The following is a 72,089-nucleotide window of genomic DNA, read 5'->3' on the forward strand; positions in this document are numbered from 1 at the left end:
CTATTGTCAGAAATTGGTTGTTAACATCTGTTATAAGTTAACAACATAAAGATACAAACATATATACATACAACGTATATAGTATATTTATCGTATCTACAACATTTCATATAAGATGAAATTGTCTATGAAATGTTTTATTATTTATATTTTTAAGTAAATAATTTGTTGTATTTGTAATTGCTGAATGAACTTATTAAAAACTCGGAATTTTAGGATTTTAATTTTTCCAGATCAAAAATTGTCTTTTTTAAATTGTTTAACAATTTTCCCTTTGCATGGATGCTTTCTTACATACCTTCTTTCCATTTACAAAAAATACAAGTACGGATTGCTTAAAACTTTCCATCACGGTCTACGAATGCTGTTATGTTTTTAATGATTCTTCTTAAGAAGATATGTATATCAGGAAATTTTAATCACTTTTGAAATTCCAACTGAAGTCTATGACTTCGCAACGATAACTGAGAATAGAAATTATGAAAATAAGATCAGAATGATTTCATTCATTTTACCACACATTTTAACCACTTTGTGACTGGTAAGGGTTTTTAGGTAGAAAAGGAGACATTACACACCCAATATTTACATTTTTATATTTAACCTATATAAGTATTTTTACTCTGCACTTTGGAATAGAATATTGTAAAAAAGAAGAAAGACCAAAGAAACGTTAGCACGAGAAGCGTGAGAGATGCGGGTGTTGGAATGAAGAAAGTTTTGGCCAATGAAAAATCCATTTATTACAAATAAATTTTGTACAATTATCAATTTTTCAGTAATCAAAGAATTTGAGATTTCAGCGATCTAGTACTCTTGCGTATACAATAGGGTGTATCACAATAAATACTACGACGTCACACACACATCGTTGCGCTCAACGGGTGGACACGACCACTTGATGGGCCTTTTCTTTTTTTACATTGTTCCTTCGAGCAGGTTCGTGTGCCTTATCAGCACTCACTAAGATCAAACCTCCGCGTCTTTCCTTATTAACAAAGTCCGGAAAATGTCACAGAGAATCAAATTCTAAACTAACATTCTGTTTTAGATATGATTAAGGGAATCTGGTATAATCTTACCCAGAACCAGTTTCACACGATGGTATTGAGTGTATTACATTTAGTTAATTTTAGGACGCGACAACAAATAATCGGTTGAAAGATAACAAGTACAAACGGCGTTAAGTTCGCCAGGTCCGAATTTTTATACCCTCCACCACAAACTACATTAAAGAAAATAGGAACAATTAGGTTCCCTTCGTTTATGAAAGTACTAAGCTCTTCCTATATGTAAAGACTTATTCCTTTCAGGAGAAGAATATCTTAACTGATGATAATCACTTTATATTGATCATTTACTGCGTGAAGGTTTTCTACCCATTGAGATTCCCAAATACCAAGTTACATTAACTTTATTCATATTGAAGCCACAACGTTCAAAATGCCGAAAATCAGAATGAACCGTTCTAAGGAGGGTATATAAAGACGTGGACCTCTACCGACAAATTTCTGGGGGAAAGTTTTATACCCCCAACGAAGACTAAATACCAAATTTGAACCATGTCGGTGGGATAATGAGGTCCAAACCTTCAAATGCCGAAAATCGGGAGGTACCGTTGTATCGACAAATTTCAGTTGGAACGTTTTTTACCCCTAATGAAGACTTAATACCAAATTTCTGTCATTTCGGTCTTATATTGATGCCACAACATTCAAAATTCCGAAAATCAGGAGGTATCGTTCTATGGGGGCTACCTGAAGACGTGTACCAACACCGTCAAATTTCAGGTGGAAATTTTTGTACCCCAAACGAAGACTGAATACCCCGTTTCAGCCATTTCGGTGGGATACTGAGGTCCAAACCTTCAAATACCGAAAATCTGGAGGAACCGTTTTACCGACAAATTTCAGTTGGAAAGTTTTATACCCCCAACGAAAACTAAGTACCAAATTTCAGCCATTTCGGTAGGATATTGAGGCCACAGCCTTCAAAATACCTAAAATCGGAAGATACCGTTCTATATGGGCTATGGGAAGACGTGGACCTGTACCGACAAATTTCAGATAGGAAGTCTTATAGACTAAATACCAAATTTCTGCCATTTCGGTGGGATATTGAGGCCATAATCTTCAAAATACCGAAAATCAGGAGGTATAGTTCGATGGGGGCTATATGAAGTCTTGGAACTATACCGACAAATTTCTGGCGCAAAGTTTTATACCCCTAATGAAAACTAAATACCAAATTTCAGTCATTTCGGTGGGATACTGAGGTCCAAAACTTCAAATACCGAAAATCGGGAGGTAACGTTCTATGGAGGCTATCTGAAGACGTGGACAAATACCGTCAAATTTCAGGTGGAAATTGTTGTACCCCCAACGAAGACTATGTACCCAATTTCTGCCATTTCGGGGGGATATTGAGACCACCACCTTCAAAACACCGAAAATCGGATGGTACCGTTCTATGGGGGCTATATGAAGGCGTTGACCTATACCGACAAATTTCTGTGGGAAAGTTGTGTACCCCCAACGAAGACAAAGTACCCAATTTCAGTCATTTCAGCGTGATAATGAAGTTGAAACTTTCAAAAAGGCCGAAAATCGGGTGGTACCGTTCTATGGGGGGCTTTTTTAAAACGTGGACCGATATAGTCCATTTGCAATACCAAACATCCTAATAGTAATAGAAACTTTTATACCAAATTACAAAGGTCTATCTTAAAAATTGCGAGCTGTATCTTGATTTCAACAGACATATGGACAGACATGGTTACATCGACTTAGAATTTTATGCTGATCAAGAATATATGTACTTTTTATGGTCTCCGAAGAGTATTCCGATGTGTGATGACCAGAAGTACCTTTCTGTTTGAGCAAAGGTAACAAGTCGTAACTCGGACCACATTTTCCAGTCAATAGAGCACCCAAGCTTACAAACTCGGAATACCAATTTGTCAAGGAGCTGTCTACTTTCTAACAGTGTTCTCTAATTCCATGGTGGCCGGTTCTAGCACCGGCGACATGCTGCAATTCTCAATAGACTGCAATTTTCAAAAGCACCATGGTCGGCGCAATCCCGTAAAGTAAGCTTACCGAGACTTGTATCTTACAACGTTTTGTGAAAGAATGACCAGTCCGTCCAGTAAAGACCTATCTTATTTGAGTTTGTCTCTAGTAGCTGAGAAATTTTTCCGAAATTATACCAGATTCCCCAACAGAGGCGACGGAACTAGGAAACGAGCGTGATGAACTTCGTCGTCCTACGAACTCTGAGAACTAAAGAATTATTAAACTCTTTAAATCACATTACAAGCGGAAAAAGTGGCTAGATTATCTAAAGGAACGAACAATGCTGCAGATGTCATCCGAAACGCGAAATCATCAAAAAGCAACAGAATCTCAATGGTACTGGTCCAGGTGCGGAAGTTAAACAATGACAGCTGATGCAAAACCCTGCTGTCGTCGCGGATGGATCGGTAAACATTAAACCGTGCCACCAGAAGGATCTTGGTTTCCATAGTAATTTGTATGGGACCAAAGGTCGGTTTTCACGAAAATGCTCTAAAGACCTCATTTATGGTCCAATCGATGAAAAAACTTTACCAGTTCATTCAAACGATTTCTACAAAAATGTATGATGATCGGTTAACGGTAACCGATCCCCATAAAATGTCAAATATGTATAAGGTTTTTGGATCAAATGGCAAAAAATTAGGGGTAGGTGTTTAAAAAAAAGTTGTCATGTTTTGCGCCGCCCTAATGGACGTCGAGATATGAAAAATGGTATACTACAACGAATATTTCGCTGTGATACACGAATTTTGAGCAAAACAAACTCGTGATACCCTTTCCACATTTTCGTACGATTATAGGGTATAAATATATCAGTTCTACCAAAAGTATACTTGTACAATTTTTTAATTGGAAAAAAAGGGTCTGAATCCGTCTCCTGTATAATCGTACTAAATGTATCTTGCCGCCAATCATGTCAATTCTTAATGGTGGGTGGTTGAGTTGCTACACCTACTTTATCATCATTGTGGTTTCATGCATCTTTATAAGTGAATAATGTTTAAAAAAATAAAATCACATATTTTCATAAACCACAAAATAACGGTTCTTCTTGAAGAAATTCGTCGCCTAAAATGCCCAAAGGCTTAAGCCTCAGCTTTACCTTATGAGGGATACGTCTTTGTGCATTTCAGGAGACGAATTGCTAAGTGTATTATGAAATTATTCCTACTTTGAAAATCCTTACTATATACACACTTGAAATTACGCATTAAAATAGAGGTGTCGAGAGAGTTAATAAAATTCTACATGACCTAATTGTAACAACCAAAGATAGATATGAAGGTATATTATTCTGATGATAACAACTTCCTTGAAAGAAACAAAATTATTTTTAGAACTTTCCCTCTCTTTTGGTATAGAACTGTTCGTTCTTTTGTGATGCAATCTTTTTGGCATCGACAACACAACCCCCCTAGATGACTTATTTAGATACTAAACCCTCTACCATGATATGGAGGGTATAATTAAGTTTGTTATTCCGTTTGAAACACATCGAAATATTTCATAGTCGGAGACCCTATAAAGTATATATTCTTGATCGGCATAAAATGCTAAGTCGATATAATCATATCCGTCTATTGAAATCAAGATAGAGCACGCAATATTTAAGATAGAGCTTTATAATTTGGTATAGAAGTTTATATTACTCCTAGGATGTTTGGCATTGAAATGGGCTATATCGGTCCACGTTAGGTATTTTTGGGCTTTTAGTTACATTTTTGACTTAATTTTACACTTGAGGTTCCATGTAGTCACGAAACTTTTCCACCAAAAATTGTCAGCGTAGATCCATGTTATGATTTATCCCCATAAAACTGTAACTTCTGATTTTCGGTATTTTGCTGATTTTAGCCATTTTTGCTTTTTGAATAAACTACCCGTTATTTGGCAACATAGGTCCACACTTTTATATAGGCAACATATAATAGTGCAGCCCGATTGAAGACATTTTTAGTTGCATTTTCTGACCTAATTTAGACCTTTTGGCTATCCGTGGTCGAAAAAAACTTCAGAATATGAAGCATTGTGGCGTTTTTTATTGGAATAGCGTTTGCAATTTTGTTTTTTTTTTTTTCAAAATAGTCTGGCTTAATCCCATTGTTGTTGTTTTAATATTTTAAAACAACTATTTTATTAGTGGAAAAGATTTGGCATTGTTCGCCAAGGGGTAAGGCAGGGAATACTATAGTTTCGATCCACGCCACTGGATCTCATCAGTTCCCTTGTTTCTTGTTTGTGGATATTCTCCACCGAAGTTATTTTTCAATAACTTCTTCAACAAGAAACTTATTATACCCAAACATCAATCGTCAGCTCGAAGTATACAGGTAAGCAAAGAAAAAAAGTTCAATGAGAAGTTTTTCCTTGGCAACCTCATACAACAACTTTCGCAGACACTTTCGTCGGAGTTGTATGAGGTTGTCTAGGAAAAACTTCTCATTGAACTTTTTTCTTTGCTTACCTGTATATAATAAGTTTCTTGTTGAAGAAGTTATTGAAAAATAACTTCGGTGGAGAATATCCACAAACAATAAACAAGGGAACTGATGAGATCCAGTGGCGTGGATCGAAACTATAGTATTCCCAGCCTTACCCCTTGGAGAACAATGCCAAATCTTTTCCACTAATAAAATAGTTGTTTTAAAATATTAAAACAATAACAATGGGATTAAGCCAGACTATTTTGAAAAAAAAAAAACAAACTTCAGAATATTTTATTTTGGAGTACATAAAAGATATAGCCAAAATTATCCTGGATTGAATTCTGTGGATCTATTTACATCGATAAATAACGAAATTTATCAGTAATCAAAAAATAGTGATAAGCTGTAACGATGACAAGAGTGTTGTCATTATACCCTACACCACTATGTGGAGAGGGTATTATAAGTTGGTTTTGGCCAAAAAGTTTGTAACGCATCGAAATAGACCCATACATATACATACTAAAATGAATTTCTTGACGAGATGAGTCCATCCATCCGCCCGTCTGTCCATTTAAACCTTGTAATCACGCCACAGGTCGCAATTTTAATCCGATCGTCACCAAATTAGTCGGGTGTTGATGAAGGTAATATTCAGGGGTCGGAATGGGCAAAAAACTTATTTGGCGAAAAAGTCAACATTTTATTTCAAAGCGAATATCTCCGCTTCTATATGGTGTATATCAAAAGCAAGACCTGGTAATGAAAGTAGAAAATATCAACTTTGCAACGATGTAACGGTGTGTCGTAGGTGGTCAAACAACGAAGATATCGCAATAGCCGCTAATAGAACCCAACTTTTCATTTTTGCGATTTTAATAATAATGACGAATACCACAACTTTGGTTGGGGACCTTCCAAAGTCTGACTATAAAAGTAGAAAATCCCATCTTTACAATGATGCAAAGTAGGTTGGCGTAGGTGGCCAAATAACGGAGATATCGCAATAGTCGGTAACACATCCCATTTTTCCATTTTTTTGTAATCACGCTACAGGTCGTGCAATTTTGATCTGATCGCCACGAAATTTTGTGGGTTAACGGGGGTCCTACAGAGGAAGAAGCCTATTGATTTTGGTGATGGTCGGATAATATTCAGGGGTCGGAATGGGCAAAAAACTTATTTGGAGTAAAAGTCAACGTTTTATTTCAAAACGGATATCTCTCTTCTGTAAGGGGTATATCGTAAGCAAAACCTGGCAAGGAAAGTAGAAAATATCACCTTGACAACGATGTGAAGTAGGCTGTCATAGGTGGTCAAACAACTGAGATATCGCAATAGTCGATAATGCATCCCTTTTTCCATTTTTTGTGCAATCACACTACGAAATTTTGATCGGATCCTCACGAAATTTTGGGGGTTGGTGGGGGTCTAACACAGAAAGAAGCCTATTGATGGTTGGCGTACTAGCGATGCACTTAAATGCGTTTCAACAAAATTGACCTGTATTAATGAAGACATTCAGAGCAAAGGCGCTAAGCTATCCCAATTTTAATATTTTGAATTTTACCAGTAAAAAGCTTATGCACAGAGGTAGTGGTGTAGGGTATCACATAGTCGGCCCCGACTTAGGTAAATCGGTAACGTTAAAACGCAAAATTATGAATGAAAAGTTCAAAAAAAGTTGACGAATCTGTTAGTATCGGTAGAATTTTGTGACTACCGAAATTATAAGCATTTTAATTTTACCGATTTTTGTCGGTAACTCCAAAAATATGTTAGAGAATCATCCTATTGGTAGGAGAACTTTGCCAAATCTCTTGAAATTCTTCTTACATCGCACTTCCCCGTTTACCCAGATGAACTGTGGTCGCTGCCATTGGCCAAAATTAACACAATGAAAGTCTAATTTTTGTACCAAATATGTTAATATTTACTGCTAAGGAATTAAGTTTCTTTAAAATAAATGTGCCATAGATTAGTAATCAATGATTACTTCTTACTGTACTCTTGAAGAATAACATTATAAAGAGAAAATTTATTTTGTTGGTTTTCGAGGTGAGTTCAGGGCAAAAGCTAAGTGAAAGTATCATCTTAAATAAACTTATAGTGACCATACTTAATTGTAATATTGAAATCTAAGGTATTAGCTTGGTTTCTATGCAGTTTTGAGTTTGTTAAGTTTTTAGATTCATTTTTCAAAATGTATGTTTTATTAAGGTCTTTGGTAATGTCATTGGGTAATTGGTAACCGTACTAATCGCCTAAATCTACCACATAACGACCACTGTCGCAGCTGCGAAGAAGAGGAGGAAACGGTTGGGCATCTCCTTTGTTCCTGCCCTATACAAATGCAACGAATATTTAAAGCTCTAGGCGACTTGTTCATTTACAGATTCGCAGAGACAACCGAACTAGGTCCGGCATACCTTCTGATTTTTTTTTTGTCAAATCATTAGCCTCGGTGTAATTGATCATAGCAGAATAATAGATCATAACGGATTAAAATGCACTCCGTTTCATTTCAATAGCACATTTCAAATGTTTATTTGTTACTTCATTTTAGTTGACATTAGTCGAATATTTTACATATGTATATATGTTTCTATATCTTATTTTGTACACTTATGAAGTATCTTTCCACAAAATGTGTTGCTTCGATAAAGACCCATTATATTTTTTTATAGTTTTCTTTTAAAAGACCCAAAATTTGTACGGTTTGAAGAGTTTCATCGAAATAGCACATTCTTTAATAATTTGAGTACGACTGCAAATTTTGATTGCTACTGCTACGATTCTTTAAAACTGGGACGAAAAAAAGCCATTTCAAGTTTAAAACGTTAAAATTGGTCAAAATATTTCTTTAATACTGGTTAAATAAGACGTTTTCAAGGCTGTGGTCTTTAATTGTCTATAATACGGTAAAAAATTGCCATAAGTTGACAGTTTCTTGTTAGATTTATAAAGAACTAATGAAAACCGAATGATAGAAGGGAGATGGTGCAAAATAAACTCGAACTTCTATTGAAATTTGGCTACAGTTCTTCGTGAAACTTCAAATTCCTATGTTTCCTTTTCAACAATGAGGTCCAATGTTGGCATTAAGATAAGTTAATCGTTGAAATATTAGATGATTTTTATTGTTTTGGGTCTGACCCAACATTCTAAAAAGGAAAAACCACAGAAACACAGAACACAGAAAGAAAATAGAAAATAAAAAATTGTTTTTGACCTTATATATGGAATTTTATGGTGATCGGTTAACGTTACGGTTAACCCATGTCACCTGAGCAATCTTTGTTTCCATAGCAATTTGTATGGGGCTAAAGGTTCATTTTCACAAAAAGTCTTTATATGCTGCATTTGTGATCAGATTATAGTTATTGCCATTTTAAGAAATGAGTGCACTGAAAGACTTTCTCCGTCTATACATTTTTAGTTTATGATATGACTCAGTCTGTTGCACATGATCCCTCTCCGAGTAAGTTTATTAATATGTTTACATAATTTTATGTGAAATGCAAAACATTTATTTGCTTAATCCAATAAAGGACTAAGTTTATACATTTCAGTCGAAGAAGTCTTCTGTCCGATCCGCACTTTTATATAAGTACTTTACCTCTTTTGGCATCATCATCAAGGCAATTACTCAACAACCGGGGTATTCAATTCGTCAGCAGTTTAATTATATACTTTTCTCATGAAATTATTATCTCCAGCTCTTTGTTAATTTTAATTTTATTATCGAAAGTATTTATACTTTCTTTGTATGTCTCATGTTTATCATTGTGACTCAATTTAAGTAGGATATTTCATGTAATCTATGAATCTTCATCTTACGCTAAATATCAGATAATTACATATCTGTGTAGAAGAAATAAATAAATACAAAGAAATAAATAGTAAACAGTTCTCCAGATTATTGAGTAATATACTTCTAATACATGTTACGCAAAGAGTGCTAACTCTAAACATGTGATGGTTAGGGTAATATAAACTTTATATTTCATTAAAAATTTTTTAAAATGTCAAAATATGTTCGATGTTCTGATTTTTTAGATTGTTTATTAATTTTCGTTGTTCTGAATACAAATATTTAGAAATCGTATTGGGTATATCATATTCTAGGGCTTTATGCCTATTAGATGGATACCTTTTCCAACATTTTTTGAAATGGATCATTGGTAAGAAGTCGTTCTGTTTCGCTGATTTCAATAGAAACCCATTATTGTTCTTACTCCAAAATTCTAATACACATTGCATTTTTTTTCATTTTTCCATTTCATTTCTTGTGGATGAACTCTGAGGAAAATATTTCCACTACTGAAATATTTTCGAGGCTCACGGCATAAAACCAACCGCCCTTTATTCTAGTGAAAATCGCCACACTTACTAAATGAACTTTGGGTATATGTATACTTATTAGTTGGTCTAGAGCCAACGCAGAAGGAATATTCACACCTCTTTAGAGAAATATACCAAAAAGGTGTGTCACCTTTAAACCAGAGTGTGTGTAAGATAAACTTATCCATTCTCATATTTTTCCATTGATTTTCAATTCGCCGTAAACACGGATAAAAATGTAATTATTTAATTTTGAAATTTAGAAAGCATACTTTTAGGATGCTCTTATATTAGAAGAAATACAAATCATAGATGTCGCCGTAGCCCAATCTCCTTAAAATCTCCTCAACTTTTAATGAGATTAGTAACTAATTTCATAGATATATAGAAATGTTGCTTAAAATATTTGCATTTTTGGGAAATAAAGTTTGGATGACAGATATCTAGCTACTGTCCTAATTAGCAAGACATTTTGCAAAGTTATTTACAACAAAGTTTTCATTTTGGTCCCCCTTCATTTCAAGTGGCTTATAAAAAATCACTTACTATGGCCAAATGAAGGAAGAACATGTAAAAAGGTATCAGTCGGCAAAGCCGATGTATACTCAGACTGGGCGAATTGAATCTTTTGTCTATTGACAATATCGAATTGAATACCGGCTACACAACCAAAATCCTCTTAAAAAATAATTATGTATTCGTGGATTTCCACGTTTTTAGGCCATTTTTAACGAAATGTTGCGGAGGAGGTATCTGATGAAATGGATCGACATAGTCCATTTTGGAAGTGGATCTTATTATGGAAGTAATTTATTTTCAATAGATATCGCGCACTCGCGTCGTTTCAGTTGATCAACCTATTACTTAGAGTTTTTGGAGTACTACGCCAGAAAACATGGACTTGCCCACGAAAAACATAATATCAGTGTAAACAAGACCACAAGGAGCAGCTTCGATATTCGAACAGATCCTAAACTGCACTTAAACAAAAATGTTGAACTTTTGTGGAGGAGGTACCCTAAGGAGAACACCGATATGGAAAATTTTCGACAAAATATTAGAAGATCCAAAGTTTTGACCAAATCGGTTGTTCCATTCAAGATAATGGCGTACAATTTTAGTGACATATTTTGCACTTTTGATGGGAAGCACCGAAAGGAGTGGACCAATATGGCTCTACTTTGAATATCAACTAATTTTGGCAAAATATTACGAAGTGCAAAATTTATTTCGAATCGGTTGATCCATTTGAGAGATATTGTGCGCTCCAGTCACTAAACAGGGTGCCGTATGGCTTTTTACAGCATTCGGTCATTTTCTCAGGAAATATGGACTTTCCCCTGAAAAACTTGTACCTTCGTGTCGGGGGTAGCGAATGCAGTTGTTTCAAAAAGAATCGCTGTTATTCGAGGGGCAGGCCTTAAACTCCACTTTTCCCAAATTTTGTGTGGGAGGTAGCCATAGGAGATGATATATAGTCCATATTCGAACCTGATCTATGTCGAAATATTGCGATGTGAAAAGTATTTACCAAATTGGTTACTGCTTACGAGATTTACCATGCGAACTATTTTATCGAAAAGTTTTGAACATATGTGGGAGTGGTACCTAAAAGAATTGGTGATCACTTCCTTACGGTAGCGTAAAAACAAACCACACATATTCTCTCTTTATTTCTCATTTGCCATTGCTTAGTAATGGGGAGAGCGTCTTACTAATACACGAACAATTCTGAGCACCCCTGCCTAAAAGAGTGAACCGATATGACTCATCTTTGAACTTAAACTAAATTTGGGCGAATCATAACAAATTTTGAATCGAATCGGCAATTTTAGTGACATATTTTGCACTTTGGGTGGGAAGCACCGGAAGGAATGGACCAATATGGCTATTCTTTGAACCTCAACTAATTTGGGCAAAATATTACGAAGTGTAAAATTTGGTTCGAATCGGTTGATCCGTTCGAGAGTTATAGTGCCCTCCATTCACTAAATATGGTGCCGTATGACTTTTTACAGCTTTCTCAGGAAATATGGACTTGCCCCTGAAAAACTTGTACCTTCGTATCGGGGGTAGTGAATGCAGTTGTTGCAAAAAGAATCACTACGATTCGAGAGCAGGCCTTAAACTCCACTTTTCCGAAATTTTGTGTGGGATGTAGCCAAAGGAGATGACATATATAGTCCATATTCGAACCTGATTTACATCTGGTAGATATATTAGGATGTGCAGAGTATGGATTACATCGGTCACTCCCTTCAAGAGTTATCGTGCGCACAATTTTTCCAAACATTTGTGAACTTTTGTTGGAAAGGTACCTGAAGGTGCTGACCGATATGGCTTATCTTCGAACTTATACTAAGTTTGGACAAATATTACAAAGGCCAAATTTTGGACTGAGTCTGCAGATCCGTTCAAGAGTTATATTGCGCTCCAACCACTAAACACGGCGTCATAGGGGCTTCGAACTTAAACTAAATTTGGGCGAATCATAACGAATTTTGGATCGAATCGGCTGATCAGTTTGAGAGTTGTCATTAGACAGCGGAATCCTATGCAAATGCATATATGGTTAGGATGGTCGTGGAGAAATCTGATTAGACAGAAACTCGTTTTATCACAAAATAAAACGAATTAGGCCCAGAAATGTTTGCATATTTTGCATATCGTACATATTTTGGCATATTTTTACATATTTGCATAAAATGAGCATATACAAAACCATATGCAACCGCATGGGTCCACGTCTTCATATAGCCCCCATAGAACGGTACCTCCCGATTTTGATTTGAAGGTTGTGGCCTCAGTATCGCACTGACATGACTGAATTTTGGCATTTAGTCTTCGTTGGGGGTATAAAATTTTCCACCTGAAATTTCTCGATATAGGTCCACGTCTACATATAGCCCCCATAGAACGGTACCTCCCGATATCCGATATTTTGAAGGTTGTGGCATCAACATAACACTTCAATGGTTGACATTTTGTATAAAGTGCTCATTGGGAGTATAAAACTTTCCACCTGAAATTTTTTCAGTATTGGTCCACGTCTTCATATAGCCCCCATAGAACGGAACCTCCCAATTTTCGGTATTTTGAAAGTTGTAGTCTCAATATCCCACCGAAATGACTGAAATTTGGTATTTAGTATTCATTGGGGGTATAAAACTTTCCACCTGAAATCTATCGATATAGGTCCACGTCTTCATATAGCCCTCATAGAATGGTACCTCCGGATTTTTGGTATTTTGAAGGTTGTGGCCTTAATATCCCTCCGAAATGGCTGAAATTTGGTATTAATTCTTCCTTGGGGGTATAAAACTTTCCACCTGAAATTTGTCGGTATTTTGAAAGTTGTAGTCTCAATATCCCACCGAAATGACTGAAATTTGGTATTTAGTATTCATTGGGGGTATAAAACTTTCCACCTGAAATTTTTCGGTATAAGTCCATGTCTTCATATAGCCCCCATAGTACGGTACCTCCCGATTTTCCGTATTTTGAAGGTTGTGGCCTCAAAATCCCGCCAAAATGGCTGAAATTTGGTATTAAGTCTTCCTTGGGGGTAAACAACTTTCCACCTAACATTTGTCGGTTTAGGTCATCATATAGCCCCCATAGAACGATACCTCCCGATTTTCGGTATTTTGAAGGTTGAGGCTGTGGTTATAATTTTGCATATGTCATATGTTTCGATTGCAATTTAATCAGGAGTCAAAAATATGCCCAGTCCCAAAATTTGACATGAATCGGACCAAAAATAGGGGTTGCATAAGGCAAAACTTGGTTGGATAGAAAAATTCTTAACAAAAAAATTAAATATTAACACGGGTCACGTGGCGGTACAAGCAAAGCAAGAAGGCCAAGGCTCTGATGGTATGCGCAAGAGGTCAATAAGATCCATAATGTTGAAATTTGGGACATTAATCAACATATAGGGAGGAGCGAACATGCATTCTTATTTCAGCTTATGGAACAAAGAAGCTGTTCCAAAATTTTAAGAATCTACTAATTTTTACGACTTTTTTCAATAACATAAAGGAAAAATTTGTTAACATAGTACAAATTTGTAGAATCTTGTAGGTTCAGGAACAGAGCAAAAATATTCACTAAAAAAATACAATATTTTATTTATCATTTATTTGTATATCTTTCTAAAAAATATAAATTTTCTCTATTGTGATAGTGTATATGTATGTATATAGTGAGTGGCTAAGCCGGTTTGAACATAATAAAGCTGTCATTAACAAGATAAACTTTGAGTAAAATATTAATTATGGCACAATATTCCAAGGAGTATAGGTATTGGCTGCTGGCATATCAATCTGAAAATAGATTAAAAAATTTTATTATTAAAAATGTATGATATGGCGATACTACATCTATATATGTGTATGTACATTAAGGCTATAACCAAAAATACCAGTAACATGCTCGCACCGAAAGCGATTTCTAAAGGCAATTAAATAAGCTTTTCTTTAGCAAAAATTATTATAAATGTTGAACAAATAATAGGAAACAACAAAATCTGAACAAATCCTCTGAAAAGTAAATTTTTATATTCAATAGCGGAAGGGGAATATATTGTGTAGGTACTGTATCGACAACATTTCGTTGTGCTGATGCATCGGTAAAATCTTCTACTTCTCATGAAGATGGTCAGAATGCCGACCTGAGGTCTGCAACAGGGTCCTACCTCATGACTCCACTCCACAGGATGTTGTCGATGCAGTGCCTGCTTGAGTGTTATCACAGTGAGCATTCCTCTCACGGTTCAGAGGTCAGACTTGCCCCACCCAGGCACGTCAGGAGAGATCTTCATTATCTAGAGAGAGGTCCAAAGATATAAAAGAGAACGTCTAGACCAACGAGCCTATCAGGTAGGCTTGCATAGCATTCACACTGATTCAGTCGTACAGGCAGTACAGAGATACAGTGTGATTGCCGTATTTGGCGACCACCCCTCATCCATCGCAGTAGAAGATCGTCAGCTGTCAAGGCAAACACGAGTGGCCCGAAATGATGCCACGATACGAAACATATGCCTGGCATGTAGACTGGGACCTCACGATGCCCTGCATTTGTTTAGCTGCCCAGCTAAACTCACACACCTGTCTCCTGATTATTTATCGACGCAACCAGTCCAGGTTGCAGAATTTTTGAGTCTAGATACGGAAGATCCAGATAAATGAAATAATACATGAACAAACATATTTGTGCTGCTACAACGACAACCTCGGCAGTCCCACTCTTTACTGTTACCCCTACTAGAGTCAAGCTCAAGTGATATAGGCATGTACAGGACAGACTGCTGTATAAGGAAGGCAAGTCATCCTCCTTTGCTTCCGCAAAACATTGTAACAATCGCAACATTACATCAGACATTTTTTTGTTTTGGGAAGACTGCGGAATTGCTCATATTCCGGCTCATAAGGTCTACAATTTCGCTGACATTTTTGGGCAGACTGCGGGGCTGTCTCTTATTCCGACGACAATGATGAATCCGACGACGAAGTTGGCGACACGCTGGTAGATGTTCTGGCGCAGCAACATAGCTCATATCGCAGTAGTCCTAGAAGCGACTAAGACCAGAGCATCATCGGAAGCGAATTAATACTGGCCATATGGTCATATGGGAAGGTAAAGCAATAGATATGGATAAATATCAGACCTTGAACCATTATTTCAATGAGTCAAATTTTTTACGGTATTAATGTGTATGAGAGGAACATTTACGAGTAAGTGCAAGCTAAAATCTGAAGTTGACTCTTAAAGAAATTATAAAATAATTATACTGCAATATTTAATTTACGCCAAACTTGTGTTTGACCACTTACCAACTTAGTAAGACTATCCTGGCATGCCATGCGAATACGTGCAGCTGTGGCAGGTGCGTCCAGTTTCACATCTCTGTTAAGCCCATTGGCTGCACGGGCATTACCTATGGCATCCTTAATAGCAAAGAATGCTGAGCTACCAATGAAAAGTGGTGGTTCTCCAACAGCCTAAATAAAAGTACAAACAAATCTTTAATAAAAACGTCAACATTTTATAACTCCATTCTCCACCATACCTTCGATGAGTAAACAGCTCTTGGATTTGGAGCACCCGTTAATAGGGTGACATTAAATTCTCCAGGTATATCAGCAAAGCCGGGAATTTTGTACATACCCGGACCACGGGAATACAAAGTACCCGTGGGTGAATAGATCAATTCTTCGATGGTAAAGAGACCATAACCCTGCATAAAAGCACCCTCAATTTGTCCAATGTCAATGGCTGGATTTAAACTTGAACCAATGTCCATAACAATATCGGTACTCAACACCTGATGATCACCAGTTAGACAATCGATTTCGACAACAGTTATACCAACACCATTGGTAAAGTAGCTGTAAAGTTGAGCTGTGGGATTGTCCACTGGATGATAGTCAACAGTTTCCAAGTTGTAATAACCCGTAGCTGAGAGACTGATACTTTGCAAATAGGCTGCCTGAATCCATTCTTTCCATGTTCCTTTGGGGTTGGCTGCCTTGATGGGTGCCAGACGTTTGTTTAGCTTTTCACAAGCATTTAAAATTGCCATGCCATTCAGATCTGACGTCATACTAGCAGCTGTTGGTGAGGTATTCGGAACTTTATCGGTGGCAGTTTCTGTAATGTGGATAAGTTCGAAGGGTATCTGCAGAGCTCTGGCACAGCATTGTATCATTTTCGTGTGAATACCCTGGCCAATTTCCACACCACCATGTGACAGCAGGACCGAACCATCAGTGTAGATGTTAATCAAAGCTCCGGCTTGATTTAAAAATTTCACACCAAAGGCCACACCATATTTAGTGGGAACTACAGCAATACCACGTTTACGATAACGGTTAGCTCGATTGAATTCTTCAATTTCACGTTTTTTCTGCACGTAATTCGATTGCTTCAGACAATCGTCGAAACATCTGAGCACTGGGAAATCTTCCATAAGTTGATTGTAATGAGTGCGATCACCTGGTTTGTAGAAATTGATACGCATAATTTCCAGAACATCCTTGTTGAGAATACGTGCTACATCACGTATAATATGTTCCGCTGCAAACATGCCTTGGGGTCCACCAAAACCACGGAACGCAGTGTTGGAAGGTAAATTCGTTTTGCACACATAACCAGCTGCCTTAATGTTGGGTATCTTGTAACAGTTCTCAATGTGATATACTGCCCGTTCCATAACCGAAAATGACAGGTCCATGGACCAACCGGCATTTGTGTAACAATCAATGGATAAGGCGGTCAAGCGACCTTCGGATGTAAAGCCAATTTTATATTTGAACAAGAAGGGGTGTCTGGTACCGGTTATCATCATATCTTCATCACGATCCAACATGCAGCGTATGGGTCTTCTCAGACGATAGCAAGCCAAAGCCACCGGCAAGGCTACTGCAATGGAACGCGATTCTTTGCCACCAAATCCACCACCCAATCTCTTGGCTTTACACACCACCTTATGGGCTGGAAGTGACAGGACATGGGCAACAAGTTTCTGCACTTCTGAGGGATGTTGGGTGGAGGAGAGAAGTTCAATTTCATCAACATCCTTGGGTACAGCATATGAGGCATGAGTTTCCAAATAGAAATGTTCTTGTCCTCCCATACGACAGGATCCTTCATAAACGTGCTCAGCTTCTTGAAAACCTTTTTCTACATCGCCAGTTCCAGCATACCAGGGATAGCCGGGAAAGTAGGATTTGTGTTTAATGGCTTGTTCGATGGTGATAATTGCAGGGGAAATATCTTCATATTCTACCTTCACTTTACGAGCAGCTCTCTGGGCCAAAGCTTGGTTATCGGCCACCACTGCACCCACCACTTGTCCTTGACAATGGACCTCGTCTTTAGCAAAGACCACCTCATCATGGAAAACAGGACCAACTTCATTTTCATGGTCGGTAATATCTTTGCTGGAGAAGAATGCATGAACTCCAGCCATGGCCAAGGCCTCCGAGGCATCAATGCTCAGTATCTTGGCATGGGCTCTTGTGCTCAACACCAAAGCCAAATACAATTCATTTTCAATACGTGGAACATCATCACAGTACATTGCCTCCCCGGTTACTTGTTTGAAGGCGGAAGCATGGACCTTGGGCCTGCCCACAGGATCACATTGATTTTGTGTGGAGGAAACTTTTTCAAAGAGTTGGGAACTCTTTAAGACGGGAGTGTGGAAAACATCACCACCACTCAGCTCATCTTGAGACAAAAAGTCATCCGGTAAAATGCCATCCTTCATCATTTGTTGAGATATCTTTAAGTAAGCCTTGAAGAAGAGACTCACCACCAAGGAACGGCGATAGGCAATCATGCCGCCAGGAGCAGATGGAGCCAATGGTAGCTCGGCACAAAGATTTTCCACCACACGTTCCATAAGAACTCGATTCCATTGTTGCTTCACCATCATTTCACAGGAGCGTACTGCCATAACTGTGGTCGGAGCCATACCACCAAAAGCCATGGAAACTTCCTGCACGCGATCCGATTTCGGCTCAAAAGTGATATTGACAGCAGCATTTACTATGGCAATATCATCATCACGGCGTTTAGCCTGTTTGAATGCCACCACATATTGATTGGGTAGCGTTTTGGGGAAGTGTATACCCAGCAGAACTTCCTGGGGCTCCAGCACATTCTTGCGATAACCCGTAAAAAATGTTGAATTCATAATAACATCACGATATTGTACTTTACCCCCTTCCACATATTTGGCAACCTTTAATTTTACCAAACCGGCCATTAAGACAGGATTCATATCGGAAATTGGACTGCCAGTCATGATGTTGCCACCCAGGGAGGCCACACTTCTGATTTGTTTGCCAGCAAAGTAATGCAACATATCCACAGCACACTGGAAGAAGCGCACTTGATGCTCAGGCAACTTTTCCATGCGGTCCCTCAGATATTTTTCAATGTCGACCAAGCTTACCGAGGCTCCAAAGTAAACACTTTCATCATTTTCTTGAATCTCAGTCAAATCTGCAACTTTTGTGGGTTGTATCAAAACGGGATACAGGAAATGCTTGAACTTAACCTCAACACCAACTTCAGTGTTGCCAACCACAAGTTTTGCCTGGGGAAATTGTGATTTCAACTTCAACAAATCCTCCAACGATGTAGGCCGATACCAAGTAACACGTTCTCCCTTAAAAACCACTGTTTCACTATCCCATTGAGTGTTCAATTGCAACTCAGGCGGGAAAATTGGCTCTTGACTCGGATCCAAGGGTACAAATTCACTTTTGTCGAATAATTTGTCATCGACAGCCGAAACTCCATTCTCTTGGCCATTACATTTATTGCCATTTACTTTGCAACATTTGTCACTCATGCCACAGGCAAATTCCTTGGTAAAAGTTTTATATCCTTCCAAAATCGGACGATAACCTGTGCAACGACACAAATTTCCCTGGAAAGCAACTTCCATATCTTTCATTGAAGGTTGTGCCGAGTTGCGGAGCAGTGTGTACATGGACATAACAATACCGGGTGTACAAAAACCACATTGACTTCCATGTGCCTTGGCCAAACGTTCTTGTACGGGATGTAGGCGGGTTCGGGTACTTCCAATACCTTCAACTGTGGTCACAGCATGACCGTGCATAGCACAGACCGGTGTGAGGCAAGCATTTACAGCCAAATGTTTAATTGTATTTGTGGAGCGATCTACACGACTGATCATCACCGTACAGGCACCGCAGCCACCTTCGCCACATCCCAATTTGGTGCCGCACAGGCGTAACTTGTCGCGCAAATATGTCAGCAGTGTACATTCTGGATCGGGATTTGTATCGACAACCTGAAATAGAGGGGAAAGATTATTTAATTTGTGTTTTATTCAACAGAGAAGTTGATACATATATAGACGTAATCAGGAAGAAGGCGTTGCGAAAGAAACACTCATATAAGCTTTATGATAGCTGTAGGGTCTTTTGCCTTTCAAAAGGCAGCGTAGTTTGTTAAAAGACATATGGAACTACATTAATGGCAGACAGGCACATGTGGAATTCCGAGGCAAGAAATCATAGAGTTAAACAGGGCATACCGCACTCTTCTTGTTTAACTTTTATGTCTCCAACTTTCCTTCCCCTCCAGACGGCGTAAAACTGGTGACTTATGTAGATGACTGCACCATTATGGCCACCAGGGTATGCATTGAAGAACTGGAGAAGCTATGCCTATTTTATCACATTGGCAGCGTTTCTGAAGGAAAGAAACCAACAGTTCAGAACCCGAAAATGTCGACAACTTCCTTATCTTCTCGAAACCTGCAGTCGCTGTAAAAACTAAAGTCCTGAAAAGAAATAAGATACTCAAAGCCAACTCGGGTACCACATGGTGTAAGGACCTACAAAGCAGGTAATTGCTTGGTCGTAAACTACCCAGCCCCCGTTTAAACTTCATTTTTAAGCGACATCTAGTGGAAGGCGTTGCATATGTCGAGTGTGGACCATCTTCACCAGGAGGGAAGGATGCTGTCAGTGCAGCAACAGAATATGTTGCTCACCCAAATGTTCCTGCTAGCATGTCATCAGATGTCGCATCCCAACCTCAAAATCGTGGGACAGAATCCATCTCCTAGGCACATCCGGAAGGACTTCCGGCGGCACAGCCCCGACTTTCAAGATGTCATAGCATCGGAAATCGACAGAGTGTATGCGAATTTGCTCCAATTTGCCAAATTGTTCCAATTTCTGAAAATGCATTCTTTTCCAATTTAATCACAATGGACTCCGAGATAGGATTAAGGAAATAGTGGATTTAATGAGTCAGAAGAATGTCACGGGCGCGGCGGAAGCCAAGCTCAACAACAACTGCAGCTTACAGCGTTGTGATTGTTGTAGCGTACTGTGGAAGGCTCAGGATGGGGATTATCTTTCCTATTGCACAGACTTATCTCGCTTGACCTTTAATGACCCGTACATGGAATGTATGGGGGTAGCAGCTAGGTGTGGAACAACCGAGGTAGATTTGCTGAATGTAGACATCCTACCAATAAATAGCTTTAGTCCAGTTTATAGGCCGTACATTACCCCGCTTTTGGACGGCCATAACCGTCTAGTCTTGGGAGACTTTAATGCTCATCATAAACTGTGGCATTCTATCCTCTAAAAAGGCCAGAGGGGTATACTGCTGGCTGAGCAGTATGAATATATCTACGTTTTGCACGGTAGGGGCCTCCTATCAGAATTAGTGGAAAGTGTCACAGTTCTCCAGACATCGTGGCACCTTGTTTGATAAATAACGTTACCGCACTTTCGTCATTCGTGGGAAATGACGTGATAAGCTTAGTCGGGCCAACCCCAGAGACAGGAAGCTGACACTGGAAGTTAACTGGTTGGTCGGCGAGCATAAGCGGGACAAGTGGTTAAATCATCATATAAGTGAATGGTAGACAACGGTTAAGTCACTCTCGAACCCTGGAAAGAAGGAAGATAGGACCCCATTCATGTTTGGCGACGTTACGGTGACTGATCCGAATAGGTGCGCAAGTTATTTCAATCGACAGTTTTTCGAGCACACCGGGAGTGGCAGGGCAAAGAGAAGAATACTACGTCTCATTAGATCTCTCCCTGACGAGGATGAATGTTGCGAATGTCATCAGGAACACTAACGCATCCTATATGTTGGGCCCATGGTAATGCTGAAACAGCTGGCTGAGCCGGGAGTGGAGTATTTCACTAAAGTTCTCAAGCTGTCGCTGGCCACCCTCATTGTTCCCGAAGCCTGTTAAATTGGCAGAGTGGTCCCGCTACTAAAGCCGGGCAAGGATGCCAGCAAAGGCGAATCGTACAAACAGAATTCGCTTTTGTCGCAAAGAGCCTTGAGGCTTTAGTACTCCCCAAAGTCGGAAATAGCTACCCATTTGCGGATTATCAGCATGGGTTCCGTAAGCAGCACAACACTGCATGCCATCTCCACACATATTAGTCGAGGACCCAACTAGAGCAAGCCATACGATAGAACAGATCAGAAGCCTTTGATACTGTCAAGCCATCCACGCTATTCGAAGACATCAAGCAGACAACCCTTCGACCAAGTTTAAAACGTTGGATAATCAAATTTATGTGTGGTGTGATATCTCCGGAACTTTTTAGGTTCTACCTCTCCTGTATTCCGCCCACTGCAGACAACATTCAGATCGTAGCTTAGTCGGATAATTTTAAGATCTAGGCACCAGGTTACTTCCTTGATGTCTTTGTGAAAGATTGAACTCCTTTTTGACTGATCTTATAATCTTTTTCCACGCGAGGAATATTCAGCTATCCGTCATTAAATCTACGCCACTGTGTTCACCACATGGACGATAGAGGTGAGAAGAGAGTTGAATGTCATGGTCGATTGTAGCAAATTCCGATCACATTCGGTAGGATGTTCATATCGTGCCCGCAGGTCACAGCTATCTGTGACAAGTTGAGATGCATGGACATGATTCTCAAGTCCCTAGCTACAGTACTTGGGGTGTAGATAAAGAAACCTTGTTGACCACACGTAACGGGATAGATCGGTCTGTGGTAAGCTATGCGACGACAGTATGGTCCGCGAATATAAGCGCAACGCGATGGAAAAATATTTAAACCTGTCAGAATGCCGCCCTCATGTCCTCAGTGGACCATCAACATGAGGAGACAAAGATTCTTCCAGTACAGCAACACAATGGCTTACTTTCGTTGCATTACTTGCTTGGGTGTTACCGTGAGATCCATCCTAATCACCATATGGTGGATAGGACCCAGGCATGTCAGGCGGGATCTTCATAATCTAGAAAGAAAGGTCCAACGTTACAAGAGAGAACTTCTAGCCCTATCAATCGAATTCAAGTAGCATTTACACGGATGCAGTCACTATAAACCACTATCGGGTGAATTCAGTCCTCGTTGAACATCCCCCATCTATCGCAGCTGAGGAATATCAGCTGCCACAACAAACCAGAGTTATTTTGGCTCAACTACGCTCGGAATGGTGCAGTCATCCAAATTCCTATAGGGTAATGATCTATGACACCGCCGCACGGCACACTGCACGTTTTCTACTGCCCTGGCAAACCTACTTAATTGACTCCAGTAAATCTGTGGTTACATTCTATCGAAGCAACCACATTCCCAGAACTGGAGATAAACCCAGAGCCACATTAGGCAGAAAAACGAACCTACAACCATATCAAAATACTGTTACAACAACAACATATATCAAATTTTACCCATTTCTGAAGGAGAAATACTGAAAATCGGGCGAAACCGTTCTACTATAATAATAATAATAATTGTTCCACAAACATCCCAGATGGGACAAGGGAGACTTCTCTCATATCAATGAGTGCACGCCGATTCATATTGGCTCAATGATATGGGACCTACTTTTTATTGCCGAGTCCGAACGGCGTGTCTTACGACACCACTTGTAGAGAAGTTTTTCATGGCTTAAATACTCAGGAAATGTCGCCAAGCATTACTGAGGGGGAATTTTGCCACCGTTGAAAATTTGATGTTGCTTGGCCTGGGATTCGAACCGCAGACCTTCTGAGTGCAAGGCGGACGTGCTAACCATTGCACCACGGTGGCCCCCATAAAACCGTTCTACTGTTCTATATCAAAACGTGGACCTATGCTGACAAAGATGTCTAATTATAAAATTTCAGCCATTTCGGTTAGACAATGTGGCGAAAAACGTGGACCAATATAGCCCATTTTCAACACCAAACATCCTAGGAGTAATAGAAACTTCTTTATCTTAAATATTGTGAGCTGTATCTTGATTTCAACGGACGAACAGACAGACGGAATCGTTATATCGGCTTAGAATTTTATGCCGATCAAGAATATATATACTTTATAGGGTCTCCGACTAATATTGCGATGCGTTACAAACGGAATGGTATAAAAAGTATTAGTCGGCTTTGCCTACAGAGATATACTCTCATTGTCAGCAATTTTCGACAGCTAATTTGAATTAAAAATCCGCTATTCCAAAACGAGGACTGATATTGCCGGCCGGCGAACTTAAACTAAATTAAGGTGTACAAAATATGGGCAAATCGGTTGATCCGTTTGAGTGTTTGATGTGCACCAACCAGCCAGACACACGGCCGGGTTTTATCTGATTTTCCAAAATTGTTGATTTGTGAACAATTTCATTACGGAAGAAACATTATTACTTATTTATTTCCAATATTTTTTTTTCAAAACTAAACTAATCCTTTGTTTCTATAAACATCGACGGACAATAGAATGTGTTTATACGTAGTATACACTACAAAGTAGCCCCCCCAGTCGGTTCAGAAAACGCTTTAGAGATAAGATTTTGTTTTGTTCAAATTCTGTGGGTCATAGATTTAAACCTCATCAATGAATTGTTGTTTTGAAAAAAAATGCAAACATATAATATAATAACAAGATCTGTGTGAGTGTATTTAAGAGACAATCAATATTTCTCTGAATGTCTGGAAGTCTGAAAGAGAATATATACAATTTTGGCACACAAATACAACAATTGATTATCTTTAAAATTTATGTTGTTGTTTATATGAAGTAGGTAGATGGAAAAGACGCTAACCGGCAAATAAAACTCATACTCAAATAAAACAAAGTATTTATCTTATCACAGTGCACAGTGGTCACTGCCATTTACCAAAATGAAAGTCAAACATTTAGTGCCTAATGTTTACCTTGCATGGGTCCACGACAAAACGTGTACCTACCACATCCATTTTGTCACATCATTCATTTTGATATCTGGACTGGTAGAAATTTTTATTTATTCTCTTTTTTATACCCTCCACCATTATTCGGAGGGTATAATTAAGTTTGTCATTCCGTTTTTAACACATCGAAATATTTATCGGAGACCCTATAAACTATATATATTCTTGATCAAGGTGAAATTCTAAGTCGATATAATCATGTTCACCTGTCCGTCTGTTGAAATCAAGATACAGCTCGCAATTTTTAAGATAGAGCTTTGCAATTTGGTAGGGAATTTTCTATTACTTCTAGGATGTTTGGTATTGCAAATGGGCTATATCGATCCAGGTTTTGATATAGCCCCCATAAAACCGTACCACCCGATTTTCAGTATTTTTAAGATTTTAGCTTCATTATCACACCGAAATGGCAGAAATTTAGTATTTAGTCTTCGTTGGGGGTATAAAACTTTCCCCCATAAATTTGTCGGTATAGGTCCACGCCTTCATAGAACGGTACCTCCCGATTTTCGGTGTTTTGATGGTTGTGCCCTCAATATTCCTCCGAAATGGCTGAAATTTGGTATTTAGTCGTCATTTGGGGTATACAACTTTACATGTGGAATTTGTCGCCTTCATATAGCCCCCATAGAACGGAACCTCCCGATTTTCGGTATTTTGAAGGTTGTGGCCACATTAATCCACCAAAAAGGCTGAAATTTGGTATTTAGTCTTCATTTGAGGTACAAAATATTCCAATGGAACTCGTCGGTATAGGTCCAAACCTTCATATAGTCCCCATAGAACGGTACCTCCCCATTGTTGGTATTTTGAAGGTTTGTCACATTGTTTTACCGAAATTGATGAAATTTGGTATTTAGTCTTCTTCATAAACGAAAGGAAACTAATTGTTCCAATTCAACTCCAGGTGGAGGGTATAACAAGTTCGGTTCGGCCGAACTTAACGTCGTTCTTACTTGATAATTGTCATATGCAATGCTTGTATAATATCTTGCAATATTCACGTTTTTTTATAAATACAGTCGGACCTCGATTATCCGTGGTGGTCGGGACCGGAGGCATTACGGATAATCGATTTTCCCGGATAATGGAGGTAATGCTCATATGCAGTTTTTGAACATATTTTGAAGTAAAAATGCAGAGCTGAGCAAAATCGAGAGAGAGGCAAATTTAAGGGAGAATTAATATTTAATTTTTCTTGATGTTTCATTACTTATTTCAAAATTTTTAAACGTTAATGTTGTCTGAAATCGTCCACAATGCAAATTAATAAAAAAATATAAATAAAAAATTGCATCAACTTTTTATTGTTTATGGTTCACAAAAAACTAAGAGTACGTATTCGTATATATACATATTCGTACGTATTCTCAATTTGCCTGTGTGCTAGCACACAGGTGTGCTCGCCCCTGTAAAAATGGCATAGTATCGTACAATAATAGGTCTGTCTGGTTACTTTCCCAGCAAGAATTGTCCAGCAAGAACTTTCTCAGAGAGTAAGGGGGTTTTATTCTCTTTTGCTAGAAAATTGTAGAAAGTAAACAGACACCTTCCCAGCAAAAACCAGCAAGCAATCAGCTGGCTTGCCAAAACAGAACAATTTGTCCGCCAATAAAGGAAGCAAACACGTTGTATTTTATTAAAAATAAAAAAGAAAATGAAACAAAAAAGTACATATTTTTCCACTTTGCAAATTTGTTCTCCATAAAACAATACAACTAGACTATGTTATTTCCACAATAAAATTGTTTTTAATTTTCACAAACATAAATCAACAAAAAACTAAAAACAGATGATTGACTGTTTTCAGGAAGAAGAAGAATTGCTAGTGCTTGCTAGAAGAAATTTGTCCAGCAAGAATTTGCAAACTCTCAGTGAAAGAACTGTCAAAATGTCTCTGTCGAATCGCTCTCTTTTGCTGGCTTGTTGTGTTAACAGACGACTTCCAGCAACAATTGGTACAAGCTGTTACAAATTTTAGGGTAACCAGACAGACCTACTATAAAAATCTGAAACAATTTTAAGTTTGTTATGGCAATCCACCAAAATTTTAAAAGATACTTAATATCATTATCATCGGTTTCATTTGAATTGACTTTGTCCCATGGTTTTTGTGATACCATAAATACACAAATTGTGTAATACGGGAGAATTTCGAGTTTTTGTTTGTTTACATTTTGTCTGCTTAATCAAATTAATTGGAAAGTGTACTTTTAATGCCGGGTAATGAAGTTTATAACGAAAATAGAGGAAATGGAACAAAATCCAACATTTCCTTTCCATCACGGATAGTGGAGGTTCCCGGATAATCGATTCACGGATAATCGAGATTTAACTGTATCTTCATTGACGAATTACATTTACAAGAATGTATAAAACATAAATATCAATTAATTACTGTATAGTAACCGCATTGCATTTTGTAAACATTGCCACTTTATTGACAACCATATTTAGCGGTCAATTGTTGTTGCATTACATTTCTATATTTAATCAATCAGAAATTCTGTTATTTATTTTCGCTCGCTATCGTTATCAATTGTACAGACAAGGCGTTGAAAGTTAGCAACAAAACGCACACAACAAAACAAAATGATAACAAACCATGTGTTATGCAACTGCACATTTTTCTTTGCAAAACACACTATGATGGAGCAATAGCATTGAATAAATTATATGCCTGAAAGTTGCACGTAAATATTTTACATAGAAGCAATTTTTCAATATTTTTCTGGAATTTCAATAAAGGACTCTGAGCACGCATATAAAGAAAACCTAAACTAACTTAATTAAATCAATTATCTAGCACTATCCTTAAACTAATTAATGATGGTAATTTACGTGGACACTGACCTCCCCGTGGTGTCACCTGGGGAACTGCCTTTAACACCCGTTAAAGGTAGTGAGCTAACATGTGCCGCGCGTTCACCCATAAGAACGTTAAAAACTTGGGTTTGGGCGTCGGGTTAGTAACCCTCCCCTAGAAAAAACAGCCTACTATGAAAAAACGAAAGAAAAGAAAAACAAACCCCTCTAAAGTTGACGAACCCCGCAAACGTTTTAAGGACCATGATCTGCGAATCTGCACCTGGAATGTTCGCACTCTTTATAGAGAAGGAGCAGTCTTCGCATTGGCAGACGTACTTGAAAAGTACAAGGCCGATATTACTGCCATACAGGAAATACGATGGATTGGGAAAGGCGTCACAACAACACCTAAAGGTGACGCACTGTATTATAGCTGCCATGACGTAAAGCATGAGTTTGGTTGTGGATTTGTAGTTAGTCGGAGACTAAAACATCTGGTATCCAGCTTCACCCCAGTGAATGAAAGACTTGCTGCAATTCGAGTAAAAGCTAAATTCTTCAACATCAGCTTTATTTGCGCTCATGCTCCCACTGAAGAAAAGGACGAACAGACCAAAGATATATTTTACGAGCCCTTAGAAGAAACATATGACCGTTGCCCTGCCCATGACATTAAAATCATTCTAGGCGATTTTAATGCCAAAATTGGAAAGGAGAATATCTTTGGCCCAACAGTCGGGAAATTCAGTCTCCACAGTGAAACATCTGACAATGGTATGAGGCTGATAGACTTTGCAGCTGCAAAAAACATGGTAGTTAGCAGTACCAGATTTAATCATCTCGATATTCATAAGGGCACCTGGCTGTCTCCAGATCAGAAAACAAGAAACCAAATTGATCATGTTGTGATAGATGGAAGACATTCATCGAGCGTGTTGGATGTACGATCGTTCCGAGGCGCAAACATTGATTCGGACCACTACCTTGTTGCAGCAAAGGTACGCACCCGCTTAAACGTAGCAAACAAAGTACGAACAGACATAACACGAAAGTTAGACATCGGTAAGCTGCAATCACAACAGATAGCCACAGCATATTCCACTCAACTAGCCCAATTGCTTAATCAAAGCACTCCTCATCCCGATAACATATCAGCGCAATGGCATTGCATTGCCCACTCCATGCAAACAGCCGCAAAATCCATACTTGGATACCAGAGACCTCCACCAAGGAATCCATGGTATGATGAGGAGTGTCGTGCTGCCACCGAAGAGAAAAATGCGGCATATAAGGCTACTTTACAATCCGTAGCAACGCGTAGCGCACGAGAGAGATACAGGGAGAAAAGGAGAGAGGAGAAACGTCTTTTCCGCAGGAAAAAGAGAGAGATGGAAAAGCGGGAGTGTGAAAAAATCGAGATGTACAGGAGCCAGAATGAAGTCCGAAAATTCTACCAAAGAGTCAAGCATCAAACTGATGGCTTTGGTACAGGCACATCCTCCTGTAGAGACCAGCAAGGTAATTTGGTAACTGATACAGATAGTGTACTCAGGATATGGAAAGAACATTTTTCAAATCTGTTGGTATCCAATAGCAGCGAAGACGACGAAGATACCACAATCCCAATCCCAGAAGATGGTATTGAATGTATACCGCCCAGTCAAGATGAGGTAAATACAGCAATAAATCGGCTGAAGAATAATAAGGCAGCAGGGGCCGATGGCTTACCAGCCGAGCTGTTCAAAACCTGAGGCGACACGCTAATAAGGTGTATTCATCAGCTAGTTAGCACCATCTGGCAGGAAGAACGAGTACCCGACGATTGGAACCTGAGTATCCTGTGCCCCGTCCACAAGAAGGGAGATAAGACTGTATGCTCTAACTATAGGGGCATAAGTCTACTCCCTATTGCCTACAAGATCGTGTCAGGGATATTGTGCGAACGACTAAAGCCTATGGTCAACGAGATAATTGGACCCTACCAATGAGGCTTTAGACCTGGCAAGTCCACCATTGACCATATATTTACCCTGCGGCAAATCCTGGAGAAGACCCAAGAGATGCAGATCGACACCTACCACCTTTTTGTCGATTATAAAGCAGCCTTCGACAGCCCGCTGCGTTCAAAGGTATTCCAAGCCATGTCTGAATTTGGTATTCCCGCAAAGCTCATCCGGCTTTGTAAAATGACTTTAACTGACACGAGGTCCTCAGTTAAAATAGGAAAGAACCTCTCCGAAGAGTTTGGTACCAAAAGAGGTTTCAGACAAGGAGACAGCCTTTCGTGTGACCTCTTCAACATCCTGCTAGAAAAGGTTATACGAGAGGCAAACGTCAAAAGAAGTGGCACAATCTACACCAATAGTCACATGTTACTTGCTTATGCTGATGATATAGACATCATGGGCCGATCAGTAAAAGAAGTAACTGATACCTTTATAAAGTTCGAAGGAGAATCTGCTAAAGTGGGTCTGGCGGTAAACGGTGAGAAGACCAAGTTGATGGTGTCGACGCGCAATGCGTCCATTGAGCTCGGACCGACTGTGGAAGTTGGTTCCTATAATATTGAGGTAGTAAAAGACTTCGTCTACCTCGGCACCTCCGTAAACACAACAAACGACATCAGTTGTGAAATAAAAAGAAGAATTGTATTGGCCAACAGATGCTACTTTGGTTTAAGTAAGCAGTTTAAAAACAAAGCCACATCTCGTCAAACAAAAATAACGCTCTACAAAACACTGATACTACCCGTGCTGATGTATGGCTCCGAAGCCTGGGTACTTGCGCAAGCAGACATGGCAGTGCTTGGTGTGTTTGAGAGAAAAATTCTTCGAAAGATCTTCGGACCAATCTGCGTTGACGGTGAATATCGACGTCGCATGAACCACGAGCTGTATCTGCTATACAACGACATCAATATAGTTAAACGTATCGAGATGCAGCGATTGCGTTGGCTAGGCCATATCATAAGAATGAGCGATGATGAACCCGCTAAAAAGGCGTATGAATACATGCCACATGGCGGTGCACGCAGAATTGGCAGGCCAAGGAATAGATGGCTCAAACAAGTGGATGAAGAGATGAAAAGGCGCGGTATTCCAGAGTGCAAAGCAACAAATAGAGAGGAATGGAGATCTCTTCTTAGTTCGGCCTATAGAACCAATGTTCTGTAATGGGCCAGCTAAGTAAGTAAGTAATTTACGTGATATGATATGACGTTCATCGGTATCTGTACTTTCTGAGGACACACCTGTTCTTAAGCCTTAAATTAATTTTTTTCCATGTGCGTTTTTCCAAACCAACACCTTTCTATCATTCGGTTTTAAACGACACACCAAATTGGGCTAATAATATTTTTTATCATAGAAAATATTTTAAGTAATATGACGCCTTTATTATGTTGCACTATTATTGCACTAAGTATTAAAACTTATCTTACTATATTTCCAAAATTTAATGATATACTTCTTATCGGTGTTTTTAACGATAACACAAGAGAAAATATAGTATTTGTATAGCAACAATTAAAGTATATGTTGAACATTATGAGTTTAAGAACTTTTTTAATGATCCTAACTAATTATTCTAAAATTAAAAAAAAAATAATTATAATAAACCAAGCCGATACAATAACCGGCATCCTAACTGTAGCTAATTATTTAACTCGTTTCAGTTAATTTACTTAATTTTGAATAACAAGCCAATGAACATATGAATTTCGTTAGTCACAAATTTATTGTGCAGTAGCCACTACCACGACTAACCGGACACCTGTTACATAAAATTTCTAGAGTTGGGCAATCTTATTCAATTGAACGATCCGGATCACTGTCATCGTTCAAAAACGAATGAGTAACATCATAAAAACCAACGTGTGAAATTAAGTACATATACACAGTTTTGTCAAAGAAATTACCGGTGTCCACTGAACGAGATAGTGAGTTCAATTGAACGAGATTTCCCAACTCTAAAAATTTCACCTTATGAAATCTAAGTGAAAAGTATAAATAAATGGTTCATATCGACGCCTCCAAACAATAGTATGCTAAGTCGACTTAGCATGTTTTCAAGTTCTTTACATTTTTATATTTAACGTCCTTTAACATAGATTCTGTCAAATTTTGGTAATAATCGGACAATCCGAACAGAAGTTATAAACAAATATTTACTTAGCATAGTACTGAAGGTCAAGGAAATTTCCAAACTTTAAGAGCTTGTCTTGCAAAACTCACTGTTCAGAATTAGCAAACTATTATCTGGAGGTGTCGTACGTCCTTTAACTTACATTCTGTCAAATTTTGGTAATAATCGGACAATCCGAACAGAAGTTATAAACAAATATTTACTTAGCATAGTACTGAAGTTCAAAAAAATGTCCACACTTTGAGAGCTTCTCCTGCAAAACTCACTTTTTAGACTTAGCATACTATTATTTGGAGGTGTCGATATTTTGCATTAAAATACATTTCCTGACCACTTCAAAATTTTTTTGATACCGGGAACCCTAAATGTCAATTTACAGCCATTTTACATTACATTTTTAACGAAAATAAAGATATATTTTATGGGGGTATCGGATGGTAAAGTGATATTTTGGCTATTCCAAACCGAACCTATATCCACGATTTTTGGTGGAGAAGCTGCCTGACCACTTTGAACCCTAAATGCCAAACTACATCCAATTTGTATTGTGACTCCCACAATAGTTTTTGTTAATTACAATAATCTTTGTTGTCATATCCAACAATAGCTTTTGTCTGCTGTACAATATTATTCTCTTTTCTTCGACAATTTTATTCTCTTCTCTCGGTATTCGATGCCGTGGTATAAACAAAAAACAATTTTGGTGAGTTTTGTTTGTATGAGTTCCTCTTCTTATCTTTGTTTTTATACCCTCCACCATAGTATGGAGGGTATATTAAGTTTGTCATTCTGTTTGTAACACATCGAACTAATCATTTGCGGCCCTATAAAGTATATATATTCTTGATCAGGATAAAATTCTAAGACGATCTAGCCATGTCCGTCTGTCCGTCTGTCTGTCCGTCTGTCCGTCTGTTGTAATCACTCTAGCGTCCGCAATAATTGAGATAGAGTGCTGAAATTTTGCACCAGAGGGTCTTTTTTCCATAGGCAGGTCAAGTTCGAAGATGGGCTATATCGGTCCACTTTTTGGTATAGCCCCCATATAACGGTACCTCCGGATTTGAGGTATTTTGACGTTCTTCGCCACATTTGCAGACCGATTTAGCTATAATTTGGCACTTAGGGTTCCTAGTGATCAACAAACTTATATCCCAAAGGATATGGTCATAGGTCCATGTTTTGGTATAGTCCCCATATAACGGTACCTCCCGATTTTCGGTATTTTGAGAATTTTAGCCACAATTTTTAACCGAACTACCTGCAATTTGACATTTGAGGTTCTCAGTGGTCATGAAACATCTCCACGAAACATCGTCAACATAGGTCCATGTTTTGGTATAGCCCCCATATAACGGTACCTCCCGATTTTCGGTATTTTGAGAATTTTAGCTACAATTTTTAACCGAAATAGCCGTAATTTGACATTTGAAGTTCTCAGTGGTCATAAAACATCTCCAACGAAACATTGTCAACATAGGTCCATGTTTTGGTATAGCCCCCATATAACGGTATCTCCCGATTTTCGGTATTTTGAGAATTTTAGCTGCAATTTTTAACCGAACTAGCTGTAATGATCGGTATTTTGAGAATTTTAGCTACAATTTTGTCTATTCAAAAATAATCGTCAATATAGGTCCATGTTTTGGTATATCCCCCATATAACTGTACCTCCCGATTTTCGGGAATTTTCATTTTTCGGTCACGAAATTTCTTCACTAAAATTCGTCAACATAGGTCCATTTTTGAGGGTCTACATTGTTTTGATGAAACTACCCTCAATTTGACTCTTGCAGTTCCCTGCAGCTATAAAACTTTACCGCCAAAAAATTTAAAGATAGGTTGACTCTTTGATATAGCCCCGTAGCTGGTACCTTTCACCTAGCTGAACACATTTTTTTAGATTAGATTAGATAACACTGGGCAACAAAATGGAGGTGAAAGTCTGGGGCAAGGAAAATTACTCTTGGGGAAGAAAGGCCTTGGTGAGTATATTATGAACCCCGAAGGACAGATCCGCCGTGAGTCGAACTTCCGCGTTATGGTGTGATGAAATTTTTGTTAGAGACCCTGTGGGCCATCAAAATTACAAAAAAAAAAAAAAAAAAAAAAAAAATTAATGCTAATTCATGATGGCTTACAGGGTCTCTTGCAAAAACTTCACCATAACGCGGAAGTTCGACTCACGGCGCATCTGTCCTTCGGGGTTTTTAATATACACACACCAAGGGCTTTCATCTCCAAAAGGAATTATCTCTGCCCCAACATTTGTGTTCACAGTGTAATTTAAGCAATAGTGGGAGACAGTAGGAGTCTATCCATTGTCGAAAAGTTGTTCCACCTAAAATTGTAAAAGGACCCTAATTATTCCATTTTAATTAAGACTATTTTATGGTGGAGGGTATAAAAATTTCGGCCCGGCTGAACTTAACGACTTTTTACTTGTTTATCTTTATCTTTGTTTTTTTGTGTATATATACCATGAGATTCTTGTCTTTATTTGTTTCTTTTTTCTCAATATTCTTTGTGTTTTGATAGTTGAGGAGTTGCACCACAATCTAAGAAGTGTTTTTGGTCGTAATTTCCCAGCAAACCAAATGTCGGATGTCCGACACATCAGAATAATTTTGGAAGCAAAATCGTTCAGATTTCGTTCCGATTTCCATACGATTTTTCGTAGGGGAATTCGTTCTGATTTCGGAGAGAATGTCGGAAATAAATTTCCCTTCCAATATACCAATGTTTTTCTTCCGATTTCGGTAAGAATTCGGATCGATATGTCGGATACAAATTTCCCTTCGCACAACAACCACATTTTGTATATATTTAACTCCTTGCTGTTAGATATATACAAAAGGTGGTTGGTTTCATTTTAGTTTGTTGTCGAAAAGCAAAATGGCAGGTTATAAAATTCGCATATACAATTTTTAAATATTTTAAATATAAATAGAACATTGGTGGCGTTTATTTAATTGGGATAGCTGTTACAATTTTGATTTTTCAAAATAGTCTGGCTTAATCCCTTTTGTTGTTTTAATATTTAAAACAACAAGTTTATTAGTGGAGAAGGTTTGGCATTGTTCGCCAAGGGGTAAGGCAAGGAAGACTAGTTTCGATCCACGCCACTGGATCTCATCAGTTCCCTTTGTTTCTTGTTTGTGGATATTCTCCACCGAAGTTATTTTTCAATAACTTCTTCAACAAGAAACTTTTTATACCCAAACATCAATCGTCAGCTCGAAGTATAAACGTAAACAAAGAAAAACATTCAATGAGAAGTTTTTCTTTGGTAACCTAACACAACTCCGACGAAAGTGTTTACGAAACAAAGCAAACCTTCTTCCACTCGTATGTGTCGTTGATTTTTCAACAAATGCACATACCCAAATGCTGTTTGGTAGCTTATATACCAACAACACACAAAACCGTGCCAGTGTTTCTCAAATAGAACATTGGTGGCGTTTATTTAATTGGGATAGCTGTTACAATTTTGATTTTTCAAAATAGTCTGGCTTAATCCCTTTTGTTGTTTTAATATTTAAAACAACAAGTTTATTAGTGGAGAAGGTTTATTAGTGGAGTCTTCCTTGCCTTACCCCTTGGCGAACAATGCCAAACCTTCTCCACTAATAAACTTGTTGTTTTAAATATTAAAACAACAAAAGGGATTAAGCCAGACTATTTTGAAAAATCAAAATTGTAACAGCTATCCCAATTAAATAAACGCCACCAATGTTCTATTTGAGAAACACTGGCACGGTTTTGTGTGTTGTTGGTATATAAGCTACCAAACAGCATTTGGGTATGTGCATTTGTTGAAAAATCAACGACACATACGAGTGGAAGAAGGTTTGCTTTGTTTCGTAAACACTTTCGTCGGAGTTGTGTTAGGTTACCAAAGAAAAACTTCTCATTGAATGTTTTTCTTTGTTTACGTTTATACTTCGAGCTGACGATTGATGTTTGGGTATAAAAAGTTTCTTGTTGAAGAAGTTATTGAAAAATAACTTCGGTGGAGAATATCCACAAACAAGAAACAAAGGGAACTGATGAGATCCAGTGGCGTGGATCGAAACTAGTCTTCCTTGCCTTACCCCTTGGCGAACAATGCCAAACCTTCTCCACTAATAAACTTGTTGTTTTAAATATTAAAACAACAAAAGGGATTAAGCCAGACTATTTTGAAAAATCAAAATTGTAACAGCTATCCCAATTAAATAAACGCCACCAATGTTCTATTTGAGAAACACTGGCACGGTTTTGTGTGTTGTTGGTATATAAGCTACCAAACAGCATTTGGGTATGTGCATTTGTTGAAAAATCAACGACACATACGAGTGGAAGAAGGTTTGCTTTGTTTCGTAAACACTTTCGTCGGAGTTGTGTTAGGTTACCAAAGAAAAACTTCTCATTGAATGTTTTTCTTTGTTTACGTTTATACTTCGAGCTGACGATTGATGTTTGGGTATAAAAAGTTTCTTGTTGAAGAAGTTATTGAAAAATAACTTCGGTGGAGAATATCCACAAACAAGAAACAAAGGGAACTGATGAGATCCAGTGGCGTGGATCGAAACTAGTCTTCCTTGCCTTACCCCTTGGCGAACAATGCCAAACCTTCTCCACTAATAAACTTGTTGTTTTAAATATTAAAACAACAAAAGGGATTAAGCCAGACTATTTTGAAAAATCAAAATTTTAAATATAAATATTTAAATATAAAAGGCAACATCAAACATTTTTCAACGGTGGCAAAATACCCCTGAGTAATGTTGGCGACATTTCCTGAGTATTTCAGCTCTTTAGACACGCCGTTCGGACACGGCGATAAACAGTAGGTCAAATATCATTGAGCTAAATATGAATCGGGGTGCACTCATTGATATGAGAGAAGTCTCCCTTGTCCCGTATTTTGTGGAACAATTATATATATATATATATATATATATATATATATATATATATATATATATATATATATATATATATATATATATATATATATATAACAAAGATCAATTAATAAAAAAGAGCCATCGGAGAAAAATTGTTTCCTTTGATATTCATACGACATTATTCCAAAATCGTTTAGAAATCTTTACGAAGATTCGGAAGGTACCTCCGATTTTCATACGACATTATTTCGAAATCGTTCAGAAATCTGTACGAAAATCCGAAAGAAAAAATTCCCCTTCCGAATTTCCCAAGGATTTTCTTCCGATTTCGTTTCGAATTCTGATCGAAATCTATCCGATTATGCTCCGACATTTCGTTCCGAAATTATGTTAGCCACTTCATACAACTTTCGTTAAGATATCGTTACGATTTCGGATCCGACATCGGACGTAGCCTCCGAATTATGTTCCGATTTCGTTACGATTGGTTTGCTGGGTGTGTTTTCTTTTCATATTTGTTGTGGTTTTATGGTATGCCTTATGTTGGGGTAGGTGCTTGGAGGATGAGCGCAATGGAGTAGTTATGCATGTTTCTTCATTCATTTTTTTGGGTCTTTATACCCTCAGCATTTGTGCTAATGTGCCTCATCGAAATAATGGTTTTAGACAATAAGTATGTTTGGACGAAATGTGTTTCAGAATATTTGGAGTTGATTTAGATATGTCCGTCCGTCTGTCTGGCTGCCTTGCTGGAGCGCACGATAACTATCGAACGGATCAACCGATTCGGTCCAAAATTTGGCTTTCGTAATATTTTGTCCAAACTTAGTTTAAGTTCGAAGATGTCTTATATCTGTCAACTCCTTCCTCCACCACAAAAGTTCGGAAAATTTGTGCGCACGATAACTCTTGAAGGAAGTAACCGATTTGGTCCACACTTTGCACATCGTTAAATTTCTACCAGTCTTAGATGTAGTTCCAATATGGACTCAATCGGCCCACTCCTTCGGGTACCTCCCACACAAAATTTCGAAAAAGTTTTGTTTAGGACGAGTTCACGAATCGCTTTGATTTTTGTTGTACCAACTTGTATTCACTGCCCCCCCCCATATAACGGTATAAGTTTCATCAGGGACAAGTCCATACTTCCTGAGAAAATACCATGAAAGGGCAAAAAAGCCCTATGACACCGTGTGTAGTGGTTGGAGAGCAAGATAACTCTCGAAAGGATCTGGCGATTCGGTTCACAATTTGGTCTTCGTAATATTTTGTGCAACTTAGTTTAAGTTCGAATATAAGCAATATCGATCCACTCCTTCAGGTACCTCCCCCATAAAAGTTCAAGAATGTTCGGAAAAATTGTGCGCACGATAACTCTTGACGGAATTGACCTATTTGGTTCATACTTTACACATCCTAAAATATCCACCAGATATAGATCAGGTTCGAATATGGACTATATTTATCCACTCCTTCGGATACCTCCCACACACAATTTTGGATAACTTCACTTTAAGACCTGCTCTCGAATCACTTTGATTTTTGTTAAAGCAACTTGCATTCGCTGACTTAATTACGGCAGTAAACGTTTTTTCTGGGGCAAGTCCATACTTCTTGAGAAAACAGCCCGAAAGTTGTAAAAAAACCCCTATGGCACCATATGTAGTGGCTGGAGGGCTCGAACCGAATACTGCGTTCGTCCACACTTTGGATATTGTAATATTTATTCGAATATTGGATAGTGCTTATAGGTCCATTCCTTCCGGTACCTCCCCCACAAAAGTTCAAAAACTTTCGCTGAAATGGTACGCGCGATTTCTTATAGACGTAGCAACCGATTTGGTCCAAACATTTGATCTCTATCTATTGTCGAAATTTAAGTTTATGTTCAAATTTGAGCCATATCTGTCCAATCCTTGTGGTACCACCCACACAAATATTCAACATTTTTGTGTGGTTCAAGGATCCTTTGGAAATTTTTACTGAAGGTTTTCCTAGTGGCCCTGTTTACAGCAATATTATGTTATTCGTAGGCTAGTGTGATAAAAAAGCCCTATCTATCGAAATCGCAAATTTTTGAGCTTTAATCCCATCCATACTTCTGTCGCCGCATACGCCCAACATTTTGAAAACCCCCCTAAATACACAAGTTTCTTTTTTTTTGGGAAAAAGAAGTATTTTCATCCACACAGGCTGAGGGTATATCTCTGTCGGCAAAGCCGACTGATACTTTTTTACTTGTTTAGTTAGACCTGGAAAAACCTGGCCAGGTGTAATGTTTGTCAATGTTCATAATATTATAAGTGGCATTTATACAAAACTAGCTGAACCCGGCGCGCTTTGCTGCCCCGACTACGATAAAATATAATGGAATGCCATAATTATATTAACGTTTTTAATATTTTAACGAATAAATATAGGAGATATGAAGGAGTTATATACCTATTCAGGGTTGTTATGGAGCTACTATGGTATTTTTTTAAGTTTCAGGAGGTAACACTCCTTCGAAAGCCTTTCCGCCTATAAGTATTCCTAATGATTTAGATATATCATAATAAAACATAAATCTTAAGAAGTCGTTCAAAGATATGATACCAAGGCTGTTGGTCAATTCCAACTAACTGCTAAGTCTTCAAAATTTCATTGAAAGTGAACATACATAACAAAAACATTAAATCGACCGAAAATATATATGGGTAGCTATATTCCTATATGAACCGCTCTCGATATAATTTGTCATATTTATTTTTAGACCAAATCCCGTCTTACATTCACATTTTGTGCATAAAATACGGAAAATCAGCCGAAAATATATATGGGAGCTATATTCTAATCTGAACCGATTTCGGTATAATTTGTCCCATTTATTTCTAGAACGAATTGCGTCACGCTTTCCAAATTTCAGTGAAATTGGACATATGTAGTGTGTCCAAATCTGAACCGGTCTCGATAGAACTTGGCACATTTATATTTAGAACAAATTCCGTCAGACATCCCAAATTTCAGCGACATTGGACACATATAGCGTGTTTAGAGCATCAAATACAGAAAATCGGCCTAAAATATAGATAGGAGCAATATCCAAATCTGAACCGATTTCGATATGATTTGGCACATTTATGTCTAGACCAAATCCCGTTACGCATTCCAAATTTCACAGAAATTAGACATAAATAGCGAGTTTGGTTCATAAAATACAGGAAATCGGCCGAAAATATATACAGGAGCTATATCCAAATCTGAACCTATTTCGATAAAATTCGGCACATTTATGTCTAGACCAAATTCCGTTACACATTTCAAATTTCAGCGAAATGGGACATATATAGCGTGCTTGGTGCATATAACACAGAAAATCGGCGAAAATATATATGGGAGCTATATTCAAATCTGAACCGATATCTATATAATTTAGCACGTTTATTTCTAGAACAAATTCCGTGAAAAATTCAAAATTTCAGCGTAATTGGGCATTTATAGCGTGTTTGGTGCATAAAATAAGGAAGTCGGCCGAAAATATATGTGTATGGGAGCTATATCCAAATCTGAACCGATTTTGATATAAATTGGCACTTTTATTTCCAGACCAAATTCCGTCATACATTCCAAATTTCATCGAAATTGGACATAAATAGCATGTTTGGTACATAAAATAAGGAAATCGGCCGAAAATATATGTATGTGGGAGCTATATCCAAATCTGAACCGATTTGAATTTAATTTGGTAAATTTATTTCTACATCAAATTCCGTCTCACATACAAAATTTGGAGATTGTATCTGTAATACTTCTAAAGATATTTGAATACAAAATCTAAATTTTTTGGAGGTACATCCGGTTTTGATGCTATATCTCCAGATCAACGCGAAATTTCAAAAAATGATATAGCCTATTTTCATTTCAAGCCATGTAGCAATGTACCCTAAACATTTCAGTAAGATCTGTTCAGCGGTTTTCGAGTCTATAAGGCACAAACAAACAAACAGACAAACAAATTTCAATTTTATATATATAGATTTATGTGGAAAGTGTATATGAGAATTATATACGATCAAAACAAAAATTTCAGTAACAGGTTTTCTGGGCTGACAATAATTTTTGTAAAAAGTGTAATAAATACAGTAGCGGTGTGCGGATAAATGGTTTTTATGGTCTCAGGAATATGAACATATCATTCACTCAAATCGACACGATATTAAAGACCCTAGTTTAGAGGACAGGAATCTGAAGCGTTCACCCATATTTATGAAAACATGTTGCTATATCTGACTTTTATGTATCCAGGATCAATCATTGTAGTCTCTAGATTTCAAACAGAAAGTTAAATAGAGGCCTATTTTATGTCAAAATTACACGGTACCATGGGTTTAATGGGGGGAAATATAAACGGATTTTTGTTAGGAGGCTCGAAAAATTTGGGTTATTTTAGTAATATTTATTTATTCCCTAATGAAACGTTGGGAGGGCCTAATATTTTCTGGATTTTAATTCACCACTAAATACTTAAAAAAGTTACATTTATATGTTATACGTATAAAATCTCTATGTCGGTGTAATAATGCAATCAAAAAATTTTAAGATTTGGCAACTTTATTCTGACGCTCCCTGTATTTCTGAGTTAGCAATTTCTATTTTCATCGACTTCTACTTTATCTTGTGTCAAATTTCTGCATTGATATCTTCAAAACTCAACGAGTTACAGCTCATTTACTGGGAGTTTGGCATAAATAAACAACAAAGTTTTTTGGGTTTATGAAGCACTAAAAAAACACTTCAAATCATGCTTGGTCTTGCACAGAAACTTAGCACTTATATCTGGCTAGGCCTTTGCAAAAAGTGGCCCAAATATTTATTTTATATGTTTGTATAATTTTTTTAAGTGCGGAAGTCAAATTTTATTTTGTTCACAAAAAACGTCATTAGAATGCAAAACTTGAAAACTAAATTCCCACTACCAAAATTCAAACACGATTTTTGTTGATTTCAATATAATGGTCACTATATATGTTAATTGCATTTTTAGTAGTGCGCAGTATTATTTGACGCTCCACTTTTTGGAACAATAAACCCGTATTTCACTATTCCAAATATTGTTGATTCGAATCTCCCAGTTTGATATATGTAGTAGTAAGTTTTAATACATTTTATTTAGTTTTTTATATTTTAGTTTTATATTTTATAGTTTTAATACATTTTAAGCGGGATAACATTTGATGCACTGCGTGTTTAGATATTCATTCATATACGTTTAAGTAGCTGCCACATTTAAATTCAAATTGTATGCCTTTTTCACAAATTCTTTCCAAAGCACACGTGGAACTTCTGTTTACCCAGTTACATACTAGCATACATATAGATGTTTCATTTTTTCGCACATTTAATTAATGAAAAAAATCCAATTTGTAAATAACTTTAACAAATACGTCACTTGCATAGTACACACCTTCTTTCCATTGACAAAAAATACCAACGTTGAAGAGAAGTTTGGCATTTCCATCGAAGCTACACTAATTTCTGTGGTCATTCTATTGTGGTTTAGTGATTTTCGGTTGATTGGTTGGCGCACACGTCCACGTTAAAAACCGGATTTTGAATAGTAGGTTCTTTTTTTTCTGTTGTTGTTGTTTTTTATTATTATTTATTATTTGAGATTTAACAAAGCAAAATGATCTGCATTAGTAGCCAGTTGTTGTTGCTCTGAATTGAGGATGATGTCGTTCGTTTTGTTGAATGTATGTTTTCTTGTTGTTGGTAGTTATCACACGTCTTTTTACAATTCGAAAATTATAGAATATTGGACCAAACTGCGAACAACACCACGTCCTATCCGTTCAATGTGTAAGCGGCAACTGAACAAAAAACACTCAAGAGCAATGTTTAAATCACATTGAGTGTGTTTTCCTAATCGCGAAATCAAATTAGCTTTGTGATAATAAACCGGGTCTAGCGTTGCCGGTTTGTGTTTTTTTTCGATGGGACATTTTAGTTAAAATTTTAGTCGGTTTTAGTCTATATTTAGTAGAAGGGGTATGTTTGTAAAATACCTCAAATGAATTGTGTAGCAGAGCTGTATTTTTATACCCTCCACCACAGTAATAATATACCCTAATTTTGCTTTTCCGTTTGTAACGCACTGAAATAATTATTTGGAACCTTACAATATATATATTTATGTATTCTTGATCAGGATAAAATTCTGAGCCGATATAGCCATTTCCATTTATTGTAATCACTCTAGCGTCAGCACTAATTGAGCTAGAACGCTATATTTTTGCATCCGATTGTCTTTTATCCATTGGCATGTCAAGTTCGAAGATGGGCCCGTTTTTGATATAGTCCCCATATAACGGTACATCCCGATTATCGGTATTTTCAGGACTTTAGCTACATTTTTGACCGAACTAGCTATAATTTAACATTTGAGGTTCCAAGTGGTCACAAAACATCTCCACCAAAAATTGTCAACTAGAGATTGTATTTACCGGGTATTTATTTGGGTATTTACTGTATTGAATCGCCAATACAACATCTTACACCCAACTCTTGGGTATAGGTTGTGAAATTGTTTCAAAATGGACAGTTTTACAATACTTTAAACAAGTGGGTAAATACTTGGGTAAATACCCGAGTATTTGCCCAAATGTTGGGTAAAAACTCTGTAACTGCCGAACCACTTGACGTAGGCCGACAAAAATTGGCTGAAATCTTATTTATATCAATGGAACATCTGGTATTGAAAATGGGGTTTCTAGACCCATATTTTGATATAGCTCCCATATAACCGTACCTCCCGATTTAAGGTATTTTTTACCTATTAGCCACATTTTACAATAATATTGGCTGAAAATTGTTTTCTAATAGCCCCCATTTAAGAATGATTCCTAGAATCTTCATATGTTCTAAAAAGTTGTTTATTGAAATCTTAGGTACATTTTTGTGGTTGATGGTATCCTTAATTTTTGGGCGGTTGCATATCTTTGGAACAGAGTCAGAGAAAAAAGTATAAAAATTGGATATTTTCAAAAGATTTTTGCTATTTTTACCATTAAGAACCGTTCATAGACATTTCGTATGTTCCAGAAAGTTGTTTATTGATGCCTTTGCTACATTAATATGGTTGATTGTTTTCTTGAATTTTGAACGGTTTAGTATCTATGGAGCAGAAGCCGAGAAAAGAGGATAAAAATTTAAATTGTTTTCCTATTTTGACCATTAAGATCCGTTTCTACAGAGTTCGTATATTCTAGATGTTTATTGAGATCTGAGGAACATTTTTGTAGTTGGTTGTTTACTTCAAATTTGATCGGTTTGATAGCTGTATAACAAAACTTGAGAAAAATTTTTAAAAGAAATTTGACTATAGCGATTTTGACCTCGCAGATGAAGTTTGATGAATTATATGTTTTCACAATTTTTGTTCTTTAAGACAAGAGATACAACTTTGCCTCTGAGAATAATTCAAATTTCCTAACGGTTTGGAAGATATAGTCCTGACTAATTGACCCTTTTTACATCAAAGCCTCAAACCTTTGTAGGCCTATAACCGCGAAAGTTGATGAGATACGAAAAAACGGCGAGACACGTGTCTTCTCGTTTTGGTCTTCTATCACGCTGCGGTGTCAGAATATGGTTAATAATTTTCGTGTTGCACAGTGTATAAGAAAGTTTTGAGCCAAATTTTGTCAGCCTACGTCAAGTGATTCGGCAAATAAAGAGTTTTTACCCAATATTTGGGTAAATACTCGAAATCGGGGTACCCTTATATGGGGGCTATAAGAAAACGTGGACCTACGTTGAAAAAATTTTGCAAAGATATTTTTTACTCATTGAGGACTCAGTGTGCCAAATTACAGTCAATTTGGTTGTAAAATGTGGCTAATAGGTGAAAAATACCTTAAATCGGAAGGTACGGTTATATGCTGGCTATATCAAAACATGGACCCAGAGACCCCATTTTCAATACCAGATGTTCACTTGACATAAGTAAGATTTGAGCCAAATTTCGTCAGGCTACGTCAAGGGGTTCGGCAGTTAAAGAGTTTTTACCCAACATTTGGGTAAATATCCGGGTATTTACCCAAGTATTTACCCACTTGTTTAAAGTATTGTAAAACTATCCATTTTGAAACGATTTCATAACCTAAACCCAGAAGTAGGGTGTAAGATGTTGTATTGGCGATTCAATATAGTAAATACCCAAATAAATACACACAAATGGGTATTTTCCCGGTATTTACCCAATTTACCGTGTATTTACCCATTGGGTATTTACCCACTGTCCATCTCTATTGTCAACATAGGTCCATGTTGGTATAGTCCCCATATAAAGGTACCTCCCGAGTATACTTTATTTTTACTCGTTCGATTTTACTCGCGAATGGAACATATTTGCGAGCGCGAGTACTTGAGAAGTACGAGTTTTGGAAGAAACTACGAGTAGGAGTGCTAATGCTCGACATAGAGTAAAAGTTTACTCTAAGAGTAAAATCGAGTAAGAGAAATTTATTTATTTTGTATTATATTTCGAGAATTTTCACTCCCACCATATACAAATTATGAAATGGACAATGCAAGCTTTCATTTTCTCATCCTAACAGATGTCGCACAAAATGTTTTTGCCCGTTCAGCTGGTTCAGCTTTTATTTTTGTGTGGTCAAGTCACTCGACTTCAAAACAAATACATAATGTAGTTTTCTAACAAATGAATAGGTATTTTGTATAGTTTTTTTGCATCATCGTAGTTTTTTGCATCATCGTATTTTACATGAAAACACAAACACATTTTTCGCCGAACAAATGTTTGCAATTTTGTTAGCTTTATTGGGCATTTAATGTTTGAGTGACTTCAGTAAAATCACTCAAACAATAAAAATACATCTTACGACCTCTGTTGTAAAACTTTCTTCGAACACACATGCGGAAAGAAACTACAAATTAACAACCAAAGACCAAAGAATGTATAGACGAAAAAAAAACTGATGTTATTATAAGCGGTTTTGTGATTCAAACCAAATAAATCAATATATTTCAAAGGCGACATTTGGAGGGAAATTGCAAGAATTTGTTGCATATTTTATATGAGGATGTAGATCCGGCCAAATACTATCCACATATACGGGAATATAACGAATTAGAAATACAAAGTTATTGTATTTTTAGAAATGAGTCTAAGGTTGATATTCTCAATCTGAACGCACTTGGTGAGAGCATTTCTTTGTTTACTCTTTCATTAATCTATGAATATTAATGAATTAAACAATGTTTTAAATGGAAATAGTGAACACTGAAAATGAATTATTTTTATACCCTCAGCATCAGGATATATACACTTTGATAATGGTTTTAGACCCCAAGTATGTTTGGACGAAATCTATTTCATACAATTTGAAGTCAACTTAGCCATGTCCGTTCGTCTGTCTGGCAGGTGTGCACGATAACTCTCGAACGGATCAACCGATTTGGTCCATGTCCGTTTGTCTGTCTGGCTAGTGCGCACGATAACTCTCGAACGGATCAACCGATTTGGTCCAAAATTTTGGATTCGTAATATTTTGTCCAAACTTAGTTTAAGTTCGAACTTCGAATATAAGCCAAAACTTTTCGTTAAAAGCATGCGCACGATAACTCTTGAAGGCAGTAACCAATTTGGACCGGCACATGTTAGCTCGCTACCTTGCTGCAACTAATTTCATTTCAAATTTTGGATCAAGTGGTTAATCCGTTCAAGAGTTATTGTCCGCATCTCCCACTGTTGTGGGAGAGGTACGATCTACTTGATCTAAGTTAGAACAATATTACGAAGAACAAATATTGGACGAAATCTGTTGTTTCGTTCGAGAGTTATCGTGCGCTCCAGCCAGCAAGAAGACAGATGGATATGGATAAATTGACTCCAAATTGTCTGAAACAGAGTGGGCCAATGTTCATCTTCGAAACTTATCTAAAATTTACAGATACATTACAATATGCTATCGGAGTATCCAAACGGACAAAATTTGAAATTTTTGCAAGTAATATCTACCAAAAACGTCTACAAAACTACCCTTGCTACCTCGGTGGTCGTAACAAAAGCATATAACATTTTTGTGGGATGTATCTTAAAGAGTGGGCAGATATGTATATAAGAACCTGACATATATCAAGTAGAAATATTACGATGTGCAAAGTATGGACCGAATTTGTCATTCCCTTCGAGAGTTATAGTGCACACCATTTTAACGAAAAATGTCGAACTTTTGTGGGGGAGGTACCCGAGGGAGTATACAAATATGGCCCAACCTCGAACTTAAACTAAACTGGAACTAATCGATTGCTCCGTTCGAGAGTTATCGCACCTTCTAATCGAAGAGCCTCGTAAGCCTATATTTAGCAGTTTGGCAATTTTCAAAAATGCTGTCGCTTATCACCCCTTCACAGCAACAAAAACGCATATTCCAAACGTCAGGCTGATCCTTTCAGTAACACAGTCCACTACCTTTTTGTACTTTAGTACTCATTTAGTTCGAGTTTGCAACAAACCCGCTCTATTTCATCCCTACATACGTGTCATATGTTTTATTTTTACTACGAATTTCAATTACTGCTAAACAATAACTGTGATTAACATTAAAAATTGCAGAATATTAGCTTTGCACTTTTGTAAAAAAGTATCAGTCGGCTTTACCGACAGAGATATACCCTCAGCCTGTGTGGATTGAAATACTTTTTTCCCAAAAAAAAAAACGTATGTATTTAGGGGGGTTTTGAAAATTTTGGGCGTATGCACCGACAAAAGTATGGATAGCATTAAACCCCAAAAATTTGCTGGGATATCTATAGGTAGGGCTTTTTATCACACTATCCTACGAAAAACATAATATCGCTGTAAACAGGGCCACTAGGAAACCCTTCGGTAAAAATGTCCAAAGGATCCTCGAACCACACAAAAATGTTGAACATTTGTGTGGGTGGTACCACAACTATTGGAGAGATATGGCCCAAATTTGAACATAAACTAAGTTTCGACAATATTTAGAGATCCAAAGTTTGGTTGCTACGTCTATGAGAAGTCGCTCGTACCATTTAAGCGAATATTTTCGGACTTTTGTGGGGGACGTACCGGAAGGAGTGGGCCTATAAGCACCACCTTCGAATTTCATCTAACATTTGAAGAAATATTACAATATCCAAAGTGTGGAGGAACGCAGTCTTCGGTTCGAGCCCTCCAGTCACTACATATGGTGCCATAGGGTATTTTTACATCTTTCGGGCTGTTTTATCAAGAAGAATGGACTTGCTCCTGAAAAAAACTTTTACCGTCGTAATTGAGGCAGCGAATGCAAGTTGCTTCAACAAAAATCAAAGTGATTCGAGAGCAGGTATTAAAGTGAATTTATCCAATATTTTGTGTAGGAGGTACCTGAAGGAGTGGACAAATATAGTCCATATTCGAACCTGATCTATATCTGGTAGATAATTTAGGATGTGTAAAGTATGGACCCAATCGGTCACTCCCATCAAGACTTATCGTGCGCACAATTTTTCCGAACATTTTTGAACTTTTGTGGGTGAGGTACCAGAAGGAGTGGACCGAAATGGCTTATCTTCGAACTTAAACTAAGTGTGCAGAAAATATTACGAAGACCAAATTGTGGACCGAATCGGCAAATCCGTTCGAGAGTTCTCTGGTGCTCCAACCACTACACACGGTGTCATAGGGCTTTTTTTTGTACCTCTCAGGCTATTTTTTCAGAAAGTATGGACTTGCCCCTGATGAAACTTTTACTGTTATATGGGGGGGCAGTGAATACAAGTTGCTACAACAAAAATCAAAGCGATTCGTGAACAGGTCCTAAACTGAACATTTCCGAAATTTTCTGTGGGAGGTACCCGAAGTAGTGGACCGATTGAGTCCATATTGGAACCTCATCTAAGTCTGGTAGAAATTTCACGATGTGCAAAGTATGTACCAAATCGATTACTTCCTTCAAGAGTTATCGTGCGCACAAATTTTCCGAACATTTCCGAACTTTTGTGGGGGAGGTACCGGAAGGAGTGGACCCATATAACTCATCTTCGAACTTGAACTAAATTTGAACAATATATTACGAAAGCCAAATTTTGGACCGAATCGGTTGATCCGGTCGAGAGTTATCGTGCGCTCCAGCCAGCCAGACAGACGGACGGATATCGCTAAATCAACTCCAAACTGTCTGAAACACATTTCGTCCAAACATACTTGGGGTCTAAAACCGTTATTTCGATGAGGCACATTTTGCCCGTATAAAAGTGCATATACCCTCGTTAGCATAAATGCTGAGGGTATAAAAATTTAGAACTCTAGTTTTATCCGTTGGGCAAATACCGTGGTTGACCATTGAGTACTTTTTGTACCCGTGTAACTCGAATTTCCAAAAGTCCAGACAAATCTCATTCCTAAACACCAAGAGAGACTGAAATTTCAAATTTCAGTAGTCTAGCTTTAACTGTTCTCTAAATACAGTGACGTAACATTTACCCTTAAGCCAGCGTCGCCCCTAATATTTCCATCAATAATAAAGCACACAAAATTGTGAATTTTTCAAAAAATTTGCAACTTTTGACAGTGTATTAGTAAGGTTGTATGCACGCAAGCTGCAAAACAAAAACAAATCAAAACATTTGGTCTCTTTTGTGCGCTCTTTGCATTCGGGTCGTGTGTGTGTGAATTGCCGAAAAACTTCGTAACTTCAACAATATCAACGAACGGCATTGTACTAAAGCGTGTGTACGCATGGGTGAAAAAACAACAACCACATGATGTTCATCGTTTGTTTATGTACACGTGCACTGTACGTGAGAGAGAGAAGCAAATGCAAAAAAAAAACTCAGTGGGCGCCCTCACTATATTGCCTTAAGTACGAGTACTCGTACATACTATTTGTACCTATTTACAATCATACAATTCAGACAAACACACCAACAGTGACCCAGATTCCAAATTTCCAGATTCTATCTTCAGTGCATCTCAATAGATAATACAGATAGTGTTATTTAAAGGGTTAATATTTCCATTATTATCTGAGTGAAATACAACACATTTCCGTACCATTTCTGTTGTTTGCAGTCAATGTCGAGACTGAATATTAATACCAAGGCATATTTATATAAGGTAAATGCAAATTTACAAAAACAACATTGTTGTTATAGAAAATTTAATGTCAAAGAAAATATTGAATAATGGGGTCGTTCTAAGAATTTTCTCAAGAAAAACATAAATACATTTTTAAATTCTTCTAAAATAGAACAAATTTGAATCGAAATGTAAATATAATGCATTGAGAACTATCGTAGGCCATTGTTATTACACGTTTACGATGAAAATAAGTATTTTATGGTAGCAAATTTCGAAGTTTCAAATTTCATGAGTAGACCCTACTACATTTTAAAAACCAAATTTACAAAAAAAAGTAAAAATACAGCTGATTGTCACTTCTACTTTATATAAATGTGCCTTGATTAATACATTACATGTTTTTTTTTGGTCTAAATTGTTGCAATTCAATAAGAATAACAAGCCCACATTTAGAATTAATTTTATTCAAGTGTTGTGCAATGACAAGGGCTAAATACAGAAGTGAATTTCTCTTGTACATATATATGTGAATATAAATACATATGTAAGTATGTATGTAGTTTGTAAGTTAGTTCTTATTGATTTTAATAAAATTTAATTAAGAAGACACATTTAACGAAGTATGATTCCGTTATATTGGTAATGTTTTAGAAAACATGCAACATAGGTCGTATGATTTATTTTAGTTTTTTGAGTGACATTAATAAAGTCACTCAAACATAAATGAACAAAACACAACAAGTAAGTAAGGCGTTAAGTTCGCCCGGGTCGAACTTTTAATACCCTGCACCACGAGTTGTATTGAAGTAAAATGGAGCAATAAGTTTTCTTTCGTTTATGAAAGTACTAAGCTTTTTCGCCACGCTAACTGATGATTATAGCTTTCTTTTGAAAAAGGTTTAATACCAATGACACATAAATGTTTTCTATTCATTCAGAATCCGAAATAACATGTTACAGTCATTTTATTTGGACGTTGCTTGTACAACCTTTAAACGTTAACTTCATATTATGAAAATACGTAAATATGAACCTTAACGCAGAAAAATATATGTTGGAAATATGTTTGGGTCCAAACATACATATATTTGTTTGGGACTGATTGCAAACAAATATATGTTTGGATCCAAACATATCTCAATTTTATATGTTTGGGTACCAACATATTTTTTATGGGTGGAGAGGATTTTTGTCAAAGAGAGTAACAACAGGGCTCTCGCAGGTGCGGAATGCTGGTATATAATAAAGAGCTGTGTACATGGTTTAATTGGAGACGCAGACGTTTTGTGATGCGTATGCGTAAAACACTTGTGTTTTGTGCTTTGTTGTTAACCAACGTAGCAAGCGAAGAGGAAAAGAAAAAAATGGTATTTTATGTTGGTCTTTTTTCATCAGTGTTCTAGAGAACATCGTTTAGTAAAGACGGTAAAGTGAGTGATTAAATCAGTGTTTTATGTTTTCTTAAAGAAATTGTGCTTTTTAGTAAATTAAATGTCCAATACATTTTATAACTGAAGCAAAAAGGTGAGTGGAAATATTTTATTGGACACGGAAGAAATCGCATTTAATATTGGTAATTACATCAATACATTTTTCATATACATAAATACATACATACATACGTACATATGTATATTCGAAATATGGATGTACCTATTTATTACATTATATAACACCGTCCTACAATTTTCAAAATATTTTGTTACACTCGAACCTGACTATATGTATTTCCTTGGAGTTTTGTTTGTACCTATGTGTCTCGGTTGTTTTGCCTTTTTTCTATACCCTTCAATAAAAAAACACCACCATTTATAAATGTGAATATATGTAAGGTATACTCAGTGAGCGCTTGCTGAGAGCAAGTGAGCATACATTTCAATGTGTTTAACATTGGCATTTACGCTCCCTTGCTCTCAGAAAGCGCCCACTGGTGCATGTGTTTGTTTTTTGTGGCTTTTGAGTTTGTATTTGTTTGCACCCAAACATATAATTTGTTTGCACCCAAACCCAAACATATGTTATGTTTGGAACTGCTTGCAAACAAATATATGTTTGCTGCAAAATATGTTTGGGACATATGTTAGAGAGGCCATTTTTTCTGTGTGTATATTTCTTCGTGGAGCTTTTCTACATATTGATAATCCGAAATACCATGTTATGGTCACTACAGTGAACTATTAGAACTGTAGTAGAACTATTAGAAGACTTCACATCGATATCGAAGTACCTTCTTATCTGAGAACCTGCATAACTTTCTGTAGGCATTTCAATCATTTGGATTACTTACTTACTTAGCTGGCCTTTTACAGAACATTTGTTCCATAAGCCGAAATAAGAAAAAATCTCCAATCCTCTCTGTTTGCTGCTGTATTTTCCCAATCTGGGATATGTAGCTTTGTGATATCTCGTTTCACTTGTTCGCTCCAACGAAGCATTGGCCTTCCAGATCTGCGAGAACCTCCATGCGGCCCGTATTTATACGCCTTTTTAGCGGGTTCATCATCACTCATTCTTATAACATGTCCTAGCCATCGCAATCGTTGTATCTCGATTCGTTCAACTATATTGATGTCATTGTATAGTTGATACAGCTCGATGTTCATACGACGCCGATATTCGCCGTCAACACAGATTGGCCCGTAGATCTTTCGAAGAATTTTTCTCTCAAACACACAAAGCACTGCCTTATCTGCTTGAGCAAGTACCCATGTTTCGGAACCATACATTAGCACGGGTAGTATCAGTGTTTTGTACAGTGTTATTTTTGTTTGACGAGAGGTGGCTTTATTCCTAAACTGCTTACTCAGCCCAAAGTAGCATCTGTTAGCCAACACTATTCTTCTTCGTATTTCACAACTGATGTTATTTGTTGTGTTTATGGCGGTGCCGAGGTAGACGAAGTCCTTTACTACCTCAAAATTATAGGTACCAACATTCACAGATGGTGCGGTGTTTATGGACATATTACGCGTCGATACCATAAACTTGGTTTTTACGCCGTTTACTGCCAGACCAACTTTAGCAGATTCTCTTTCGACTTTTGCAAAGGTGTCAGTTACTTCCTTTACCGATCGACCCATGATGTCAATGTCGTCGGCATAAGCCAGTAACATATGGCTGTTGGTGTATATCGTTCCATTTCTTTTGACCTTCGCGTCTTGTATGACCTTTTCCAGCAGGATGTTGAATAGATCACACGACAGGCCGTCTCCTTGTCTGAAACCTCTTTTGGTAATAAGCTCTTCGGAGAGGTTCTTTTCTATTTTAACTGAGGATCTCGTCTCAGTTAATGTCATTCTACAAAGCCGAATGAGCTTTGCAGGAATACCAAAATCAGACATGGCTTTGAACACCTTTGAACGTATAGGGCTGTCGAATTCTGTTTTATAATCGACGAAAAAATGGAAGGTGTCGATCTGCATTTCTTGGGTCTTTTCCAGGATTTGTCTCAAGGTAAATATCTGGTCAATGGTGGATTTGCCAGGTCTAAAGCCGCACTGATAGGGTCCAATAACTTCATTGACCATAGGCTTTAGTCTCTCACACAATATGCCAGATACTATCTTATATGCAATAGGGAGCAGACTTATGCCCCTGTAATTGTAGCACACAGTCCTATCACCCTTCTTGTGGACTGGACATAGGATGCTCAAGTTCCAATCGTCGGGTACGCGTTCTTCCTGCCAGATGATGCTAACCAGCTGATGCATACACCTTATCAGCGTGTCGCCTCCAGTTTTGAACAGCTCGGCTGGTAGGCCATCTGCTCCTGCCGCCTTATTATTCTTCAGCCGGTTTATTGCTGTCCTTACCTCATCTTGGCTGGGCGGTATACATTCAATACCATCTTCTGGGATTGGATCTGTGGTGTCTTCGCCGTCTTCACTGCTATCGGATACCAACAGTTTGGAAAAATGTTCTTTCTATATTCTGAGCACACTATCTGTATCAATTACCAAATTACCTTGTTGGTCTCTACCAAAGCCATCAGTTTGATGCTCTTTGGTAGAATTTTCGGACTTCGTTCTGTCTCCTGTACATCTCTATTTGTCACACTCCCTCTTTTCCATCTCTCTCTTTTTCCTGCGGAAAAGACGTTTCTCCTCTCTCCTTTTCTCCCGATACCTCTCTCGTGCGCTACGCGTTGCTACTGATTGTAAAGTAGCCCTATATGCCGCATTTTTTGTCTTCGGTAGCAGCACGTCACTCCTGGTCATACCATGGATTCTTTGGTGGAGGTCTCTGGTATCCAAGTACTGACTACTAGCCCGACTAGCTCACTACCTTTAACGGGTGTTAAAAGCAGCTCCCCAGGTGACAGCAAGGGGAGGTCAGTGTCCACTTGAGATGAGAGAGGGACCAAGATAAATCCTGGACTTTACCATGTTAAAGCCGGTCAGGACCGTTCCTTGGTATCTTTCATCCCCTACGTCATCCCCTGTTACAAAATGTTGCAAACATATATTTGTTTGGACACAAACAAATTATGTTTGGAGCCAAACATATTTCAAACATATATTTTTCCACGTTATTTCAGGGAGTTTTTGTTTCCCACGAAAAAATGTTTAATATCCCCTTTTCGCTTACGAAGTAGCGGGCACTTGCTAGTCTCCCTATACGAAATCAAAATCCCACACTGCGTGATTGAAACACATAAAAATATATTTTTCAACTATTTTTTATTTCTTTATTTGATAACATTTCTCTTTTCATTTATTTTTAATAATAACTTACAATATGTAGTATAATTTTTATGTGGGTGTGTGTTTTTTGTTTTCTTCTTTTTTATCTGTGTAATGATATAATAATATATGTATTTATGTATGTAATATAATATGTAATAATAATGTAATATGCTTTAACGTACAATATTATAATTTGTTTTGTTTTTATAATATACAATATTCATAGTTTATTTTTGTTGTTGTTGTTGTGAATTTAGAATAACATTTTTATTTTCTGTTTTTTAGCTTTAGTTTTATATGTAAGTATATGATTATGTGTTTATATATTTTATGAATTATAATAATATGTTGCTTAATTTTTTTATATTTATAATAATATTTAACGTTTTTAAAGTGTAAGTGTATAAAGTGTGTATAAAGAATTAAAGATAAAAACAAAGTTTTATACAAATTATTAAATAATTATTTTGTTTTTTGAAATAAGGCAAAATGGGTATGGGTTTTTTTGTTTTGTTTTTGTATTTCATAGAAAACGAAACAAAAAATAAAATAAGGCAAACAAAATTAAACAAAAAAGTGTTTCCAATGAAGGTCACTTTTTGTGTACAATAAATGACTATTATTTTATGGTGGCTTGGTTTTTGTGTATTATTTAATATTATTCATTTATTTTTGATATTTATTAAAAAATAATGTTGGAAAAAATAAAATAAATTATGTGTTTATATAGCACCTTTGTGTTCAAAGAAAATTACTTGAAAAATCGAATTTTTAAAATTTTATTTTTAACAATGTTTTTAATGCTATATAAAACATAGATTTGTATGTATTTGTTTATTAAAAAAATATGCATATCCAGATTGTCTCAAAATGTATGAACTAAACACAAATCCATGATAAATTCGGAACATATTATGTATAAAAGTGAACATTTTGGAAAGTTGGAATTTTTTTAAGGTATTTATTTCAATAATACACCTTATTCTCGTCTGTTACATATACTTGGCTTTAAGTATACATATTCCAAGAATACACTTGATACTATACAGTATTTAATATTATACAGGCATATGTATGTACCCAGAAAACCAATCGTACCGATATCGGACGTTACGTCCGATATCTGATCCGAAATCGTAACGATATCTTAACGAAAGTTGTATGAGGTGGTTGACATAATTTCGGAACGAAATGTCGGAGCGAAATCGGATCGATTTCGGTCAGAATTCGCAACGAAATCGGAAGAAAATCCTTGGGAAATTCGGAATTCGAATTTCTTCCTCCGAATTTTCGTACACATTTCTGAACGATTTCGGAATAATGTCGTATGAAAATCTGAGGTACCTTCCGAACTTTCGTAAAGGTTTCTGAACAATTTTGGAATAATTTCGTATGATTATCGAATGAAAAAATTTTTCTCTGTTGCCTCTTTTTTATTGATAAATTTTCTTTGTTATGTTTTTTATTGGAAGATTATAATTTCAAAGATATCTAATGATTTTCACTGTTGTTATCATTTTGTAGTTATAGTAGAACAATGTTAACTTTGTGTACGAATATGTTGAGTCTATCAGCACTAGCTTGAATTATTATATGTTGCATTTATATTTAAAATATTTAAAAAATGTATATGCGAATTTTATAACCAACCATTTTGTTTTTCGACAACAAACTAAAATGTTGCTTGTTAGATATATACAAAAGGTGGTTGTTGTGCGAAGGGAAAATTGTTTCCGACATATCGATCCGAATTCGTAACGAAATCGGAAGAAAAACATTAGCAAATTCGAAGGGAAATTTACTTCCGACATTTTCTCCGAAATCGGAACGAAATCTGAACAAATTCCCCTAAGAAAAATCGTATAGAAATCGATACGAAATCTGAACGATTTTGCTTCCGAAATTGTTTCGATATGTCGGACATCCGACATTTGGTTTGCTGGGTATATATGTACATACATAATGAGACATTTTATTTTTATTAAAGAAAATTAAACTAGTCAATTATCAATACTAAAACTAGGGGTGTTTATAATACTTGTTAAAAATATAAATGTTTGTATGTATATGATTTTGTACAAATTGAAGAAGTTTTAAAACTAAAAAAATATTTTATTGAATCGTTGTGTTTTGCATTTCTTTTGTTATGGGGTCCAATTCTACAAAACCCTTTATAATTTTTTAATATTATAAGTTTCCTTCGGATTTATTTTATTTTATTTTTTATTTATTTGCTTTTGTATAAGTTATTGAAATATTATATGGGCATAACTGACTGAATATTATTTTTATGGTTCGCTTGAAGTTGTTATTGTGTGACCTTAGTTTGTGTTTTTTGTGTTAATTTTTGGGGGAGTAAGGGAATAATTGACTTATAAAATATATATTTTATAGTTTATATGTTTCATTTTAGGGATATTTGAATTTGAAATATTTATTTATTTTTGTATGTCGAGGTTATATATTTTTCATGAATTTGAGAGTACTTTTTTAAATTTAAATAGGTACATGGAAATTGCTGTGTATTTTTTTCATTTCAATATAAACTGTATTTTTACATAATCCACGAAAATAATTTACATAAAAATACAGTCATATTTGTTTTTTTATTTTGAGTTTTTTTATGTCTCAGTTCTTTGAACTGTGTGCTTTTTTACTTAAATTATTTTCACTTTTAAAGTCTTATTTTTCATACATGAGCTCATGTATAAAATATAGTGCCTCTTACAGTGATTTCGATTTCTCATTTATATTAATTTTTTTTGGAGTTTTTAAGAAAAATATTTAAAAAAAATTGTATAGTATTTTTAATTTATAAAAAAATCATTTTTTATTAATTAAAACAAATGCTTTAAAGGTAGTGTTAAATTAATAAAAATCGTATTTGTGTCCCTGTTGAAGAGTTGTCGAGAATGACAATGAATTTGATTGATGGGTTAAAATGGAATTATAATTCGAAATTTATTTGATAAAGACAATAGATCATTTTTACTTCCATTGCAGCACATGGAAATTGAGCTTTCAACCAGTCATTCAAAAGAGCTCATGAAAATGGGAGTTGATGAAAATATCATTACAAAAAATTGGTGGAACTGTAATTGCATGAAAGTTCGATTCCAAACAATTGATGAATATTTGAGCCATGCTTGTGTTATCAGTGGTGAATTTATAATAATTACAATGGTTCTACAAAAATCCTAGGCGAGCCAAGGGAGACTTCTCTCATATTAATGAGTGTACCCCGCTTCATATTAGCTCAATGTTATGGGACCTACAGTTTATCGCAAAGTCCGAACAGCATGTCCTAAGACACCATTCGTAGAGAAGTTTTACAGGGCTAAAATACTCAGGAAATGTTGCCAACATTACTGAGGGGGAATTTCGCCACCGTTGAAAATTTGATGTTGCCTAGCCGGGGAATCTAACCCACGACCTTCTGCGTGCAAGGCGGGTGTGCATACCATTGCACCACGGTGGCACCCAGTGGTGAATTTACTTGGAAATTAATTTAAATAAAGTCATAAAAATTTCATTCCATAGTATTGGCGAAATTTAAGTATTGGTGAAATTGCGTGTCGCGCTATGGCTAGGTTTAGGTTTAAGGAGTCGCCTAATCGAAGCCCAAAGGCCCATTGTGTTCCTCCTGTAAATAGAAGGAAAAATATAGAATGGAATCGTGGTATAAACCAGAGGCAATCGTCAGTTAATTAAAGGCGATCAGATATCTCCTCATCGTCTCCTCCTCATCAAGGATATTAACAGCAAGGGTATTCTCGAAAGTTAACAACCGGGTCTAGCAGGGGTTACCAATCCCCAGGTCACATGTAAGAAGAAGAGAACAAATATATATCGCAATTAGTTTAAGGCTTAAAAGAGCTCAGAGTATGTTCCTCATAGCCATATAAGACTTCTTGAAAAAAGGACAATGCCTGCTGGGTCTTTCTTTGATAGATATGGAGCAGAAAACTCATAATCACCGAAGTGTCTGTTTCTAGTGCTGTTTAACATTGGACACTTTCATGGTCTTAGTCTCCTCCTCATCCTCACACAGCATGCAGTAATCAACATTGCTTATAGTGTATTTACCCCAAGGGTATTCTCGATAGAGAATAACGAGCTTAACAAATACGCGAACCGCAGGTTATAATGCGTAACCATCCCGCGGGAGTGAAACTGAAAGTAACTCGGTACAGAATTGGTACTGGCCTAGGCAACTTGCAGTGTTGCCAGTTGTCATTTGAAATTTTTTTTGGAAAGTTTGACAGTTTTTAGCCTAAGCGTACTCAGGTCAGTTTGATATATGACCTTTTGTTGGGTTGTTTACAGTGATTTGAAAAAATCACTATGCAAAAAATGGAATTTACTTGTGAACATTTTCGTCCGATAATTTTTCATAACTTCCGACGTGGATAATCACGGCAAGAGTGCATCGATCAAACTAAATCCTTGTATGTCGATAAAGGACTTTGAAAAACTGGTTCAATGAATTCAATCGTGGCGGACACTTGCTAAAAAACGAAGGTCGTGAGGGTCGTCCAAAAACGGCAGCTAAGCCAGAAAAAAATTAAGCCGTGCGTGAAAGGATAATCCAAGATGGCAACGTTAAATACCGTGAGATAGAGACATCCTTGGGCATTTATTCCACCAACTGACATTCGATATTTCATGAACACTTGGCGTTCGAACTCGAATAATAGCAGCAATCGCCAGAAGATGCTGCAAAAGCGTTCAAAAACCATGTTTTGGAGGTGTCACAATCAACCCAAAACATGGTCGTACATCAAACTGTACTGAGTACGCTTAGGCTAAAAACTGTCAAACTTTCCAAAAAAAATGTCAAATGACACCTAGTGACACTGCGTGTTGCCTAGGCCAGAAGGTTTTCGAGTGACCCTCGTATCGTCATTTGTATTGTGCGTACAAATATTTAAAATGGCGAAAATTAGAAAGCTTGTTTTAACAGTATTAAAGGGTTGTGGGCACTTACAAATTTTACAAAATTTTTTTATTGGCTCATTTTAAAGTACAGGGGCTGGATTCTTGTTTTATGAAAATTTGAAATGAAAAATATTTTCTTTATGAAAATTTTCATTTGACATTTGTTTCCATTTTCACAAAACGGAAATTAAGGCCCTGGTAGAATAGAATATGTTGCAAAAATTTCGTATCGATCGGACAAAAATTAGCAGAGATAGAGAAAATTCATTGTGATTTGTAAGTAACATCGAAGTTTGAAACGTGTTTCAAACTGGCATTTTTGAATTCGGCTCCCACTGTAGCTCGAAAACGTGATCTTCATATGTTTTTGTGCGATTGATATACATATGAAAAGCTTGTACTTAAGCGAGAGACTTAAAAAATTTTTTGACGGATTTATGGCGAAAAAATTATCAATTTTCTTAGTTAAAATCGAAATTTTCGATTGTTTGAGTGGAGTATTCCCCCATTGGCTCAACTTCATTTATTACCCTCTATTACAGAGAGTAATGTTTTTCAAAACGAACTGACAGTGTTGCAAAATTTTTACTGATCGCTACCAATATCATGATTTCATCCCGGCGAAGGGAATTATCAATTGGCTTCTCAGTTTTTGAAAATTTTGCAACACTGTCAGTTCGTTTTGAAAAACATTACTCTCTGTAATAGAGGGTAATAAATGAAGTTGAGCCAATGGGGGAATACTCCACTCAAACAATCGAAAATGAGATTGAACTTCAACAATAAACAAAACAAACTAAAATCGAAATTTTGATTTTGAAATGTCATTTTTCGTGCTCAATATGTGACCATAACCCCTCAATGCTCATTTCGCGTTCAATAACAATTATTAAATCCTAAGTACACTCTTTTATAAGAATTTTAATTTTGTGCAGAAATCAAATTAGAAATAAAAAATAAGAATAAAAAATAAATATTTTTTTCTAATTTTGGATTAATTTCGTTTGCCTAATAACTACTAAATAGTTTTTTCTTTAATTTATTTCCAATATATTTTTGTATCTAAAATTTTTGAATCTATATTAGGATTTTTCAAATAGGATTGTTTAGTCGTTCGTTTCAAGTCGTTTTTACTTTTTCTTTTAGGTTCTCTTCTTTTTTGCTTACTTTTTTTATCTCAAAAAAGAATCAACAACAATTACAGTGTGTTTCTATATGTTTGTATGTATATGATAAATGTATGCTGTGTGTGTTTATTGCATATATTTAAATATTCATATATGTAGTTTATAACATTTTTAGTTATAGTTGTTAATAATGTTATTTTTGGTATTCTTAAAGAATATTTGTTTAATAAATATTTTAATTTTCATTATTTTTTACTTTCTTATTTTGCTAATGAATTTTTATGAATATAATGATATGTTGATTTTTTGCAAATGTTTTTTTGTTATTTTTTTCGAAAAAATGCTATATCATATGTCTCTTTTTCTTTAAAATCAGTTTTAAATAAGTTTTACATATGATATTATTGTTAAAGTTTTGTTTTAAGTTGTTTTTCTATGCAGTTTATGTAATTTTTTATAGTTAAATTTTTATTGATCTGCATTTTGTTAGTCTTTATTTTTTTGGAAATATCAATTTTCAAAAAAACTGAAATTAATACTAAATTTCATAGTCTTTGTATTTGTGTTTTTGTTTGTTTCTTCTTCATCTTTTTTATTTTCGTAAATAATATTATCAGTCAATTAAGCTTCATTTTACAGGGTTTTTGTTTGGTTTCTTAGTTTTCATTGATTGTAATTGGTGTGTGGTAATATGTATGTAAGTGTGAAGGTAAGGTTTGTAGTTGGTTTTGTATTAAAAAAAATTTAAGGAAGTCACAATACAATCCGGAGAGATATCTACATATATTTTTTGAATAGTGAAACATGTGGAAATTCTTAATATTGTAAAAAGTAATATATAGGAAAAGCTAAAAATGTGACCGTCATAATAAAACATTTAATTGCTGAAATTAAATTCTAACAAGTTAAAAAGTATCAGTCGGCTGAAAAAACTCACGGGGAGTCGATATTCATGATCGGACTATTAATGAAATAGTTTTTACAAAACATTACTGTTATTTGAAATAGAGTTTGAAATGTCTTCCCGGAACAGGTCTGAGACTGTTTTTAGGCCTGAATGTTTCAACCTTGATGCAATAACAAGCTGACCCTGTAAACCCAGCTGATGTCTTCCTTTGCTGTCAAAATACATTTTTGTTTTAAAGAATAGAACGAAATATTCCAGTTTAACCAAAATAATACTTCTACAACTTTTTTATTTGAATTGTGCCAACAATATTTCCCAGCTTTACTTTTGTTCGTTTATTCCTCGCTACAAAAACTTTTGACATCAAAAGAAGACCAAGGCCTGAATTTGCTTTCTGGGTAACTTTACTAAATGAACCTTGGTTTGAACTTTTGTAGAATTTGGCGTAAGCTAGGAAGAACATTTAGAATGTGTAAAAATTTTATCAAATCCTGAAATCCCTTTTAGAGCCAGTCAGCACGGACTTATCCCTCCGACTTGCAGGGAGGACTACCTGCTTAAAAAAAATATCACAACCATCCTAGACTAGAGACCAACGTCAATCACTTCTTTCGATAGTTATCGTGCCCATCAGACCCTTTAGTTGGTCAGCGTGGATTTTTTAGAGCTTTTGGACTGGACCACAAGAAGTACTGCACTTAAACTTAAATATATTGAACATTTGTGAGGAAGGTATTCGAAGATGTTTTCCAAAAGAGCTCTTCTTAGAACTTGATGTACGTTCTGAAAAGTTTCGCCCAAATCGGATCCTCAATTCATTAGTTTAAGTGTTGATCAGTCATTTAAGTTTGTGGCGGCAGGGTTCTTTTGAGTTTTTGGGTCATTATATCAGGAAGTATGGACTTGTACCGTCGTAAAAGGAACTGCGAACACAAAATGATTCCAAAAATTTATGCCGATCCGACAAGAGTCCATAAACAGAACTTGTGCCAACAATTTTGATAATTTGTGTGGTAGGCACTCGAAATTACTTTCGGCAAAAAATTCTACCAGGGCCTCAATTCCTGTGAAAATTGGAAATGAAAACATTTATAAAGGAAACAAATATCAAATTTGTGGCTGAGTGTGGCCCAAAGAAGTGGACCGATATAGCCCATTTGCAAAGTTGAGCTAAGTTTGGACAAAATATAACGAGAACAAAATTTTGGACCAAATCGGTTAATCCGTTCGAGGGTTATTGTTCGCTCCAGCCAGGCTGATAAATGGTCGGACATGGCTAAATTGGCTCCAAATTGTCTGAAGGTACATACTTCGTGTCTAAACCCATTATTTCGATGAGGCACATTTTCATCGTGTCAAAGTGTATATACTCTCTTTAGCCTTAAGGCTGAGGGTATAAAAACAAACCAAAATAAAGTACCCTCGTTGAAGACCACTACTAGGAAGACAACTCTCTGTCAGACAATGAGGTGGACAATACGGTTATCCCATCTGAATCAGACTCTAGGGAGTACCAACCCAGGCTCTCTCAACTTCCTCAGGGGATGGAATGTCGGTCGGAAGAATATACGAAGGCAGTCACTAGTTCAAAAACTGCGGAAACTATTTCAAAGCCAATCAAGTTAAACAAATGGATCCCTTCAATTTCAAGTTGTCCGGATGCCTTGCCACGACGACATGAAGGGAATCAAGCAGACGCAGACGAAACAGCCATGCAAGAACTCACCTAGTGTGAAAGCTCCGCCTCCGTCTGTTGCTCTAGGGAGTACCAACCCTGGCCATCAGGGAGGGAGCAACTTCCTCAGGGGATTGAATTTCTGTCGGAAGAATATCTAAAGGTAGTCACTAGTTCAAAAACTGCTATAACTACATCGAAGCCAATCAAGTTAAACAAAAGGATCCCTTTATGTTCAAGCTGTCCGGATCCCTTGCCACGACGGAACTAAAGGACTCCCGCTCCAAGGTCCGGGAAGCCGAAGTAGCAGACGAAACAGCCATACAAGGACTCACTTAGTGTGAAAGCTCCGCCTGAGACTGCCGCCATTACAGGTAACAATCACTGGTAAGTCTGATTTTGAAGGCAGAATCAGTGACGATCAGTGCTTGCCTGATGGAATGTCATCTGAGGAAGGTCATAACTTCTTGTGGTGTAGAGATCAGAATTGTAATCAGGGTCATTACAGCATTAGATCAATGAACATCCTTTCTCTTCCCTAGCTACTCCCTGTTCTATCTACTTTCCTCCTACCTCTTACCTGTCCATGCCCCCTCCCCCTTTTCCACTGCTTAAATTGTTGTCTCTTTTCAGCATGATGACAGCTGCCTATCCTTTAGGCATTGGCAACGGGTAATATAGTTTCAGATTTTGGTAGGCTGTAATTTGGCATTTTTTGTTTCCAGAAGTTAAAAAACATTTCTACCAAAAACTGTCTATATCGGTCCACGATATTGGTATAGGCCCGATATAAAACATCGCTCCGATTTAACGTATGTTTAGGTGTTTGGTCACATTTGCCCACAGAATTCGTTGTAACTTGGAATTTTGTGTTTTCAGGTATTGGAAAACATTTCTACCCAAAATTGCCTATATAGGTGCACGTTTGGGTATAGGTCCCATACAAAGCAATGCTCTGATTTAAAGTATTTTAAGGGTCTTGCCACATCGGACCGCCGAATTTGTTGAAACTTGACATTTTGCATTTTCAGCTATTGGTAAACATTTCTACCAAAAATTGTCTATATAGGTCCCTAATTTGGTACAGGCCCATACAAAGCAACGTACCAATTTAAAGTATGTTCTCATTTAAACTAAATTTTAATTAAGAAAATTTTAATTAATTTCTCATTGGAATCGAGCTTAATCACCGTTTATTTTTGCAAGTGAAAAAGGAAAGCCGAAGATTCGAACCCACACAACCACCACTATAACATGCATGTTTCACCGTTGTTAGAGCGGCTCATCGGACATATCGGCTGTGGAGTGGCTTCTCAGTCATCGAACTTTTCTTCTTTCAAATGCAATTTTTTGTTTTTTTGCAACAACAAGGGGTATTTGCCCATTTAGCTGTGCTTTCATGACAAACGCTTAGCGCTGCTATTGAAAGTAATGACTTTGGTTCTGAACGCTAACACGCCGTGACAACACTTTTTTCTTGTGTTTTTCAAGGACGAGGATTCAAACCCCAGTCTGGCTCAGCTGGGTGGCTTCTAAATATCGGCTTTCCTTTTTCAATTGCAAAACATAAACGGTCATTTAGCTCAATTCCAAAGAGAAATTAATTAAAATTAATATTAAAAATGATTTTAGCCCTAATAGGCAAAATTTTCAAATAAGAAAATTTGTATATATATTTTTTTAATTTTAATATATTTTTACAATATATAGAATTTCCATAATGAATTTTCTTTTTCAGTTTCAGTTTGGATGCTTTAATTTTTTAAAAAAATATATAATAAATACGGCAAATATATTTGTTTTATATTTAGTCTTGGTAAAGAAAATATCTATTTTCCAAAATAAAATATTGTTATAATGTATTTATATAGATTTAGATTTCTATGATAATTTTCAAGTAAGTTTTATACTTGTAGCAGTTTTTGTAGTTTGTTTGTTGTTGTTGTTTTTGGTGATATTTCATTACTTAAGATAAATGCATTAATTGTTTACATTTTGTAGTTATTTTGTTGTTCAGAGTTTTTGTTCTGTTGTTGTTTAAATAAATACATATATTTTTTCAGATATTTAAAATTGTTGCGTATTTAATACTCATGTATGTAGTATATATATATATGTGTGTGTGTTTGTTTATCGGCTCATTATAGTTATCTTTTTGTTTTGCTTCTCTTGAAGTGTGGTGATGAGGAGGCAAGGTAAAGTTTTAGTTTTCTGCTTTTAATTCTTTTAAAGTTTATGAATAAAAATTATCTCGTTTCTGATATATAGGCAGTGGTTCGCTAGGCGATTCCGATTTGCGACCATCATCATCCTCATCAGAATTTCCACGTTGTGACATACCATCCTGGCTATTGCCTTCGCCATCTGTTTCGCCATTGCCGCCAGTATTAGACATCGCTTTTTCTAAAGTATCGATTAAAATAGAAGAGAGAGATAAAACATTAAAATTAGTAATTCTTTTTAGGCATCTCTGATTGTTGGTGATTTTGCTGTGAAAGTTTAAGGGGGTTAATTCCAAAAATCCTTTATACCGTGTCATTTGGGTTTAGTTTAGGTATTTTTCATTTAAAATAAAAACAAAAATTACATCAAGTTGTTAGAGTGTACTTACACCTCAGATTGATTAACTTTGGGTTCTGTGTTTTGGTGGTGACTGTGGTTGGTTGGTGTTAGTTAAAGTTAAGTGTTCCAGGTTTTTTTCTATTTATAGGCTAGCCATAGCCAATTTGTGGCAGTGCATGTCTAAAAATTATGTTACTTTGTTAGCACTAAATCTAAATATGCCAATTTGGAGGCGGACTTGTGCACCTAACAATTTTAAATTACTTTTAGGTCCCCTTTCTGAGGAATTTTTTTATTTCTGACGATTTTTTTTTCGTTGTGGGTATTTGTTTTATAAAGTCAATCTAACCGATATTTGCATTATACTAACCTATATATAAATGGACAAATTAGTCCATTATCCCCAGTTTCATAGAAAAACTTCGAAACTGCGCTATTAGAAATATGTAATATTTTATTAAAAAGATTGAAACGTGGTATAACAAAAATTATTTAGCTTAAAATAAATTTTCTTTGTTAGTGGGTTTTTAAAACCAAAGATTTTCCCCACAAAAAGCTGATGCCAATTTTTCAATAAATTCTATGAACCTACACACTGCAAGGTAAAATATGTTCGGAATAAATAAGTACATACAACAATCATATAACCGGCTAAGTTTTTGCCTAATACAAAAATGAATTTCGAGAATTCTGTTAAGAATTTCCTGACGAGACTAACTCTCCTATTTTCTTTAACTTTAACAGAGTTCAATGTTCTTTTGTGTGCTGTTTTAAGACTACATTGTGCATGGATCCTATTGACAATAGAAACAACTGTGCGGACTAAAATATGGCTGGAATTAGGAGAGAAGGGTAAAATACATATCTTAAAAATTAATTTAAAAATAATTGAAGTCAAATATTTCAGCTATAGAGCGACTGAACAATCTACAGTCCTGAAAACCAAATCAAATGATGTTAAATTCCACAGTGAAACTCACTGAAAATATTACCCAACTTAACGCTGAGGGATTTAACCGCCCAGCAAACCCTAACACCGCGGTATTAAGCGACCACATGTCTATCAAGGTCTGCAATAGAGTACCAAAAGTATTTGAATGGAGACTCGTTGATACCTTGGCGCCTAAAGGAGTATTAGGTTTAGTTGTCAAGTCCTTGCCGTGGTAAGGACAACATAAACGACAGTCTATATCTTATGCGATCAGTCTTACCACGGTGGTGCCAAAGTTTTTCGGCAATTTACACACATACGACACTTGGCAATCGTGTCGTATGACAAGCGAAGGGAATTTAAGCGGATAAAATCGAACCGCATGTTTTTGGGGAAGTTCGTGAGATACTATCCCCACATAGCTAGAAGGGAACTTTTTATCAACGAAATCTCTACTTCAAGCACAGGAGAAATTCCTATCGAGGCACCTAAGGAGGTGAAGAATGAGGGAACGTCATATTCGAATAAGAGTACATCTTCAAAAAAAGCGGTTAAGTCACAGTCTTCAAAAAAGGCAAATAAGGTACCCAAATCCTCCGAGACGGTTTTGTGTGACTCCTCATCTGCCTCAACTTCAAAACCTCGTATACGGGTGATGGAGGTGCGTCCGTTGATGCATAGATTCGATGATGCAAAAGATTTGGGAACTGGTCTTAAACTGCTCTTTGCAAATTTTTTGAAAATTAGTGTCAAGATATAAAAATGCCTCGTTGCACACAAAAGACTTCATGAAATCTACCAAATTTAAATGAAAGGTGCTTACACCTGGGAAGTTTTTGCAGATTCTGAAACTACAATGTTCATAGATGAGAAACATCAAGAAACGAAAAAAATCAAATAAATCGCGATTTAAGTTCACATTTTTAGGGGTTCTTTAGGTTTTCACGATTTTGCTTGGAAACTGCGAGTCCTAAGGAGGCGATACAGTCAGTGCATTGTCTCAATTTGAACTTCTATATCTCAAAAACTATAAAACCTACGAAAATATTATAAAGGTCAATCGTGTGGACAATTTTCACAGCTACAACATTATCCTTAGGCCCATTTATAAAGGACTGGCGGTTTCCAAGCAAAATCGTGAAAACCTAAAGAACCCCTAAAATTGTGAACTTAAATCGCGATTTATTTGAAAATCCCTCCGGCGATTTTTTTGTTTCTTGATATTTCTCATCTATGAGATTTGTAGTTTCAGAATCTGCAAAAACTTCCCAGGTGCAAGCACCTTCCATTTAAAATATGTTAAGGCTCACCGTGACTGTTGTCCATAAAATAAAAATTCTGTGGCTGAAGAAGTCACCAAGAGGTATTCTGTGGCTATTGAAAATCTCTAAAGGTCTTCTGTTGCTTTTAGAAGACTTTATGAGCATTTAGAAGATCTCATAAGTCGAATGAACGCCTCAAGGGGCCTTCTACTGTCTATAGAAAGCATCAACAGATCTACGGTTGTCAATGGCAGACCCCAGAGGTCTTCTCTTGTCCATGGAAGACCTCACCAGGTCCTCTGTCTCTCATAGAAAATCTCGAGAGGCCTATAGAAGACCTTAGGCGGTCTTCCATTGTCCTTAGAAGACCTCAAGAAATCTTCTGTTATTCACATAACACATCAAGATGCCTACTGTTGCCTATAGAAGACCTCAAGAGTTATATGTTATACTAGAAGACCTTAGGAGGTCTTCTGTTATTCATAGAAGACTTTAAGAGGCCTGCAGTGGCTACGGAAGACCACAAGAGGCGGTCTGTGGGTATGGAAGTCCTCAAGAGGCGTTCTGTGGTTATGGAAGTGCTCAACAGGACTTTTGCGACTATAAAAAAAAACATAAAAGGCTTTAGTTATTAAAGTAGACCGCAAGAAGTCTTCTCTTGTCTATAGACTCCAAGAGGTCTTCTATTGCCTATACATAAAAGACCTAAATGGTCTTCTGCTGCTATAGATGAGTTCAAGAGACCTTTTGCCTATATAAGACCTCATGCAACATCCTGTCTCTCTATATGTTCCCTATGAAAGACTTCGAGAGGTCGGTTGTAGAAGACCTCAAGAGGTCTTTTGTAGCTATAGAAGGCCATTGAGGTCTTCTGTGTTTATAAAAGTCCACAAGAAGTTGTATGTTGTCCTTAGAAGACCCAAATGGTCTTCGGGTCTATCAAAGTGTTAAGGGAGTCTTTGTGGCTATTGAAAACTTCAAGAGAATTTATGTTATCCGTAGAAGACTTCAGGAGGTCGTCTGTAGCCTACATAGAACCTTAAGACTTCTTCTGTAGCCTACAGAAGATCCTGAGTGGGCTTCTGTAGCCTTGAGTGGGCTTCTGTAGCCTATAGAAGCCCTTGAGTGGCATCCTGTAGTCTATAGAAGACCTTGCGTCCGCTTTTGTTGTACATAGAAGACCCAAATGGTATTTTGTGACTGTAGAAGTGCTCACGAGATATTACATTGACGACAGAATACAATAATAAATCTTATGTGGCTATCGAAGTCCTTAAGAGGCTCTGTGTGATCAAAAGAAGGCTATCGAATACCTCAAGAGGTTCTGTGTGGCCAAAAGCAGACTTCAAGAGGCCTTCTGTGGCTATAGAACCCTAAAAAAGTATTTTATTGCCCAGGGAAGACTTCAAGAGGTCATGTGTGGAGACCTCAAGAAACCTTCTGTTATTCAAGGAAGGCTTCAAAACGTCTGTTCCTATCTATACAAGACCTCAAGAAGTGTTTTGTTATCTATACAAAATTTCAAGGAGTCATCATCTGCCTCAAGAGGGCTTCTGTTGACCACAATGATGGGTCTGTGAAAGCGTCAAAAACTTCAGAGGTCACTAGTCCTCAATCGACCAATCCAAAATCACAACCAGTGATTGTGAAGAGGAGGTGTGGTCAAAAGTAGACCTCAAGAGGCCTTCTGCGGCTATAGAAGAACCCAACAAGTCTTTTATTGCCCATAGAAGACTTCAAGAGACCTCAAGAAACCTTCTGTTATTCAAGGAAGGCTTCAAGACGTCTGTTCCTATCTATGAAAGACCTCAAGAAGTGTTTTGTTATCTGTACAAGATTTCAAGGAGTCATCATCTGCCTCAAGAGGGCTTATGTTGACCACAAGCGTCAAAAACTTCCTCAGTCGACCAATGTGTGGTCAAAAGTAGACCTCAAGAGGCCTTCTGTGGCTATAGCAGACCTCAAGAAGTATTTTATTGCCCATAGAAGACTTCAAGAGACCATGTGTGGTCCAAGGACGACTACAAGAGACCTTTAATTATTCAAGGAAGACTTCAAGTTGTCTGTTCCTATCTTTAAAAGACCTCAAGAAGTGTTCTGTTATCTATAGAAGATTTTAAGGTGTCATCTTTTGCCTCAAGAGGGCTTCTGTTGACTACAGTGATGGGTGTGTGAAAGCGTCAACAACTTCAATGGTCACTAGTCCTCAATCGACCAATCCAAAATCACAACCAGTGTTGGTCAAAAGTAGACCTCAAGAGGCTTTCTGTGGATATAGAAGACCTCAAGAAGTCTTCAATTCCCCATAGAAGACTTTAAGAGGACAGGCGTGGTCAACAGAAGAACCCAAGAGACCTTCTGTCATCCAAAGAATATTACAAGAAGTCTGTTCTCATCTATAAAAGACCTCAAGAAGTGTTCTGTTACGAGTATTTATAGAAGATTTTAAGGTGTCATTTTTTGCCTCAAGAGGGCTTCTCTTGACAACTGTGAAAGAGTCAACAACTTCATAGGTCACTCACTAATCGTCCCTCAGTCGACCAATCCAAAATCACAGCTAGTGGTTGTGAAGAGGATGAGATCGTGTGCCTCGATAACGAAGAAAGTTTGTGAGAAGATCAGTATTGGAGAGACCAAAATCACTTTGGTCAGTGCATCTTCGTCGAAAACTTGTGCGTCTGCGAAGGTGAGCAAGCATAGCGCGAAGCTCAGCTCTTCGCAGAATCTATGGTCGTCTAACCCGAAGCTATCATTCACAAAGGCTCACTATGGGTGCATCAGCGATTGTCCTTGGTTAATGGTTGAGGGAAATCTCAGGGACATTCTCATCTCAGACGTACGCAATGTACGAATTGGAGAGGCAGCTTTTACATGGGTGGTAAAGCCAATAATGAAACCATATCTTTCAAGAATGCATTTTGGGTAGGATGTTGGAATGTTCGGGCCATTATCGAGAGACATATTTTCTTTTACTATTGGGTGGATTTCATTGAAAATGCAAAATAAGCCAATTTGGAGGCATTAAAAGTATAATTTTCACTTTAAAAGTTAATGTCAAGAATCTGCTACTTGAAATTTAATGATCACCTTTAACTTAGCCAGAACGCTATAAATCTGTACATAAAATCCAAACTTTAACGAAAGAAGACTTATAATAAAGGGGGTAAGGTTGTCAACCAACCAACCATTACCGTAGCATTTTTCAGCATTTGGGCTATTACTCAGGAAACATGGACTTGCCCAAACAAATTATATTATTGGGATCAGTATCACAAGGACTGCCTTCGATGATTCGAACAATCGATTCATATTGGCTCCATGATATGGGACCTACTTCTTATAGCAGAGTCAGAACGGCGTGTCTTACGACACCACTTATAGAAAAGTTTTTCATGGCTGAAATACTCAGGAAATTTAAGCCACAGGCGAAAATTTTGATTTCTGACCAGAGACCGCAGACCTTCTGAGTGCAAGGTGGACGTGCTTACAACTGCATTACCGTGGCTCCCGATATTGAAGTGTTGTGTGGGAGGTATCCGAAGGGGTGTACCGATAGTCCATATTTAAAACTGATCAATGCCTGGAGGAATTATGATGATATGCAAAGTTTCGTTTACTTCGTTCGAGAGTTCTCTCTCGCTATCTTAGAAAAAACTTTTGTGGGGGAGGTACCTGAAGGTGTGGAACGATATGACGCATCTTTGATATTGATCTAAATTTGGATAGAAATAACAAGGTGTAAAGTGTATATCAAATCAGTTGACCCGTTCGATAGTTATGGTGGCACCAGTCAGACAGACCTACGGACGGATAGCGCTAATTCGACTCCAAATAACCTGAAACGGAATTAGTATAGACATACACGCAGAGAAGAGATATTGTGGGAGCAATCATATTCTAAGAGCAAAATAGAGTATTTTAAAAATTTGAAAATATATATTGTTGTTTCAACCATATATTTTGTGTCAGGAAACATATATATTTTCAGATTTTTAAAATACACTATTTCGCTCTTAGAATATGATTACTCCCACAATATCTCTTCTCTGCGTGTACCAAATTTTGGACCAAATCTGTTAATCCGTTCGAGAGTTATCGTGCGCTCCAGCCAGCCAGACCTACGGACGGATAGCGCTAATTCGACTCCAAATAACCCGAAACGAAATTAGTATAAACATACTTGGGGTCCAAAACCTTCATATCGATGAAGCAAATTTTTGATCGTATCAAAATGAATAAACCATCGTTAGCCTAAAGGCTGAGGGTATAATGACCAATTTAACCGAAATTACAACAAATCGGTTAGAGATTAAATTGTTTTAAAAATAATAAAAAAAAATGTTTAAGATATGTATTCATTACTATACACCTTACCAAATATCCAGCCAAATCAAATATCTAACCAAATATCTAATGTAACCTTTAAATGTCTACATTTAGGTTTTGTGGTTAGCGCTTATACATTCAGGTGTTGGAAAATTT

At 36.8% G+C, this 72,089-nt stretch overlaps 3 protein-coding genes across 22 annotated transcripts in view; all 3 read right to left on the reverse strand.

The window, feature by feature from the left end:
- LOC141389175 (xanthine dehydrogenase-like) overlaps positions 1–349 on the reverse strand; it is an 18,350-nt gene extending 18,001 nt beyond the window's left edge. Inside the window, exon 1 of the mRNA XM_073960283.1 lies at positions 299–349. Within this exon, the coding sequence (XP_073816384.1) occupies positions 299–349 (51 nt within the window). The remainder of the gene's footprint in view (positions 1–298) is intronic.
- Positions 350–13,967: 13,618 nt separating this feature from the next.
- On the reverse strand, positions 13,968–42,316 carry LOC141388660 (xanthine dehydrogenase-like). Its single transcript, XM_073958762.1, has 4 exons — positions 41,871–42,316; positions 15,921–19,682; positions 15,685–15,852; positions 13,968–14,172 (listed from the first exon to the last, which is right to left on the reverse strand). Exons 1-4 carry the CDS (start codon positions 41,949–41,951, stop codon positions 14,122–14,124), a joined length of 4,062 nt encoding a protein of 1,353 aa, XP_073814863.1. The 5' UTR covers positions 41,952–42,316; the 3' UTR covers positions 13,968–14,121.
- Positions 42,317–54,670: 12,354 nt separating this feature from the next.
- Positions 54,671–72,089, reverse strand: part of kmr (pleckstrin homology domain-containing family A member kramer) — a 397,594-nt gene continuing 380,175 nt past the window's right edge. For all 20 annotated transcript variants that reach the window (XM_073958769.1, XM_073958773.1, XM_073958801.1 and 17 more), the window contains one exon: positions 54,671–65,255. In XM_073958769.1, the coding sequence (XP_073814870.1) occupies positions 65,086–65,255 (170 nt within the window). In that variant the 3' untranslated portion in view covers positions 54,671–65,085. The remainder of the gene's footprint in view (positions 65,256–72,089) is intronic.

This window comes from Musca autumnalis, unplaced genomic scaffold (assembly GCF_047663935.1).
Source record: "Musca autumnalis isolate F117 unplaced genomic scaffold, ASM4766393v1 scaffold_1, whole genome shotgun sequence".
Taxonomy (NCBI): Eukaryota; Metazoa; Arthropoda; class Insecta; order Diptera; family Muscidae; genus Musca; species Musca autumnalis.

Coding starts and splice junctions, on each gene's coding strand:
- LOC141388660 (XM_073958762.1), bottom strand. CDS start 41,951: ATGACCACAGAAATTAGTGTAGCTTCGATGGAAATGCCAAACTTCTCT. Junction 15,853..15,920: donor GAGCTGTTTACTCATCGAAG/GTATGGTGGAGA, acceptor ACTTTTATTTAG/GCTGTTGGAGAACCACCACT. Junction 14,173..15,684: donor AGGATAGTCTTACTAAGTTG/GTAAGTGGTCAA, acceptor ATCTATTTTCAG/ATTGATATGCCAGCAGCCAA.